Raw genomic sequence first — 72,089 nt, 5'->3', positions numbered from 1 at the left:
CCCCTACATAAACCTATATAAACCAGAGTTCATTTTTGGAATGAACTCGTCATAAAACCTATATAAAGCAAAGTTCATTTCTGGAATGAACTCCTGATAAAAACCTATATAAACCAGAGTTCATTTATGGAATGAACTCCTGATAAAAACCTATATAAACGATTATGTTCATCAACAAAAACCTATATAAACCAGAGTTCATTCCAAAAATGAAGTTCATTCTAGGAATGAAGTTCATCTTAAGCAGCAACAACAAAAAACCCATAAATCTTCATCTTCAACAGCAGCAACAGATTTCTAGGATTTGACGAGTTCATCTTCATCATCATCTCCAATAATAGAAACATCAAGAAACCCAAAAAACCTAATTAAATCTTCAAAAACAACGGATTTATCTTGAGTTCGTCTTCATCTTCATCATCATCACCAATCGCAGCAAACATCAAGAAAAACATAAACCTAATTAAATCGTCAATAACAGCAGATCTATCTTTGACAACAACAACAGTAGTAAAAGATGAGTTCGTTCCATAAATAAAAAACATCAAAATCATCATCACAAACCAGAGTTCATTCCTAAAATGAACTCCGTCATCTTCATCTTCTTCATCAACAGCAGCAACTCATCTTCATCCTCTCCATCATCAACAACAACAACAGACGAAAAAACATCAAAATCTTCATCACAAACCAGAGTCCATTCCAGAAATGAACTCCGTCATCTTCATCTTCTTTTGTAGATCCGAAACTTTCCCAAGCATGTGAAGATGATAAAGGTTCATCATCATCATAAATAGCAGCAAAATCTTCAACCTCACCCTCTTCATCATCAAAACAGAAGCAAACATAAAAAAAAGAAGGCAAAACTTCATCGTATTCATCATCATCATCGTTCATCTTCTTCATCACTAGCAGAGAGAAAATAGAGAGAAGAGAGAATCGTTCATCATCATCTTCATCTTCTTCATCACTAGCAGGAAGAAAATAAAAAAGAGAAAAAGAGAGAGAAATTCTAGATCTAAAAATATAGGAGAGAGAAAGTAAATCTGAGAATGATTTATTCTCTCTTACTTTTTGATTATATATATGGTTATAATCTAAAAGGGTATTTCTGCCACTACAAGATGACAATTACATCATCCATGACATCACCCTAGGACCAAACTATAATTTTTAGGACCAAACTATAATTAATATTACCAAATAGGACCAAACAGACAGTTGACTAGGTCAATTGACTAGGTCAATTGGACTAGACTTTCTCTAATATATTATATGTAGGACCAATTGGTATTTCCTACCAACATAAACACGAGGCACTCCATACATCTGAAACATGATCGAGAATAATAAACTTCAGTCGAAGATTTTGAGTTCTAATACCTCCACTCTAAATTTTAGCTCAGTAACCTATTAACATTTGTTCACGGGACGGTAGATACTCCACCTTTGTTGCGTTATTTGTTTTTGACTTAGTGCTATTATTTTTGTTTAGTTAGTAGATTAGCTTCCTTGTATTTTTATTTTAACATTGTAATTCATATCCTAGTACAAGGTTTAGTGGTACTTGTAGTATTTGTAATTCCTCCTTGAGCTCTCTTAAGTTAGTTTAAGAAGCACGGGGTGTTTGTTACAAGCTTTTTATTAGTTTATAAGTGTTGTAAGTGCTATCATATAAAGCACAAAGCACATTTTCTTGTCTTAGCTGTAAGTACTACCTTATAAAGCACACTATTTAGTCTTGTTGTATCTTAACCGTCTCTAGTTTGTGTTTAGTAACGTTAGTAGCAGTATTACTAGTAACCTCTGTCTTCTCTGGTAATCACCACATGATGGATCAAGATGAAAAAAAAGGAGATAGACAGTAACCGTCTGGGCAATACACCTCAGCATATGAACGCAATTGCAGGTCTAACCTTTTTCTTTTTTAAAACAAAAAAAGAGCGAATTATATTAAAAATAAGAGGTGACAAAGGAGTGACGACTTACAAAAAAAATTAGAAGTAATCAGCGATTGCCAATCACAGCATCCCAGTTACAAATTAGGGTACTCAAAGAGTATCCATCAAAAATCTTAGTAGGCAGTGCCGCCCAAATAAAAAGAGTACACTTTACAGAAATTATAAATTGACTAAGGCTAAGTCTATGGGCTACATATCTAGCTGCTAGATTGGCCATCCACGTCAGCCAGGGCAACCTCCTAAGTCCTATGGGCTAGATATCTAGCAGCTAGATTGGTCATCCACGTCATCTGGGATCACTATAGAACGCTATTTGGTTCAGCGCTGAGCGCTGTTTGGTTCAGCGTTTTAAATCTCAGCCGTTAGATCATAAAATTTATCTCCCAGCGCTGAACCGTTCAGCGTTAAAAACACTTTTTGAGCGCTGAACCATTCAGCGTTTCAATCTCGCTGCTAGTTGAACTGCGAGCACTTGCTAGGAGAGAGAACTAGCCAATGCTAGTGTTAACTTTTTTCCCACACTTTTTTCATGATTTGCAACACTTTTTGGCCAATCTAGCAGTTCAATCTAGCCCATAGGGATTAGCCTAACATCTTCAATCAAGCGCATCGAACATCCCTACCATCAACTAAGCTCTTACGGACTCTACCGTGTGCATCAAAAGTACAATTTTTCTTGTGAAAAGTATTGAACGAAGGCCTTCCAATCTTCGACTCCGACATCTCCCCCGATGCATCTCCGATCCGAAAACCGCTACTCATGCTTCGCTGCAGTGTTTTGCTATTTTAAATTCACGCTTCGCTCCAGTGTTTTGCTATTTTAAATTCACGCTTCGCTATAGTGTTTTGCTATTTTAGATAGTTTGATAAAATTTTATTGATGTTTCATTTTTACGATTTTACCCCTCATGGAGGCACGTTATGAGACCTCCTTTTCGGTGGAAAACGTAAAATCTCATAGACGATTTCCCTCTTTTCCTTATAAAATCTCCTGGTCTCTGTATCTCAAAATTTCGGAGTTGGGGTTTGGCTGTTTATCCTCCTGAGGCCGAACACACTCGTGCTTCTGCAGTACTCTTCCTACCGGTCCGTCGCGAACTTCCAGAAAAACATAAACATCATTCAGATTACGATTGGAGAGAGAGACACACAAAGTAAATTTTGAGAAAGAAAGAGCACGAGAGGGAGAGTTGCAGAAGGAAGAAAAAGAAAATGTCAAAGAAGAAAGCTTTTAGTGGTTCAACTATGACCCTCAAAGATTTTCATGGCGGTTCAATCCCTTCTGACCTTCCTCTTCCTTCAGCTCCTGGAGCAACGTTAGTGCCCTTTCTTGAACCCTTTCATTCCGTATAATTCTTATCACTTTTGATTAGTATTTGTTAAGAATCCAATCTTTTATTTTGTTATTGAAACCCTAGATCTATTGTCAGTGATTTTGAATGTTATTTCGGTGTATTTAATTAGATCTATGAAAGATTGATTTTTCTTTTTTTTGTTTTGTTTGTAGAGTTACAAGGCCTTCATCAGATCGTGGTGGTTATGATCAACAGGCACCATGGGGAAATCCAATGAATCGATCTGATCACCGCTTACGCCCAGGATCTTCTGGTACTAACCGAAATTTTGATGACAAAGCTTCATTTTTATCTCACCCTATACACATAGGGAGGAACTTTGATGAGGACGAACGTAAACCGTTGGATGGTATATCTCATCCAAGAAGAACCATTAGTGATGAAGTTATTCGAGCTCAACCAACTCGTCATGAGATAACCAAACTTGATTCAGTGACATCTGCAAATTATTCAGGACGACAGGTGTTTAATAATCCAATGCCTCAATCCACAAGTGGTGGAATTCATTCTTACAGGTATGGTGAATCCAATCCTGTAGGTGGGAATAATCAAATGCTTGGTGGCAATAATAGTAATCAAGGTGTTCCAAATGCTTGGGGTGTTAGAAAGGAAGTAGGTGGTGCCAATGAGCAAGTTCATTCTTCTAGCTGGTCTGAGCAAAGTGCCATCTCAAAATTCGCCCAGGCTAGTGCATTAGATAAGGTATCTAGATGGCAAAACAAGCCAGTTCCCCAGTTTCATCATCACCATAACCAACAACCAGATGTCGAAGTTATACATTATGCCGAACCTGAGAGATATAGTGGTTTGAATACAATGATTGAGAGAAGGGGTAATGAAGCTAGGTTTGATAATAGTGTAAAAGAGTTGCCAAATTCAGAGAGGGCAAGGTCTCCTATATACCCAGAAGCAAAGGAGAGCAGTTCTCCACTTTATCAGGATATGCTTCGACCTGTTTCAACTGATGGGAAATATTCTGGTGTCCCCAAATTGCAGCCACCAGTATCTGAAGAAGTATCAGAGAGGCGTAAATTGAAGCTTCTTCCAAGATCAAAGCCTTTGGAGGTTTTGGAACCTTCTATTGCGGAGCATAAGATGGTATGATTTTGATCTGTGTGTGGTTTTTGATGCTTGTTTGAAGTCTTATTTTGGTCAACCTTATTAATAGTTTGGTTCTTTCGAATTTAGGGATACCAACAGGTAAATGACCCTGGTCATGGAGCAGCTGTTGCTGAGTTGCATGGGAATACAAATGTTCCTAAACTTGGTTTAGCTGGAAATGAGGGAGGGGGTCCATCTGTGGAGCGACCAAAGTTGCATCTGAAGCACCGGTCTCAGATTGCTGAACAAGTGGAAGAAACTGCTGCAAAAGAAAGGTTCGTATAATTTGTATGGACCTCTATAAACAATGTAACTAGTTAGAAGCAGTTACTAGTTTTTTACTTTTTTTGTTCACGTGCTGTTATCTTCTTCTTACCTTGTTGTTTAGTAACTGAAATAATCGAAAAGTAGTCCCGCAGTATCAAGCTGGACGAGTACCATAAAGAATACATTCACATTAGTGTAAATCCTTAGACTAAATCCTAATAGGTGTAAGTTACTACCGTTTATGGCAACCCCATGTAAGAATGCTAACAGTGTAGAACTGAACAGAATATTCCATTTGCATGTTTAACTTGCTGAGGTTTGTGCGTAGCAATTAACTCAATAAGCCAAAGCCTCTTGGGGGTATCTTTGGTACCCTCTTTATACATAGTAAGATATGAGTAATATGAAAAGGTTGTCATCATTTGTTATGTTCATTGTTCATGAGTTGGGATTCATATTTTTACTTTCCAATTTCCATATTTTCTCTGGCTTACAAACCTAGGAAACCGACCCTTAGTACGTGACAATAAAACTTAGATGCTTTGGATTTGTTAGCATCTATCTTCTTCACTGATAGGAATCAATTGTTTTTCTCTTCTGTTGCAGGAAATCAGTGTTTGGTGGTGCTCGTCCTCGAGAACTGGTAAGCAATTTTGCCACCCCATTGTCATACAAACACCACAAGATGAGCTTCATAATCTTACAAAGTGATGATGAAGTCATTTAAAGATAACCAGAACCCCGTTAATATGTTTGTATCGAAAATGTGGTGGTTGGATTATGTGTGATTAACAAATATAAGTTTCTTCGATTTTATTTGCCTACGTCGAAGCACCTCAAGAGTATAGAATGATTTTATCCTGTTTCAAATTAACTAGTGGACCTATTCTGATGCTTACGTGCACTAGCCGATTGATGGAATGATTATCCTCTTTCAAATTAACTAGTGGACCTAGTATGATGCTTACTATGCATTAGCTGATTTAATAGTGATAGAGTTGCCCTTCTGATGGCTCTGCTTGTCACTAGTCTTTAGGGGTTCGAGGTTCCGTGTTATCTGCTCAGTCAACAGCTTTGCTACTTGGTAATTTTGTTAATCACTGGTGCTGCTTCTGTAACTTATATGATGTTTAATTTCTCATAGGTTCTTAGAGAGCGTGGAGTAGACGATGTAGTTATCAGCAACCTTGAATCAATTCAATCACCCAACAGGTAAATGCTCCCATTCCCCGGTTTTCATTTTATTACATTCTCTTTATCCTGTTACCAATTCTATTCTTTGTTTGTTTTCTAAAACATCATTATTACCTGGCATTTAAAGGGTCAAGCCGGAGGTTCACAAGATTGAAACCAAGGCAGAACCTGCACGTTTTGGTGAAAGGTCAGAGAATGTGCATGTTGATCACAGAGCAGCAAAGGATCCTGAGAGGAAAGATAACCGAGGCGATAACCATAAAACTGATACCCAGAAGAGTTCTTGGCGTAAAGAGAGTTGGAGAAATGGTAATAAAGCGACTGAAAAGCAGCAGCAGCAAGAACCAAGGCCTGAGCCTGAGACCTGGCGGAAGCCTGTAGAGCAATCTAATCCTGCTCCATCTGATGGTCTTCGATATGGAAAAGCAGCTTCTGCTTTGGAACTTGCCCAAGCATTCTCAAGGTCGGTGTCCACAAATCCAAAGATACCTGATCGTATTTCTAGCCAGAAGGGCATGGCTGGTCAGCCTCAAATTCCATTTTCGCGACTAACAGCAACTACAACAACAACAGCAACACGAGAGATTTATTCAGGGAGAACACCGAGGCGTCAGATTAACGGATACTGAAATGATCCGAGTGTTACTAGTAATAGGTTCGTGACTGTCTTCAGTTTAAATGTTTTCATTGGATTGATGCAGCTAAACAATTTTTTTTTTTTTTTTTTTATGGAAAGCAGAAATGTCAATGCAGAGTTAGAGTTTACATGTGGAGAGTCTAGACCCAGTGTGATGGATAAGCTTCCAACTGACTGAACCTTATTATTGCTGACTAGCCAACCTCCTGGTTACCACAAGGTCCACACCTTTTTTTCGTACACATAACATGCAAGTTTCAACTAACAAAAGCCCAAACGATTTTAGCCTAAATGTTCTTGTTGATATATATGTACATTCTGTCACCGCAAAAGAGTCCCTAGGCATTTAGAGTATAGACTTTACAAGAGAGAAACTTGTTGGGCTGATGTAGAGTTCCTTCTATTCGAATGATTTTTTGGGGACCATGTTGTTTTTGGGACCATTTTTTTAGTAAGACATCTAGGTCACCTCTTATCTAGATATTTATATTAATACCTAAACTACCCTCCTGGTTAATTTTTGGTAATGATTAGTGTAATCATTAGTGAAATGATTAAGCTAAAGAAGTTGAATTATTGAGAGAGTAAAATTAGAGAAGATGAAGCAGAAAAACATGGAAAATAAATTTTTTTTCCAATTCACTAAGCTTGAGTATTCAAGTGATGATAGCTCATCTGATTCTTCATCTCCATCATCTCCTAGAGTATTTGTTGATCTTCACAATGATCTAGATATGAGTTATTTCTTAGATGGTGAATGTATTTTTCCACAAACTCAATCTCAAGATGAAAATGATGGATTTTACCAACCACAACCGGAGGAAGAGTATTTGGGTACCCAAGTATGCTTCAAACTTAGATAATGGTGGTTGAATTGGTCCAAATATTCATAAAACTGTAAATTTTTATAAAAAATTCCTGCTAGGTTCAGGTAGTTTGGTTACCAAGTGTGATGAACAGGTAACCGAATACGGAGTTCGGTTAATAAATGTCAAGAACATACAACCGAACACAGAGTTCGGTTTCTTTCTTCAAACACACAGGTAGCCGAACTTTAGTAATAAGATTTACAGAGGCATGTTCGGTTAGTTCGCAAACTTCAACGCAACCAAGTTCCCAACCGAACTGCAGGTTAAAAGTAACCTAGTATTAGAAGTTCGGTTGGTTCGCAAACTTCAACATATTTTGCGAATCAACCGAACTGGGCTTATATATGCATATATGCAATTAGGCAAACGTTCGGTTACTACGAAATTTATTTCTTGGCGAATTAGGTAGAGTTCGGTTACGAAGTTTCAAAGGTAGAGTTCGGTTACAAAGAAAACTTAACATTTTGGCGAACGAACCAAACTTTTGGATTTCTCATTATTTTCGTAAACTAAAGTTCGGTGATATCCTTATTTTGTGAAGGAACCGAACTTATGGACTTGTGTTGTTCTAATATAAGGAGTTCGGTTAAAAGTATTTTTTGCGAATCAACCGAACTTTGAGTTCGGTTAAGAAAAAAATAATTCGTGATAACCGAACTTTTTGCGACGAAACTGAACGTTTTGCGACGTAACCGAACTTTTCTCTGGAAAAAGAAAACTCCATTAAACCTCTCCGCAACTTCCATTTTCAACTCATTTTGATAATTACTTCTCATTTATTCAACCAAAAACGATGATAAGTAATGGGTTTGTGAGAATATCTTTGTTAATGTTTTAAATTAAGCTATATATATAGAGGTGGTGGTGGTTGGTGGTGGTGGTAATCGGTGGTTGGTGGTGGTGATAATCGGAGATGGTGGTGGTGGTAATTGGCGGTGGTGGGCGGTGGTGGCGGGAGGAGGTGGTGGTGGTAAACGGTGGTTGGTGGTGGTGATAATCAGAGGTGGTGGTGGTGGTAATCAGAGGTGGTGGGAGAAGGAGGTGGTTATATATATATATATATATAATAGGTGGTTATTAGATTGGTCTTAAATTAAATTAGGTTAAGAGTAGGTTAGTCAGTTCAACGTTTTAGGACACCCCTTATAACTATAGGGAGGGTGGCCTAATAAAATCATGGCCCCCTCAAAAAAATGGTCCCTGAAAAATCATTCTTCTATTTGCATAACAGTTCATCTACAAATCACGCGTATAGACTCGCAGGCGATACCTTGTTGTAGCTCTGCACAGTGACGTTATGGTTAGGTACTCTGGCTTTTGAACTTGTCAAGGTTATAGCGACAACAGCTTTAGGATTCAGGTTGATGTTGCATCTGTTTGTCCAATTAGGAGTGTGCCGTGCTGGCGCATCATGGCACCGTGTAAGCTAAAATTTAGTAACCTAATATAGGCGTTTAGGAAATCAATCTAGGATTCTTCGTGACAAAATAGATGGTTATGGGTTGTTCTAATGCAATAGCATACGGCTAAGTTGACCTCCATTTCATAAGAAAAAAAAAAGAAAAGAAAAAGTTGACTTCCAACAAATAAAACTCGGGATGATTGGGGTGTACCCAAATTAATTGGGGTATACCTAATGAGACAAAAGCTAGGTCATTTTGAAGTAAAAGAAGCCACCCCTTAACCTTGTATTTTCTAAATGGTTAAATTTTCCCTGCAATCATTAACACTAATTTAATTGAAACGATTAGATTACTTAGATTAGTTAGTTGATTTATATGAGTGGATTTGGAAATAATTAAAAGTAAGAAAGAGTATGAAGTAGTAGAGGAAGTTTTGGGGGGGAAAAGTTAGGGGTTTTGAGAAATTTGTGATATGAGTGATTCAAATCCTGATTTTGAAGTGGGGAGTCTTCTAACTTTTCTCCTAAAGATGAGTACTTGTATGATGATATATCAAATCATGATCAAATGGATTATATGCATGATCCTCACTTTTATTTTCCTCAAACTCAAGATGGATATGGAAGTGATGAATGTCTTGAGCCAAACGTAGAATCCAATGACCAAGAAGAAGAGAATGGAGCTGCAAGTAATCAGGTAGACAACTTACGTGGTGAAGATTGTGATTTTTCCATGCAAATGATCGACTTTTTTTCCCACTTTTGCTGCCTAGTATCGGCAAGGTCGACGATTGTCGATCATGCCAACTGTTAGCGCCGGCGTGGTCTTAATTGCATAATGCTCCTACTTTTCATGAGCAGTGTTTAGTCTGCAAGGTAGAAAATTTGAACCCTGCCGACTATAAGATTTGTTTGCAACACAGGAGACGTGATTTGAAAATGTTTAAGCCGGCAGTGTTGGGACTACGTCGACCCTGCCGACTATAGTTTGGTCAACACTTTGTTAATCTTCGACCATGCCGGCTTTTCTTTAGTCGGTGTTGTTTTATATATCGACCCTGCCAGCTATTGTAGTACATATCAACTAACTTGTGATGTTTTGTATATTGCATTGGTATTGATGAAGGGTCAGCCTCAAGCTCACAATGTTAGGGGTCCTGATACTTCCTCACATTATGCTAATGATTTGGAATGGAAAGAAAAAGACGACGCGGTCAATTGGATTGTTGAGAAAGCAAATGAGAAGATGTGCGTTCTAGTGAAAAACACCCAACAAAGAGATACACGGTTTGAAATGGTATGCGAGTGTAATGGGTCGCCGGACGCAAGTCACAAGAGAAAGGGTTATGTGTATGATAAGGATACCACGAGGGTGTACAAGACGAAGTCAAAGAATTGTGGATGTCCATTCAAGATTATTTTTTGGAGGAACAAAGAAACCGATAACATGTGGAGAATGAATAGAGTTGATGTTGGTTGGCATAACCATATAGATCCGGAAAGTCTTGTTGGGCACTCCCAAGTTTCCAAGTTGAAACCGCACGAGTTCACTCTAGAAAAGTCGGATGCCTTGAAAAAAGTTCTTGGATCAAGCTACTCTTCTTCCTCCTCTGATGATGTGCATTCTTGATAGTTGAGGGGATTGTTAGGACTCTCCATAAACCTTATAAATTCTTCAGGATCTTTCTTACCCATCAGAAATAACTTTTTTACAGGGCAATTCTTTTCAGTTTCATCTTTAAGATTTTCTAAAGTAGGATAAATCTTGTCAATAAATTCCAATAGCTCTGCTGCATTGCTAACAAGACAATGGATATCTTCTAGGTTTTCCTCTGGGAACCTAAACAATACACAAGTAAAAGATTTAAAAATCTAAATTCTACACATTGAAACATGGTTCTAGTCACCAGTCGGTACGGTCGATAATCTAAATATTGCAGACTAATACTTAGTTGGCGGGGTCGTAATCATCTACCAAGCCGACTAAAACACAGCCGGTAGGGTCGTATTAAAGAAAGATGTCGACTCTTAACTCAGCAAAATCAGGTTTTTGCGACCTAAAGTCGGAACGATACAGTCTTAACAATATGCCGACCAAAGGAAAGTCGGAAGGGTTGGTTATTGATTACCATGTCGGTCCTGGTTAATGTTCCACAGTCGCCATGGATGTTATGAAAAGTCGGCATGATCTTCATGTTACGACCTTGCGGACTAACACTAAAATCCTAAGGCCGACATCCTATTTTTTAAAAACCATGCCGACTAAAAATCCTGAAAATCATAGTTTTCGATTTCTAACTTAATATAACAATCGAAAAACACAAAAAAATAATGGGTTTGAGTTTAGAAATCACTTACAGTCTCCTTTTCGCCGGTGGAGGGTTCTTTTCAACATTCTCAGGGATTGGATTTTCGGGTTTACTGATATCACTAGTTCCAACTTTTTCCTTACCTTTTCCCTCTGATTTGGATCTTTTGATGTTACCTGTTGAATCTCTATTGCTACTTGATCGTTTAGTATCAACCATTTTTTTTGTAGAAAATCAAAATTGAAATTTTTGGTTGATGGAATAAGATGAAGGAAGGAGAAGAGCATAGGGATTAGAGAAGATAAATTGGAAGAAGATTAAACGGTTTTTAGTTTTTAAGCTTAGGGTTTATTTTTTAGGTTAATTAGTACAGGGATAATAAAGTAACTTCACCCAGTTTTAACCTCCCCTTAGTATGGCACTATGTCCATATAAATATGGATATACCCCAATTAATATGGGTATATCCCAATCAAGCCAGGAATTAAAAATCTTATAAAAAAGAAAAACAAAACAAAACCTAACCTAATTCTATTTCAAAATCAAATCAATTTCTTCTCCTCTTAACAGTAAGAGAAAAAAACTCTACCCTCTTTAGGGATTCGAAAATTTTATAATTATCGATTAAAAACTATACTAAAGATGGGGAAGAAGAAGATGAAGAAGGGTGATGAAAAATCCAATGACTCCAACCAACAATATCCTCCCATCATTAACCAACCGCCAATCCTTGAAGACCAAGAACTTGAAAATCCTCAACCAATGGTTTATGTGAGGTAAGATTCTAAAACCCAGTTTTTATTTGTTGTTTTTGGATATTAAATAGGTAAGATTCATTGAAATAGACTTGAAATCATTATGAAATTGATTTGAAATTAGGGTGCAAAGATATTTACGGTTTGAAAATTAGGATGCAAAGAATTTTACGGTTGAAAATTTTGATATTCTGAACGTGTTACGGTTGGAAAATGAAGAACTTGCAACCGTAAATTTGATTTGCATGCCTTTCCAAGGTTTTTTTTTTATTTTATCGTAATCTTTGATGGTTGGGTTCGACTAAGACTAAACCAACCATGAATAATCCTCGAAACTGAAAAGTTTTAAAAATGGTTTTACGGTTTGATTGTCTTAGTTATGTGACCAACTGTAACTTTCAACGGTTGGGTTTTTTGTGACCGTAAAGCTTCCACGGTTGGGGTCGATTAAGACCAACCCAACTGTAGAAAATCCTGGTACTTCTTGCTAACATCATTCATATTGAATTAACTCTGGTTTTATTGCTTGTTTGTTGTAGGAATACTAATAGAGAAAAAACCCAAAACCAAGAGAGGTAATAATTTAACACCAATTACACAACCGTTGGATAACTTTTCTAATGAGCTACTAACATACGAGCACGTTCTTCATAATCTTCCATGGTGATAGAATATGTCAAGGGTTCCCATTCTGTTTGGAAATTAGCCCATTTTAGCTCGCCAACTTGTTATCCTTCTTAAATATCTCTTTGGCTTCCTCTTGTTGATCTTCCGGTAGTTTTCTTATTATCTCCACTTCAATTTTCTTTGTTTGACGGATAATAGTCTTGCACTTAGATTCATTACTATTCCACAAGTAGAACATGCAAAGAAGGTTATGAGCATATGGTAAAACCATCTCTATTGCATGCAACTACGCTTGTTCTTGTCGTTAATAATCACCTTTGGAGTTGTTTTCGGGAAAAAACGACCTGCTGGATTTCTAGTAAAAAGTGTTGGAGGAGGCAAGTGCTCGCTGAAGCAAGTGCTCAATGAAGCAAATCGTCTGAACCTTTATACAAATGTGTTGCACGTGAATACTTTGAGTTCGAGAGACTAATCTGTAGGACCCTGGCCTAAACCAAGACAATGGTCGTTCCAGGTTCAATTCTGTCACAAGAGGAGGAGAAGGGTTGGTCTGTAGGGAGGGAAGCTAAGAATGTGTGGAGATCAATGGAGATTGATTGACTGTGATGTGATGTGTTGAACTTCTTTGAAGAGGAATCATTTTTGTAGACAAGAGGAATTCTCTGTAGGTGTCTGATAATTGATAGTGATGAATCTTACTCGTATGTCACTATTAAGTTCTGTAAACTTAAGTTCTGTTATCAAATCATAGGTTCAGAAACCTATTTATTGTATCACATCAATCTCCTGTAAGTGGTGGCAGTTTAAGGAAGTGGAAGAATGGGAAGTGGGAGATCGTGCAAAAACCACTTTCACTTTGCGTGGAAGACTGGGTTAGTTGATCATTCACTATTCCATTTACTCCTTAACTGTCAGCGCGACTTACCACATTTATCATATTGGATGCATTACACATCGCACGTGTTGTAGGCCGCCATACCAAAACCCTACTGATGTCCCCTCATGTGACATGAATTGATTTCTCATGTGAAAGTCTTCTTTGTAGACGTATTTTATATGGTCAATCTTTGATCTAAGACTACGTGTCTTGATTAATGAACTGAACAGTCGAAGTTCAAAGTTATGATGGGTGAAGCATGGAATGTTGGACAAAAACATGCTTTGCAGATCATGAACGTTAAATTAGGTCACTGCTGACCATGACATATATCATTATGCCAGTTAAAGCAGTAATGTTAGTCCAATGACTTGGATATGGTTTAGTGAGATTGTTGGATCGATTATAAACCGTTATATTGGTGCACTGAGGACTTATGAAAATAATCATTACTGAATGATCATAGAAGGTCTTTATTAATCCATGTGTCATGAGTCAGTCGAATAACAAGGAGAGATTTAATATTAAAATAATGGTCTACTGACGAACCAAATGTTGGTCGATGGACCAATGAATTTTTGGTTGATCAACTAATGGGATAAAATACTGATAGCTAAATCAATATAAAATACTACATCCCGAATATTGATAGTTCAATCAATATGAGGAACACTTCTCTTTAGAGAAATCAGATATTGATAGTCGAATCAATATCACCAGGGCCGGTTCTGAACCTTGTTGGTCGTGACCACGTTGCTAACTAGATAAATTAGGGTTATTGACATATGAAGCAATTGATGATTATGGCAAGTACTACTAGTCAGAGAAAATACTGCTAGATCAATGAATAATTGGTAGTAAAACAAAACAAAACATTAATTAAAAATAATGGTAGCTGGACCAAATATTATTTAATTAATTGCTAGATCAGTATTAAAATATTGGTGTTTGAACCTGTTTAGAATTATGCTAGACAGAGCATTCAGTTCAAAACCCTAATTTTGATCAATGAATGATCATCTGAGATCAACTAATGGATGAGAGAGAGACCGTCTACATTAGGTGATGGACCGACCATGTAGTTCCCAGATGCTCAACTGAGCACTCACCAAACTCCTTTGCAGAGCAATTGGTGAAAGGATGATTAATTGTTTCTTAATCATTATTAAAATAGTGCTTGACTGAGCAATAGGTAGCAAAATCTAATTACGGAGAGAGGAGGGACCGACCAAAGGGGTATGGAACCGGCCCTTGGTGGTCGTGGGACCATCTGATGGTAAGTAGATCATCTTCCCAGTTGTTGGAGAGAGTTTGAACCAAATATGGACTTTGGATGATTAGTTAGGTCAAAAATCATCAAAGGAGGTGAGACTGGCTTTTGAAAGCCAAAGGGCCGACCATAACCGGTCATGGTGGCATGCCCGTGTCCCCATGCCATCTGCGGACCAATCCTGAGAATTTCAGTATTTTCTGATAGTCCATCGAGCATTATTTCATTCTTCTATGAAGAATTTGAGTTTGAATGGAACTCTTAACATTGGTGGAAGAACCAACTATTAAAAATATTAAAATAATATTGTTTTAGTATTTTTCTTGGTAGAAAGACATAATGGTTGCGGGACCACCTGCTTTGCTAACTATATAATCCATGGAGAAGATATGGAAGTTATAAGAGTTTTGATCGAAAGAGGAAGTCCTTGAAAAAGGAAACCCTATATACTAATAATAATAAAATAAAGGAAAGAGAGGGGGACCGGCCAAAGCCGACGGCCCGGACGGCTGGTTATCCATATGAGCCCGCCCCTTACGGTTTCCTAAGTTTATTATTATTTTATCTCTCTTCCTTTTCCTTCTTTGATCAAACTTCCATATCCTTGTTCCTCCATGTTTTTGGATGCTCCTTTGAGCATTATTACTAAATATACCCGTGTCTTTTACTCGGAGCTTACTCGAAGATGCCCTTAATGCCCAAAAGGTGAATATCCATTACTTATACAATGGAATTCAGCTGAGAAAAGCCATGGATCCTGATTAAGTGAACATTAGGGTTTGATTTGTGCATTTCTAGGAATTCAACCGATGCATACCGCGACTAGAATTAATTGCTCTACACTAGCATGTCGCATGTCTAGGAGAAATTGATTGATTCAGATATGATTTGATCAGCATCGTATTTATTCTGAATATTAGTCTGGTCCAGACACCAGAGATGAACTTCGAATTCAATAAAGATGCTGAGTCTTTCAGCTTTAATCATGAACTATTGGAATATTAAAAGTTTTGCCTCAGAAACCCTAATATCGCCGTCATATATTATTACTGTCATGATATTACAAAGATGCAATTTACTTCTCTTGCGGAAGGTGAATACATGAATTTCTTATGATTCCGATACTGACCGGAGATGCATAATTTACGATGTAATTTTATGAATATGACCTTCGTCAAAAATCCACCATCAACAGGAGTATATCCCTCCACGTAGGACAACTTCACTTGTTCTAATGCCCACACATAACTCTCTTCGAATTCGTCTTTCAAGAAGCAAAATGCAACACTAAAAGGGGAGTTGGTAGAAGTTTGTCTAACAAAGTTCAAGACCTTGAGCTGATACTTGTTTGTTTTGTACGTGTAATCCATTAGAATCAATTGATTGGAGCACCGTCCGAACTTTCTAAACTCTGGATGATCCAATAAAAAATGCTTTACTTATTTATCCTCATCGTCATCATGGAAAACCAAGAAATTATGCTTTCCCAATACACTAATTGTTGCCTTTGATTCATTTCTTCCCATTGCTCACTTTTCAATTTTTCTTTGGCATTGTGGATGTTCAGTACAATAGAAATGCTGTTTTGGTTTCCATGATTTAATCGACCGAGGATATCAACAGTCTCATATGTTTTTGGGCCATGAAATCTACGATCAACTTTTCTTTATCTGTAAACTGTGATACATAAGGGTGCGCTAGCAAAGTCTCCGGTATTAGGTGGTTATGATGATCGCATACAACTTTATTTAAAAACCAACCTTTTTTTCTCTCGATGTTGACCCTTAATTCAAGCTTGAAAGTGCATCCGGTCTTCTTAAAGAAAATAGCATTCTTCCTCTCCGTTTTTCCTTTATACCCCTTTTTTTGCATGAATTTTATGCTTTCCATTACACTCGCAAACCATTTGAAAGTGTTTGTTATTCGTTTGATTGTTACAAAATATCACAAACATAATTAACTTTCCACGTTCTCTTTCCCATTGCTTTGCATCGTCTTTGTTTTTCGATATCTACATGGTCCAAGAAGACAAAGTTAGAAAAAAACTTACCCACATGGTCCAAAGGAACGAGCAACATATCTTTTCATTAAAAAATAAACCTAAATCATTTAAATAGTGATGGGTAATATCTTCATTTAGAATTTCATTTGCTTCAGGTTGATCATCCATTAGGTGAAGTACAAGCAGATTTGTCAACCAAAATATAACAACATTAGTCTAAATAATGACAACAAAAATAAATTTACAACCAGGTTTTTAGAACATCAAACCCAACCGTAAACCTTGTTCTTAGCCATAAATATTCAATTCCCAGCCTTAGAAACAAAAACCATCCACAAGATTATTTACAGTTGGTAAAAATTCAAAGGAACCTAACCGTAACTATGTCTATGGTTTATTTTTGTTTTGAATGCCCAATCATAACTAGTACAATAAAATAAACCCATGCACATAATGATATATGGTTGGGTTTGGTTAACCAAAACATAGCCGTATTTGTTTTACGATTGGGCTCCAATTTTATTCTAGTTACTGTTTGAACGAACTCCAAACCTATCTGTGAAAACGACTTACGATTGTCTATGAAGGGCTAACCCAACGTAAGTTATTCTATAAGGCTAAAAAATTGAATCTTTTTTTATGTGCTTTAACTAATTTTGAACAATAAAAAAATATATTGTAGTTAATTTATAGGTGTGCCTGATTATTTCCATCCATTAGTTCGGTTTATTTCTTCAATTGGCCGAGATTCACCATCACTTTGGGTTAAAACCTCTCTACCATCTAACAATTTGGTTATTTCCGGATCTCCATCAAGAGGTATGTAAAATTTGATTTCTCTATCATATAAGGATTCACCACTCTGAACTTGTCATTGGGATCACTCATTCTGATAGAGTGAATCAAAATCTAGGTTTTTAAAGAAATCTCCAAAAAAAAAAAAAAATTCTCTTAACTTTTTCTTCACACCAAAACTAACACTTGATCTGATTTGGTTTCTACACTAAATATAAAAGAAATTCATTAATCTGAGCATTCACTAATTAAATTATTTCCACTAATTAAATATGAGTAGTTTAACTATTATGAAAATATTCTAGATAAGGGGCATTTGAAATTACTAACTAACGACCTAGTTTTATCTTATTATATAACCCCCTCTATCAGGGACGGACCCAAGATATGTTTTTTTTTTTTTTTGGGTGGGACTAATTTGACCAATGTCACCAAAACGGCCTAAGCCCGCGACAATTTTTTGAATTAAGCCACACATTTAGTGGAATGCATAATTCTTCTTCCGAGGACTAAACATCGGGTTTAACACTAAGATTCAGAAAACAATTACATATGAGGCTATTACATGAGTACCTCACTTAATTCTCTTTGCATTTCCATGAATCAATTAAGCCCCTACAATTAAAAGTTACTGAAAGAATGTTTGGAGAAAGTAAAGTTGTATTGCATTAGGTTAAAAAGATAAGATATAGGGCTGTCCTTATATAGAAAAGACCCTGATACAAGATAGACTAACACTCCTATTACACTTGACAAAACAGTTAAAAGATAAATGGTAATACGATTCTAACACTCCCCCTCAAACTGAATTGGGGAGTGCACATACATCAGTTTGCATAGGACTAAGAAAGAGATAGTAGAATATAAGCGTAAAGTTATTATAGAAGTAGTGAATAAAAAATTTGCAAATGAAAGATTCTTCAAACTTTTTTAATTGTGGTTATGAGAAAGTTGGCGTTTCTCTTCAATTTGTAGTATGAGATAGTCAAGATACCTCTTCAAATGGTTGTGTGACATAGTCGGAATACCTCTTCAAATGTGGGTGTGAGATAGTCGGAATACCTCTTCAAGTTTAGTATGAGATAGTCAAAATACCTCTTCAAAGTTGTAGTTTTGTGTTGGTTAACAGACAAAAGTTTTGGTGTTCTGTGTTGGTTAACAGACAAAAGTTGTGGTGCTCTGTGTTGGTTAACAGATAAAAGTTTTGGTGTTCTGTGTTGGTTAACCGACACAATTGGTAATGGTAATGGTAATGGTAATGGTAATGGTATTGATTTGTCTTGGAATTTGTTTAAATTTAGTTTGTTGATGATGGTTGGAGCTGTGGTAATCTCCATCAACAATCAAGTACATTGAGAACAAAATAATGTATCAATTATTTAAACAATGATGACACGGGTGTTGAAATGTTGTAAACTGGTTTCCAATGGTAATAAGGTTTTGAAGAAAATTGGTTTTATGAGATAGTGATCAAAACCATTTGACACAAATTATTTCATTGAAATTAGTTAAAAAGAGACTTGTACCTTGGTATGAAACTTGATTTAATGCAAGAGATAATTAGCAGAAGAACAATGAAAAGCAAAGAAACTTGATATTCAAAAAATTAGCATAAGAACAATGAAAAGCAACTCACAGAGATGATGAACTTCAACCAAAATACCCGCTTTCTTATTTTTATGCATTATTAAGAAATGAGTGATTTAGATAATTAGGTTTTGAAGTTTTGAGTAGAGTGCTGCAAAAGTTTTAGGATGAGAAACAATTGGGAGTTTGCTGGAAATTAGGTTTAAAAGAGATTGCAAAGTTTAGGTTTAGAAAGGTTGAAAAAAGTATGTAACATGGTATTTCTAATTGTTGTTGACATTGAAATCACGTGGAAGACGAAGTTGAGCAAATTTAATCGTCAGCAAAGTTTTAACAGTTAGTTGTGATTTGGTTTTTCAACTTCATGACTTGATTAAAAACCAAAAACAATGAGGTTTTTAGAGGATTGGATAATATTTCTGTTATATCGATTTCTGATTTGATTTTAGGGCTTGGGTAGGTCGTGGGATCGGAGAAATGACTAAGGTTTCTCCCTGGCTATTGATACCATGAAAGAATGTTTGGAAAAGGTAAAGTTGTATTGCATTAGGTTAAAAAGATAAGATGTAGGGCTGTCCTTATATAGACAAGACCCTGATACAAGATAGACTAACACTCTTATTACATTTGACAAAACAGTTAATAGATAAATGGTAATACTACTCTAACAACTATCTCACTCATTAATCGACAATAACTTCTTCCCCGCAGTCAGGTATCCTTTAAGAACCCCCGAAACTCCTAAAATTCTATCAAAGTTCGAGACCTTACCTTCTTATAAAGACCATCTGAATTGTCTCCAATCAGCTCGAGGGCGAAAAAGAATCGCTTGTGGTTGGATAGTGAGCTTCTTTTAAGATACAAATAAAATAACAGTTATTACATATACTAATAAAAATTGGACCTGTGATGGGGCGAGCTAGTCCAGTTTAGCCCATCATAGGTCCGCCAGTGCCTCTATTGACTTTCTAAGCCCCTGTATTAGGTTTCAAAATTTAAATACATCACCATTGATAGAATATTTGGATCAGTGGCGGATCTACACCAAGATTTGGGCTGGCTTAAGCCACCCCCAAATTGAGAATTTTTTTTAAAATAGGTAGTGGAGCTTAGCTGATGACAACGCAAATCCAGTTGAAATTGTTATCAAGCCACCTCTAACATGCATAAACTTTTTCCAAGCTAACCCTAGTTCCAAATCCTAGTTCCGTCCCTGATTTGGATAGTAAGCCATGCTCCTGAAGGATCCGGAAATAAATTCTAATTGGTTGAGTTGAGCTTCGAAAAACATTTATCATGGCTGGTGCATGGGGTTCCCGAATTTTATGAAAGTTACCAAATCCACGGAGAATAAGATAATCTTCACAACTAGACATGCCGGATTAGTAACTCCTATGACAGCTTTAAGATTTAGTAGATGACACAAAGGAAGCCATGCTCTTATCATTCATCTACAGTGATCGATAAGATGATAATATATACATTCATTTATCACAAACTTAAGACTTCTACATTTTCTATGTACCACACGCACAAAAGTCGTCAAAACGAGAAAATGAGAGAAGGAAGAAAAAAAAAATTAAATTGCAGATTTAGGAGTCCCCGACTGTTCTGAGCTCCACGAATCAAAACAAGAACGCGGTCGGAGAGAATGAGGGTAGTACAACCGGCACTGGATCTCGCCTGAGAAAAAAAATGTAAGTTATCGAGTTATCTCCCGACCTAAAATAGTATGACGGGTGTTCTGCATTAAATTTTGCAAGTGAAATATTGACGGAAACCACAGAAATGTAAGACCATTGTTAAAATCCTAGAATGTATGATTCTTTTTTTCTTAGGTCTCCGTGGGGACACTAAACAATTAATTTGTGCGATTCAAGTTGGAACGGTGACGGAGGATGGAAGTAACATCGTTTTCCTCCAATTTTTTAAGATAAGTCACGAAAACCACGAGGATTAGACTAAAATTCTGAGTGACGTGTAATCTAGTCGAGAATATTTTAGTAATCACAAAATAAATTTAGAGTTATCGCCAATAATTCACTTCACGGGAATTAAAATGAAAAGAAATAGACTTCTCACCGGTATTCATTGTCTGATCTTTGATTCCGACGTTGACGATCACTAGAACGAATCCTAGCCCTTGAATTATCATTGCCTGCCCCGATCTTTTTATCAAGTGATCTTGATCTAACCGTCGTTGTTATACGTTCAACATTTTTCACAACAATTTGGACAATTTTATCTTCAGATATTGCAGTCAGAGAAGGCTTCCATTGAGATGACATTGATTTGGATTTCGTCATCGTTTTCGTTGCCCGTTTTTTCACAGGTGACGCCGATGTAGAAGAATTATCGGTATGATTATCATTGCCGACGACGACGGGTGAAAACGTCGTCGTATCCTCCTTTTCTTCGACGAGTTTAGAAGAAGAAGGAGATGGGTTTATAGTTGGATTCTTTGTAGGTGGTCGATAACATGCAACAAAATCTAATAAGAATTTCATCTTTTTGTTACTATTATTCTTGGAAACCACAGACTCCGATGATGATGATCGCATTACTTCAGCCATTGTTGAAAAAATTCTCACTCTAGAATTTGACTCGCTTCCTCTCCAACTTGGATTGCTCGACGTGTTAATAAGAGTTTCCCAACAGTTGTATTTATAAGGCTAATTCAACAATATCTTGATCGGGTGTTTTAACACGGGCCATTATAATTTTAATTACTGATTATACCCTTGTTATTGATTTTGTTGACTATTACTGATTAGTTTTTTTTTTTTTTTTTTTTTTCCGATAAACAAACAACCTTTTCATTAATGGAAATTGGAGATTACAATGAGTTTAGAATTGAAAATAAGAGAATACAAAGTAACAAGAATGTAATGTAAAAGTACAATACCGAGAAATTCGATAAGAGAAAGAGAAGGATTACCGGAGTAAGACAAATACAAATATGAATAAGATCCGATAAGATCGGAGGAAGAATGGTTTTTTTCGGAAGTAAATTCCAACCATTTAGTTTGTTTTTCTTCTTTAGAAAGATATGGTCCCAAATTAGGAGTGATTTGCTCAAATCTCTTGTAACTAGTGATGAAGATTCCGTCGTCAAAGAAATCACCGATGAAGTTGAAGATTTCGTCGTTGGAGAGCATCACTATAGATCTTGGATCCAACTCAATAACAAAGAACCGCCATTAAAGCGAAGATAAACCTCTAAAAGTAGATAAAACCATCATAATTGTGTAGATAAGCAGAAAACATAATAAAAATTAAGTTAAAACTACTAGCTAACCTAGAAAACAAGATGAAAAAGCGGGGGTCTAACAACCACACCCAATATTTCGTTTAGCCAATCTGTATGAACTAACTCCAATATAATTCCAAGAGAATCAACTAGACAGTCAGACTCAATCAAGGAAAATATATCCAAGAGTTATATCTCAATTTCTCAAATCAATCTGCAATAGAACATATAGAACTCTGTGAGCCGGATTAATATGAGAAATAACTTGGATGGTACCAAAGACCAATATTCAAGCGTCAATCAATTTCAATCAATAACCAAAGGTTGGATTTTCCAATTGATTGAACTACGCAAAAACCCGTGATAAATAACACAGACACCAGAAATTTTGTTAACGAGGAAACCGCAAATGCAGGAAAACCCCAGGACCTAGTCCAGATTTGAACACCACACTGTATTAAGCCGCTACAGATTCTAGCCTACAATAAATTAACTTCGGACTGGAATGTAGTTGAGCCCTAACCAATCTCACACTGATTAAGGTACAGTCGCGTTCCTTACGTCTCTGAATCTCAGCGGGACTCTACGCACTTGATTCCCTTAGCTGATCTCACCCACAACCAAGAGTTGCTACGACCCAAAATCGAAGACTTGATAAACAAATCTGTCTCACACAAAAAAGTCTATTGAATAGATAAATCTGTCTCCCACATAAATACCTAAGAAGTTTTTGTTCCGTCTTTTGATAAATCAAGGTGAACAGGAACCAATTGATACACCGGTCTTATATTCCCGAAGAACAACCTAATAATATCAATCACCTCACAATAACTTAACTATATGGTAGTAGAACAAGTTATTTTGGAATCACAAAGAATGAGACGAAGATCTTTGTGATTACTTTTTATATCTTACATATCAGAGATAAATCTCGAAAAAATCTTAGAGAAGATAGTACTCAATAGCATAGAACAAAGTAAGATTAGAACATGCAATTGCAGAGAAAATAGTTGGGTCTGGCTTCAGAATCCCAAAGAAGTCTTTAAGTCGTTAACCTATAATGGTTTTAGGAAAAACCTAGGTTAAAGGAGAATCGACTCTAGTCGCAACTAGTATCATATAGGAGGTGTGGGGATTAGGTTTCCCAGTTGCTAGAGTTCTCCCTTATATAGTCTTCAAATCAGGGTTTGCAATCAATGTTACCTTGGTAACAAAGCATTCAATATTCACCGTTATATGAAACCTGATTTAAGATCCAAGATAATATCTTTCCACCGTTAGATGGTCTTTAGCTTGTTACACAAAAATGAAATATACCTTCATTTAGATATGGGTAACCGTACCGAAACATGTATATTGAGTTGGCTCAATAACAGTTAACCGAAGTTAGCCATATGAACACTTTTCTCTTAACCTTGTTCATCTTAACACTTCTAGATCAATTGATAATCAAATGAATCTAATTGTGTTACTCATAGAGTTGTTCAATTGTTTATATTCTCATAGAAGTATACAAGACACAATTGAAGCAAAATCGGATTGATTCAAAAGAATCAGTTCATGAACATTTTAGCAACGATTTGCAAAGATTGCATTCCTTAATTTATAAATGTATTTGTTCATGAGTATGAAATCATACTTAACTGATTTAAGAACTTGAACCACTTAAGTTTGAAAATGGGTACGCGAACTTAAGTTCCGGACATTGGTCACAAGCCGACAATTTTCAAACGGGTACGCAATCTTTAGTTCCGTACCGAATTCAGTTGAAACCGTTTGCGAACGGGTACATAAACTTGGTTCCCGAACTTCAACAGTTAAATCAGTTTGCGAACGGGTATGCAAACCTAAGTACCCTGACTTAAACAGTTCAATAAGTTTGCGAACGGGTATGCAAACTTCCGGTCCTGAATTCCGTCAAAATAGTTCGTACACTAAGTACACAAATCATAATGTATCCAGACATGGGTTTTAGCTCTTAACTCCCATTTCGTCAAGAATAATGATGAACGTGGTTAAAGCAAAAACCTTTCCAACACATATTTCGAGAAAGATATAAGCGATTTAAACTCATCTCGAAATATCAATTGTATATAATGTAAAGTCTATATAGCTATACGACTTCTGTCTCAATAGGAGATATAATTGAATAGACTTCTGAGTGATAGATGAGTTCAAGTCTCCACATACCTTTTGTTGATGAAGTTCCACAAGATCCCCTTAGTAGTTATTCGTCTTCAATCGATAAAAGTCGTGAATTCTAAAGCTCAACTATACATTCTATCCTAATCCGAGACATAGTTATAAGTAGATTAAAGCAGTTCCTATGGAATGAACAAACTCAAAGTTTGTTCATTTTGCTCCCACTATGGACTCAACAAACATGAAAAATGGATGTTCAAACCAACAAATTTGTACATTTTTCATTGAGTTAAAACATGTAACGCGCGCTAGATTATAGGCCGGGCGAGATTTCCTCCAACGCTGGCGCTTGTCTTTCCATCGTCCGCTTGTAGTTCAAACGCCGGTGTTTTTGATTAAGACGCCAAGTTTTTCTCAAAAGCGCCAACGGCTCCTTCCATCCAACGGTTGTTACTCATTTTTGTTTCCCTATAAATTCAGTTCATCTCCAGACTTAAAAGTTACACCTTCTTCATCACTACCTCAAAAAATTACATAATTTCATACCATCTCAATTTTTCTTTGTTCATCTCCAAACAAAACTATTCATATCAACTCAATCTACCAGAAAAAATCTCATCTCTACAAATTTCATTTTTAACAAATATGGCATCCTCACAAAATCGATCACAAAAGCCATCACAACAATGATCACAACAACAAACACCACAACAATCACAACAAAGAAGCGCACGAATTTCTGGTGTCAATTATACGATGGATGAAGAAGAGTCACTTTACAGAAGTTATGTTTTATATACATAGGATGAAATCAATGGTATTTATCAAGAAAAAAGAACTTTTTGTGAAAAGATTTTACAAAAATTTAGTGAAGAAACATGTAACCCTAATAGATGTGATGGCGATGGGTTGTCTCATCGTTTTCACACAATTTCAGCAGCCGTTAGTGAATATGTAGCTTTAGTGACTCAAATGTGGCACAACAGAATAAGTGGTGAAGGCGAACCAGATGTGGAACGAAAATGTCGGGAAGAGTGGCAAAGATCCCACAAATTGGGCTTCCAACATGAAACTTGTTTCACCATTTTGAGGGTGCTTAACAATTTTAATCCATACTTGTTGGAAGGTCATCAAGTGCCTGCAAGATCACCACATGGTCCAATCTCGCAGGATTTTCATAATGGAGGGCCATCTTCCTCACCTGATGGAACTCCAAGTAGTCAGAAACAACACAACACTAATCTAGACGTTAACACCAACGTTAAGAGAAGAAGAGGAGCTGGTCAGAAAGCTGCTAAAGCAGCGAGAGACGCATCCCAACGAGCATAAAAAGGAGGTTCAAGCGAGTTCAACTATGATGATTACAAGGAATTCGAAATGCAGACATCAGCAGATTGAGTCAGAGACCGTGGCATTGCTTTAAATAATCAACAAAAATGTCGTCTTTCGCGAGAACAATACTACAGGGATAGTAAGCTTTCCAAGTTACTCTCTTTGAACATTGTACTAATGAATGAACGACAATATGCTGCAAGGACTAAGCAAATGGATGTGGTCGAACAACAACAAGCCCAGGCCGAACAACAGCAAGTCAATGAACAAGTCCTCCCTCAACAAACTGTCCAGTATGTGAATGTGGAAGAAAAAGATGATGCCTCGGAAGAAAATGAAGATGAATACAATCTTGCTAACTGATTTTAATTCTTGTTTAGTTAAGTTTAATTTAATTCAGTGTAGCCGTTTAATTTTATTCAGTTTAGTTTAGTTTAATTTAATTGTAATTATTTATTTAAAATTATTTTTAATATAATTGCCTCAATTTTAAAATAAACAAACAACTTTAAATTAAAAAACCAACAACTTTAGTTAAAAAAAACATATTAATTAAAATAAACAACAACACTAAATTGAAAATAACATCTATCTGCCTCTCCATCTCCCCTGCGCATCGTCTCTTGCTCCTTTTAAAGCCCAAAGGTGCTTAGTTAAATATTGTTTTAGTTGTGCATAGATTCCACGGTTGTGGAGTCTTTCAGTGGAAAGTCTATATTCTCTTTCCGGGCGCCCATGCTCTACCACAAGATTCGGCCTCAAATCTTCATTTGGAAAACTAGTACAGGTTGGGTCACGCCCGGTTTCTTCAATGACCATGTTATGCAGAATGATACAAGTCAGCATAATTTTGTTCATTTCTTGAATATAAAAAAAAGCGTGTCGGCCCAGCTATGATGGAAAACTTCCTTTTCAGTATGCCAAAAGTGCGTTCAACATCCTTTCTGCGTTTCATTTGTTGGATGTTAAAATACTTCATATCCTTCGAAGATGTCGGACCAAAGCCTACATGTTTATAAGCTTGAACCATAGTTGACCATTCTGGATTGATTTCGTCTGCTAGATATGAGTGTAGTGATGATCGTTGATGGTGAAATTGCAGTGAGGCGCGACCCCATTCTTAAGATCTTCAAACAATGGTGACTTATATATGAGATCGTCATTTGAACCCGGGAGTCCAAAACAGGCATGCCAAAACCAAAAATCATAAGTAGTTGAAGCTTCCAAAATTACAGTTGGTTTTGGATAATGACCCTTATATTGGCCTGCCCATTCAACCGGACACGCATGCCACGTCCATTGCATGCAATCAAGAGTACCTAGCATTCCTGGAAAACCCCTCTCAGTGTTTTCTGTAGTTATTCTTTGAACATCTTCCTGAGTATGCCTTCTTAAAAAGGTTGGACCAAAATGCTCGACTATTGTTTCGCAAAAAAACTTGAGATACCTAAAGGCGGTTGTTTTCCCAATACAGATGTAATCATCCCTGGAATCCGCTGGTGCCCCGTAACATAGTATACGGAGGGTCGCCTTTTGTTCGGGACTAAAGCCTCGTACATATCGTGAATCATACTGATAATTAAATAAAGGTTGTACCTGACAAAGCTCGGCAATAATCCTTTGCGTCAAGTTGCGTCCCATGCGAAATCGTCACTGAAAATCCTCATCGGAATAGACACAATCATGATTAAAATAATCATGCATCATCTTTTCGGGGTAAAAATGTCGATTTCGCCACGTCTATCTTCTAGTCGCAAACTTCATATGGCTCTAAAGGCTTTAGTATGATCCCGGTTTGTAATTGCAACATTAAATTTCTCCTTCTTATATCTTGATCTGCATCTTCATCCAATTGACACAAAAACTCCATACACATTTCTTCATCTTATTTATACAACATTTCATTCATCTCCATATCTTCCTCAGAAGAATCAAAATCAAAATTCATGGATGAAAATTAAAAGCAATTGAAATTTAGAAAATATTGACCTGATGAAAGATTGTTATGAATTCGTGAGATCAAACTCAGACCGTATTTATGGAGGCAGAAACTAGCCGTTCCGGTGACCGTTAAAAAGTTGTCGTTGGCGGTCTTGACTCAAACGTTGGCGTCGCCGCTGCAAACGCTCGCGTTTTTTACAACATCGCCATCGCTGGTAGTTCGATTGCCAGCGCCAGCCATTCGTCCTCGCGCTTAACTATCAATCGCCCACTTATTTTCCATAGTGTAAAATGCTATTTGGCCATCCATGTGGTTCAACAAACATTTTCATTTGAACATTGCCATAGGAATTGCCTTAGAAATCAAGACTTATAGTTTTGAAAACTAAACTTGACAAACAAGCTTGAGATATAAAAGCTTGCGAGTTCGACCGAGCACTGTTCAAGAAATCTGTTAAAATCCGGTCTAAAATAATTAGTCATTTTAGTCGATATCCAAAATATCCACTAGGCTGGTTCAGCATCGGAGCCACAAACTAGTTTAAGGGGAAACAAAATTTTGTTAGGTGTAGTGGAAAATAATATCAGACTTGGAGGAAAAATTAGGCTTGAAAAGTTTGACATGGAAGTTTAATTGGAAAGGGAAGTAAGTGCACACCCTTGTTCTACATTAGATATTTCCTTGGGCTGGTTGATTAACTCCCCGTCTCATGAAAATTGAGTCTTTTGATGTTTGCACAATTTTTAAGGAAAATATTAGACAATTATTTTTAATATTTTTTCTTATCCATCTTTTGTAATATCTCACAAGTTCAAAGATAAATATTCTTAATATTTTTAATATACAGTTAGAAGTGTGTTTTAAGAGATTTATGCAACGAGTATAAACAAGATTATCAAATTCTTTATACTTCTTAGATTTTCTTTTTTTAACAACGCTAGTTATACGTAAAAAAACATATGAAAATGAAAAAGGTTATTTATTTTGGTAAAAATAAAAAGAAAAGCTTATCTTTTGTGAGACAGGGAAGTAAATAATTTTTTTACTCAAAAAGAAAAAAAACTGTATGGGAAAATCAGTTTCTTACCAAGACGGTAATCAACAGATAAAGAAACCAGCACAAGGTGGTCTCAATTATTGTAGAGCTACCATTACAAACCAAAAAAAAAAAAAAAAAAGTAGCCAAGCAGATTGCATAATAGCTTCCCAGTTGTACAAGTCAGAGTTTAAAGGAATTCATTCGAAAATTATAGTACCCACACACCAATTTAAAATGATAATCTTAACACTTTTAACAATGTCATCTAAATACGCGTATTTCCCAATTAAACAATCTTTCATTTCTCTCAATCCATACTCCCCATTATATTGTAAAAGATATTATGTCCCAAATTTTCTTCTATTACTAGCAGTATATCCTCGTTTCATATCCATTCTCATATTGCACTCGTAACACTGTTCTGGAACACACAATTTATACTATAGCTCTTCAAGAAAAAACACCAAATTAATTTCACTAGTTTTTTCACAATGGAAAAAAAGGTGCCGATTATGTTTAACCGTATTTTTACCCAATAAACATCCATCGACCATAAACGAGTTTTTGTAAGAATCCATAGTATGTGTTGCAAATAGCAAAGGCTTAAAAAAAAAAGAAAAAAAAAAGAACAACGAGTTTTTGTAAGAATCCATAAACGAGTTTTTGTAAGGTTTTGCTGATTTTTGGATTCCATGCGCTATTATCTGGAAACATAATCAGTCCATCAGTCTCTAAGCTTTATAATATTCAGCTACCGAAATTGGTTTTCTACCTTGTGGCCAGCACCTTTAATCTTGATTCCCTTGTCCATAGCTGAAGTTTGAGATCAGATTAAGAAGATATGCAACATATGAAATTTTCTCTTTTTTCAAATTCCTGCAAAAAGATAGGTACCAGTTGTTAAAGATCCAACAAATCCCCAATAAGTTATTCTGTATAAAATCCTGGGAAAAGAGAATTTAAACACTGTTTTTGGTGGTGTATTTTTGACGAAAGCCAAAATCGTGACATCTTGCATGTGGATTTATTATGTTAAGACCCAATAAATCCCCAATAGTGACATCTTGCATGCCGAACGGCTGGTCACATGTTGCAGGCCCGATTGGCCAGTCCCCACCTCTTTTATATTTTTTATTATTATTTATTTCCTTTATCCAGAACTTCCCCTTTCTAGCAAAGTCTCTCTTTTGATTTTTATATCACATCTTATCGAAACCTGCTTTAAATAACATATAATACGCAACTGGATTGTCCCGCTATAATTTAGTCTTTATATCACATATTAAAATATTAATATTTTAATCTTAGTCTTCACACCAAAAAAAAATACCGCATAGAAAAATTAGGTCTTTCAGTCAAGATCAAACTCTTATAAAATACACCAAAATATGGTATGAAGACAAGCAAAACACAAAAATAGCCCCGCAGCACAGACACCAATGCCGGTCCTACTACCACCTTGGTCGGTCATCTTGATCCACTTTTGCTGGTCCCTTCTCACCACCTTTATCCTCCTCTTAGCACTTTTGCTCCTTATACCATACTTTACCTAATGTTCTAAGAAGCACAATTTTAACTAGGTCAGAACACTAATCATTTTATATTGGTTCAGATACCAATATTTTAAAATTAATTATTTTGGTTTAATATCTTTCACCGATACATCAATTGATAGCAAAATTGCTCTAGCTAGCAATATTCATCCAAATGGTAATATTGTTCAAACTAGCAATATTCGTTTAATTAGAAGTATTTCTCTATCTAGCAATATTCATCTAAATGGCAACATTGCTCAGACTAGCAATATTCATTTAATCGGTAACATTGTTCTGACTACCAATATTCATCTACTTAGCAATAGTGTTCTGACTAGAAATATTCCTCCAGCTAGCAATATTTAATTATTCTGGCTATTAATATTGCTTTGACTAGCAATAATTCTCCGGCTAGCAATATTTCTCAAACACTTCATAACGGTCTATGCTCGATCCAACAATCTTGAAAACGCAGGGGTACCAAAATACACCACCAATTTTTCCTTAGGCAATCTGTTTAGACAAACTCAATACAACTCCAAGAGTTAAACTCAATCAAGGAATAATATCTAGAGTTATATCTCTCTATTGTGATTAGAACGTTTACAGAAACAAGTCTGTGAACCTAATTACAAAGAGATAACTTGGACGGTACCAAAGACCAATTGTCCAAGAGTCAATCTAGTTGTATCCAAAAAAATAGGTCGGATGTATTTACTAAGATTGATCAATGCATAAACTGTGAAATTTCAATTATAAAAATAAACAATATAATGCGGAAAAAGAAATAACATAGACACCAGAAGTTTTGTTAACGATGAAACCGCAAATGCAGAAAAACCCCGGGACCTAGTCCAGATTGAACACCAAACTGTATTAAGTCGTTACAGACACTATCCTACTACCAATTAACTTCAAACTAGAATGTAGTTGAGCCCAAAAAGGTATCCCACCGATTAAGGTACAGTCGCGCTCCTTACACCCCTTGAATCCCAGCAGGACTACGCACAATTGATTCCCTTAGATGACGTCACACAAACTAAGAGCTGCTTCAACTTAATTGAAGACTTTGAACCAATCTGCCTCTCACAGATTAATCCTATAAATGATTTCCTTTTACAATCAAATAACTTGATCAAAGGTATGGAAATCGATAACAATAGACAAAGTCTAGCTAACCTCAAAATCCGGACTTATGCAACCCGAAGTGCAACCTAGATTATTATTCACCTCGCAAGTATAAAACTTGTGGAATCAAGTTTGATGATTTCTATCTATCTTGATCGATGGACTAAGCTCAACAAACAATCAATATCAGGATACTCGAGTTATCAAGGAAAGATAACTGGACCTGGCTTCACGAATCCCTATGAAGAATTTATAGTCGCTAAACCCTAAAATGGTTAGGAAGTGGACAACTCTAGATACAACTAGGGCACACCAAAAATTAGTGTCGGGATTCAAAGATCCCAGTTGCTGAAGTTCCCATTTTATAGACATTCAAAGCATATGTTACTTTAGGTTTAAGCTAAGATAGCTTTGGAACCAAGCAAACAATATCCACGGTTAGATGAATCCTTGAATATGATTTAGATAAGCAAGATATACACTCTGGTTAGGTGAAACCGTAACCGAACCGTGTACAAAGACTATGTTCGACATGATTAATTAAAACTAGCCGGTTTGAACTTAAAAGCTTAATCTACATTTTCATGAACACATAAGACATTAACTCTGAGTCACAAACATGTGATCAAATAAGTCTAGTAGAGAACTAATAAAATGCTAATTATCTCGTATAAATAATCTAAACGCACTTGAAAATATAATCTTCATGGTTAGTAGATGTACAAGATACAAATACCATTGTCGTTCGTGAGTCGGTTTAGTCACAATACGTGTACTGGTTTGTGTAAACATTTAACCAAACCAAATTCCGGAGTTAACAGAACTCTTTAGGTTTGCGTACTGGTTTGGAAACCTTAAGACTGTCACCGGTTTCGGAGTTCATAGAACTAAATTGGCTTGCATACCAATTTGGAAACGCTGTCGAGTTCAGGAACACAAAACTGTTTTAGTTTGCGTACCAGTTTGGAAACTAATCCTGGTTCCGTAACCACAGTTCAAAACTGGTTTGCATACGAGTATGCATACCGATTCGGTTCACGAGTTAAACCGTTTTTCACATGATGTCCATAAAAATATGCGTACCACAAATCTGTAAGTCGATATATATAGCTACTCCGCTACGTGTACGAGCACATGTAATACGGGTTCAGAAATATAGCAGTTTTCCCAGTTTGTAAGACTGATAGCACTGTCTTGTATCCGAATCTACAGTAGTTTTGTATTTCTCTAAATCGATTCGAAACATTCCCTAATAACATCAATGACACATATCATTGTTTCAGGCTATTTTTGAACGATAAACCTTAAATCATGATTTTGATTCCGAACAATAAATTGTGCTTAACCGAAATTCATCAAGTATGAACAAATGTTCATTAAGATTAGTCATTATATTCCGAGAACTAATTATCAAGATAAACCTGACTCAATATTCTTGTCTATGGATAATAGACTACTTAGTTATGCAACATCGTCCCAGGATAAAAAAGTGAATATAACTTGAGAAATAGGTGGTTCAGTCTTCACTTACCTTTTGTTGATGAAGTTCTTCAAAAGCTTCGGTTGATCTTCGCCTTCAAACGGTAGAACGCAATGATGACTGTCGTGATCCTCTGTTTCTCAACTACATTTCTATCCTAGTCCGAAACTTAACTAACTGTAGACTAGAAATCAAGATATAGTTTTGACAACTAAATTTGACAACAAGCTCGAGATAGCAACACTTGTGAGTTCGACCGAACAATGCTCTAACAAATCTCATCAAACATATGCATATCGATCCAATTAATTGAAGTGTAATTCCTGCTTCAGCTGGCATTTTGGTACGCAGAGTATTAGTGCTATGCAAAGCATCAACAAACCCCTTATGCTTTCATTCACCAAATTGACGAGTTTTTGTAAAGCATGTCAGACTCATCATCGGGAAACATGCTAGACTCATCAATATGTTAAGATTAGCATCCAGGTGAACGTTGACTAAATGAATACGTCTGCAAAGAAGACTTAACCATCGAGACACCAACAACGCGTTCACTAGGGTTTTGGTCTTGCGACCTACAATATGTGCGATCCAACAAGGCAACACGATGAGAAATTGAGTTAGTCGTGCTAGAATTTGAAGGAAAAAATAGGTAGTGGTCTGAAAATCACCAAGTATCCTAACATAGCGGAACTGGTTTCACCATGATTTCTACTTCTCTACTCTTCCACGTCTTTGCAACTGCCTCAATTTACAAGAGATCAATGTGTTAACTACTTTCGCTACAAATAAGTTCCTAAACCTATGATATGAAAAATTAATCAATCATCAGTAATATAGCATCCATATCCCAAAAAATACAGAGAAGCTTTCTCTCTCGGTCTAACTTAGAGAAATCCTCTTCATAGCAGTTCAACACATCCACAATCAGTTTCCACTGATATGAACACCTTATCAGCTTCCCTTCACACACCCATTTCCTTCCATTCTGACCAAATTGAATACCGGAAGGCCATTTCTTGATTTAGGCTAGAGTCTTACAGATTGATCTCTCGAACTCAAAGCGCTTCCGTGCAGTGCATCTGCTTAAAGGTTTTAGACTATTTGCTTCATCTAGCACCTGCCTTCTCCACCAATATACACTTTAACCAGTAAATCGATTATACCCATCAACAAATGTCCATTCAACCAAGTGTCTTTCCAAAACAGTAGGCTAGCCATAAATTCATGCTCGTTTATTTATCAGATTGTTTGTTTATACTCCTACAAGAGTGTCACGAGACATAATGGATTCTTGCTTGTTTATTTATTAGAGTGTAACAAAAATAGATCACATTTGTAAAAAAAATTTTGTCATTGCGATCGGTGAAGGCAGATTTATAAAGCACCGAAACATACACGAGATGTGGATGAGAAAATTTCTCAACAAATTAGGCTGCATATATATATACTCCCTCCACCCCAATATAAAGACGAAGTTATGAAATCTCTTAGATTAATAAATTATTTTGATTTCACATGGCTCCGCTTATTCTCATGCTTTAACCTTTATCTTATTCACAATACAATTATCTATGTATAATAAATAATGACAATATATTTGTATTGGAATTGGAGTTCCTCCTATCTAACGGGACTACAAAAATTTAATACCCTATTTTTATAAATTATAAAGAGGAAAGAGGAAGTACGTTTTAAAATCAACTATATTTCCTACTGAAATTTATGGTTAGTTGGCTACGTATTGTTTGAGGTTTATATAATTTTTTAGGTGGTAAATTTAAGTTTTTCTGTTTTCGGTCTTGTTTAAGCCAAAACCAACGACCAAAAAATTTGAGTTTATATAGGTTTTTCAGGTGGTGAATTTTAGTTTTCGTCGGTCTGTTTTAAACCAAAACCAACCACCAACAATAATTGTTTTTTTTTTATTGGTTTGGAGTTTTGGTTCTTTTCAGTGTTATGATTTTTGAGTTTTTGTTGTCATCCTGGACCCAGGGTTGGGTGGTCCAGTTTGGAAAAAAAATCGATCTCTTCCCTAATCTCTTTTTTTAGCGTCAACACATGCTTTGTCATTTGTTACAAATATACTACTGTAGAGGCCGCCATTTGACAAACTAGTAAGGTGCAAAAATGTGGAAACAACGTTAATATATATATGGATCGATAAAGATGGCAATTAGTGCTAATAATTTGTTATTTTTTTGAAACAAAGTAGTGCTAATAGTTTATGTGGATTTAAATGATACTGCGTCACTAAAGGTAGTATATTACATGTGAACCAGATCAATTATCCACCTTACCGATGATTTTAATTTGGAAAATAAAAGGAAAAAGAGATGTAGAAGTTTAAGGATTTTCTTATGCTCCGGGAGTTGGGACTTGAGACTGACGCACTGAAAAATCATAAACATCTTCGCAAGTGAATAAATTAATGATAAATACAAAAATAGATTTTTTTTTTTTTTTTTTTTTTTTTTGATAAAATTCATAAAATAGATAAGAACTTCGGAAGTGGTCTTGGGTGTTAGCCACAACTAACATACTAATATTAGGAAGTTTCAGCAGGAACTTCCTAGCCTTTGGTTGGGCGGAGGAAAAGCAACACATGAATATCGAGATACATGCTGAAACAAATGAAATTCTGGAACACTTCAATGCTCTTTACATCAAAGCCATCAAAGAAAGATTCAACAGGAACTTCCACAGGGAAAGGCAGATTTTAAATGAAGAAATCACCTTATACATTAAACCTGTAACTTTTGTCTTAACGGGTCTTAAACTTCTTCATAAAATCCAAAACTTGCAAGCTTTAAATATAGCTATTGTCTATAAGAATCTTAACAGTGGGTCTGATGTTTGTCCAAATAATGACACCACTTACACAACTATGTATCACCTTCCTTAAGCACTGCCGAAGTTTCTTTTAAAAAAGAAAAAAAAATATTAGGAAGTTTATTGTATGCTAAACTTCTATGAATTACTAGGCCCATTAAAATTGATCAAAGAGTATGCGGCAAAGAGATTCGGGGATGGAGGCGTCCAGCCTTAGCTATGTGGTGCATATGACGAGTGTAAATTACTGGGAGTTGGAGGTAGTGTCGGCATGGTCCATGTCTTTATCCACAATGATACATCTTAGCCGCATCGGTATCTGCGTAACGTGCTATGTCGATGTGATATCGATGTATAGCTTGGCTTGTGTGACTCATGACTGAATCCTAGGGTAGCGACATATGGCCAAAGGCAAACCGATTGTGGTACTAGCCGATTGCCTCTATTTGCCGGAAGCTAAAATAATGCTAACAACTGTGATAGGAACCGAACATTGAGATATTGTTGAGTCATGGCTAACTCATTTATCACTCATTTTAGGACAAAAAAGAAATTCGTTTTATGGTTACAAAATTAGTTGATGAGGAGATGATACTGAAAATGACGTACATGGTAAGATCGATTTTTGGCAAAATGTAGATGTTATGGTCACTGATAACATGTGCTGGCTCAAGGTTGATAGATTTCTTAATTAGTTTGTTTGTTCAATGACGAGCTCTCTTACTTTCGTTCGTTCTAGATTTCGGTGGGGCTGTGGCCTATGGCCACGAAGACCGAGAGCTCTCTAGAGATACATGTCTCGTTACATCGTTTCATAAATGAGCAGTTCTTTCCATTCATTTATGTCCATGACTCGTCTGGATGATTTGTAGTTTCTAAACTTCAAATTCTTCTCTATTTATTGTCTTATTAAGGCTTTTCTTAAATATAACTCATACATCTATTAATCATAGTCCATTTAAAATAAATATTTAAACTAACCAACCGGATCTTTATAATCATTCCATATAGTCCACAAAATTATATATAATTATTATACATAGCCCAAGTCTTGTCGTTAAATCCCTAAATCAAAATCAACAACAAAAAAAAAAAAGAAGCTAATTATCTAGTTAAATTTATGTAAGATATTTTATATAATCAATGTTTTTGAAGAATAATTAAATCCTTAATCAATCTTAGTGTAATCATGATTGAGAAGAAAAAAAACATCATCTTAGACATTTTTTTTGTTTTATTTATGGATTATGTTTATGGAGTTCTAGGTGAATAGTCATAAGAAAAAAATGAAATCTTAGTTTATTCCATTTCGATTGGTGGTGTTGTGGAGTTTTTTTCTTTAAAGAACAATTAGAATATACACCCCAATCAATTTCAATGTAATCTTGATTAATAAAAAAATTATCTTAGAGAAAGCTAAGAATTAGAATTTATTTTGTTTGGAATAATTAAGAATTAGGGTTTATATATAATTGATCAATTTGTGAGAATACTAAAAGAACAATGATAATTAATTTTATGTATGATTAAGAAAAAAAATTAGGGTTTATTTTGATTTTGAGTAAAAAGGAGATTTAAGTTCAATTGTTAGTAGAAAATTAAAACTTGTTTGGTTTTTCATTTTAACTTAAATTTTTTGGGCTATGGTTAATAAATGTGTGAGCTATATTTAAGAAAAACCCTTATTAACTCAGTTAGTTGTTTCTTTTTTTATTTTGAGTTTCCATTTGACAACAGCTTAAAAGTGGGGTTTATATTTTCGGCTGAGATTACTGATATGATTTCAAAGTTGTTATAGTAATAGGTTCGTTGAGACTTGTGAAAGCAATAGATTTTAGACTTAATGAAACTTAAAATGTAGCAAACTCAAAATAAAAAGTAATATGAAGATTTTAAAAATAGACCAAGGATCCGGATTCCACTATTCCTTCTAGTTGATTGGTTTATAATGATATATCTGAAATTATCATTAAGCTTTTTTTTCTCATTAATTCACTATTAATCCATAAGGTGTCCAAATATTAAATTGTAATCCCTAAGCATGAATTATCAAAGAATTGATTCTAAGCATAACACATCGAATTGATTCACCACTAATTAAGAAAACCAATTTTATCTTTATGTTGATCCTAGTGAATTAAATAAAATAAATAATTAAAGAAATTGTAAAAGAGATTACCAATCAAGGATGAGTAAATAGTTTCCCCTTTTGCCTTGATCACTGGGTACTTAGCCTCTCATCATGTTGGAAACACGTTCAAAAGTGGATTTCATTGCTCAAAGTGTTTACAAATGATGAAAATGGGAGAAAATGATTAAAACCACAAACCGAACTGTCACAGAGAACGATAAATATAAACTGTCGTTGACACTGTAGCAATTACGACTGTTCCTTGTGCGTCTCATGTTCTTCGTGTTCTTTACAAAAACAGCAATGGCAGTTCTCTGCAACTCTGATTTTTTGGCTCTGTAATGTTTTGAACTCTCCCCAATCACTTCGTCCCCTCTACTCGCAACCCCAGCAACCTATTTGTATCGAATAATATCCAGAAATCTTGATCATTAACTCCCCATGATCCTCCATTTCTCGGTACTAAAGAAAATACCTTCTTTCCTTTTTCCATGCATATGCAGCTGTAAATTGCGTGAAAAATATCCTGGTTTAACTGCTACACGCTTCTTCAGCAACCCACTCTATCCAAACACGTGAGTACACGTCTAAATTTGCTGTAATCCCGTGATTATATGCCTCCGAGAATAAACTCCCTGTTTTGACCCAAGTCATGCCACACTCCTATATTTGCGAATCTCAATCACTTACCATCTCCGTTTAGATTAAACAGGCTGGTATCAACTAATTGAAGCGATAAAAATCTCCCAAATATTCTCGAGTTTAATGGAGAATATCCTCCCATACACGTACGCCCCTGTTTTCTTCAACACGAGTTAACTAGCCAAATTCAATCAACCCAAAGACCCAAACCAAGCCTTTTATGCTCAATCAAGTCTGCCCATGCAACTCCAGCTATTGAGTCTCATAAAATCACGTCCAAAAGGTGAACCATATTTTCTGCGGGTGAAGAACAAAAATTCCCGCCAATACCAGAATTTGAAATGGAGAGGATGAAGTGCCCCGATCCAAAATAGAGGCGCCTTTAATAGCTGGGGTGCGCTGGGGTGCCCTTATCCAAAGTTGGGGTTCCTTTAGTAATTTTCGCCGGGGGTCCAAAAAGCACTTTTCGAGCAACTTTTTCCACACAAGTGTAATTCTCCAAAAACGCCTACAAACACACAAAACACAATAATAACTACAAAATCGAGTACCAACAACACAGAAAATTGAGAACAACTTAGACTCAAAAATGTGTCTATCAAATACCCCCAAACTTATTATTTTCTAGTCCTCGAGCAAATCTAATCTATAAATAAAATCCTAACTCACTGTCGCAGGCATCGCGATTGCACTTAGCGTGTGCAACAAGCCTTTGAACCCCTAGGTGGCCCTAATGGTCGAGTTATAGTCTCGGGAGGGTTTATTAGAGGTATACCCACAAAACCTGACTTCTAATTGGTCACAAGTATCTAAAGAGCTATGAGGACATACATATTCTCCACCTATCTCCAAGTAACTAGATTGCCAGAGAAATTAAAGGTATCAACTCTAAAACTGAATAAGAAAAGGGGAGACACATACGCAATACTGCTAGATAAAGAGATATCCGCTACACAGCTAGATAAACATTGTAAGATGCATCCGCTTTACAGCTGGATAAGTTTAGGAGAGAGATAAAGATGAGAGGGACATCTTCTACACAGCTGGACAAATTACGTGTGATGAGTTGAACCAGTGCTAGAAAGATCTTGTGCCGGATGGAAAGCGGACTAACAAAGCAACCAATATGCATCTCTCTTCGACTCTCTCATAGTGCTCAGTAGAAACAACGTCTTCTTAGGCTTCAACTGTTGATGATAAACTCTCGAACCTAGTAAAACCTTGACAATTAACTCTTCTCCTTAATTTCTTCTTCTTGCTTGAAACTTCTTTATAGGTTTCTCTTCCCCATGGCTTTATTGAACAAAAACTACAACAAAATTCAAATGTACATTTTTTTTTTTTTCATTTTTTCATCATTTTTTTTTTCGTTTTTTCATCATTTTTTTTTAAAATGGAAACACAACAATAAAAAGACTAATATTTACATGGCCATGAAAAAAGGCACTTGGATCTTCGCAACTTGTACTGTCTTGGTATCATGAACTTCAACAACTTACATCGTTTGATTTTCTCTAATCTTATAACTTCTTATAACTAAGTCTTCAACTTTGATTTTTAAATTATGCTTTTCTATCGTTGCTTCTAAACCTTTACGTCTTCAACTTTCTTCATAGATTTTGGTGCCGCTCCGCTTGTTGATGATGATAAGTTTTTACTGAGGGGGAGTCGTAATCCAGTAACTAAGACTACATTGTGAGGTTGCTTTGTCTTTCTGGCATTTCCTTCTGGCCTAATTGCCTTTCCTTCATGGATGGTTAGGTCCATCACGATTACCCTCCAAAAGGTACAAGTTCTCTCCTAAATGTCAAAGATCTCAATGTCTTTTTCTCTAATATCTCAGTAGAATGTTATCCCTAGCAATTCCAATTTCCATCTTTTCAGTGAGAAACAATATGTAAAATTAGCTAACCGGATATTATGTGACACTAGAAATTTCAAAAATGCAACTAACTAAAAGTTCTTCCCCACCGCCAAACTTAAATCTAACATTGTCCTCAATGTTTCTAATGAAAGAGCAGTACCAAAAGTAAAATAACACGGGGAGAAGTTAGAAAGATAGTACTTGGCTGAAGAGAAATAAAATCATTGTTTGAGTACGTTACACCATTTATAACAACGGTTATGTCATATCCATTCTCCTCATTTTGAATAGGCGAGTGATTGTTATAATGATCCGTAGTTGAAATAACATTATCATTGTTGCAAGTATTTTCCAAAGGTTGCTCATCTTCATCAGAGTCTTCATCAACCTCATAATCTTCAGTATCCCAACGACGTTGAAGTTCCACTTGTATTACCTTGTTAATTTCTTCAAGAGTCTTTTACGATGCTCTAGCTTCTTCTAACTGATCATATTGCTCATAATGTTTCTGATATTAATACGTTTTCCTTCATTATTCACGATGGAATTTTCAGACCGTATCTCTTCTCTTGACATAAATGGAGAAAGAACATGATAAAGAGGAATAGGTCTTTCCAAACTCTCCGTCATCTGCACATTACTAGAAAACAACTGATCAGAAGTATAACTATTCTCCCGTCCCTGTGATTGCTCACTTACATACCCGTCATAAGGTTGTTGATATGTATGATAATATCCATAAGTCTCCATAGGGTATGGTTGGTAGTTGTTATATGAATGAGATTGAAATCCAAATTGAGTACCACTATAATATGATGATTGGTCTTGTGCTCCGTACATGTTATGTCTGTAAGGAAACATGACGACTCACAAGAACAAGAAGAAAAAATCTAAAAACAAAAATAAGCTAAACAAATAACAAATCAAATAAGGTATTAAATCTAGAGGATATTGGGCTGTTAAGCAGTTAAATTTTTCACTCGATAAGGCAGGAGCCCATAGGAAACTCCAGCTCAATGAGTTGGAAGAGATTCGTAGAGATGCATACGATAGTGCTAAGGAGTATAAGAACAAAATGAAACTTGTGCATGATAGAAATATTTTAAGAAAGTCATTTTCTCCAGGTCAAAAAGTTCTTCTATATGATACCCGCTTGCATTTTTTCCCTGGGAAGTTACGCTCTCGGTGGACTAGTCCTTTTGTGGTCCGTACTGTTTTTCCCTCATGGAGCTGTTGAGATCGAGACACCGGATGGTAGTAGTTCTTCGAAGGTTAACGGTCAGAGAATGAAACCCTTTTTAGAGCCTTTTCCCACATGTGATGTTGAGGAGGTCCCTCTGGAGGACCCTGTTTACCCTTGATTGATTGTTGTCGTATTGTCTCGATCTCATATCCATAGACAATCACACGAAGTGTAAACCGATTAGTTGTATTGTCTCGACTCACTCTATAGACAATCACTTTCGAATAAAGGACTTATAGGTGGAAAAGTTTTAGATTGAGGTATATTTGGGTACCCTCGTCTTTTCAAGATCCAACTGTTTTCTCTGTAGTTGCGTATTTTGGTCTTACTTATTCTATCGTATTGAGTTTTATCTTCTCTAATATTTACTCGAGATTTATCTCCGATAGGTAATATATAAAACGTAATCACAACAGTTTTTCATCTCAGACTCTTGTGGTTCCGCAATAACTTTTTCTGTTAATCAGTTGGGTTATTGAGGTGATTGATATTTCTAGGCTGCTTTTCGGGATTATAAGACCGGATTATCAATTGGTTCATGTTCACCTTGATTTATTAAAAGACAGAACAAAAACCGAATAAAGAATAGACATATCTGTGGGAGACAGATTTGTTTACCAATTCTTCGACTTTGGCTCGTAAAAACTCTTAGTTGTAGGTGAGATCAGCTAAGGGAATCAAGTGCGCAGAATCCGGAGTTGTTCTAGAGGCGTATGGAACGCGACTGTACCTTAATCAGTGTGAGACTTGGTTAGGGCTCAACTACATTCCAGTCTGAAGTTAACTTGTAGTAGGCTAGTGTCTGTAGCGGCTTCATACAGTGTGGTGTTCAAAGCTGAACTAGGTCCCGGGGTTTTTCTGCATTTGCGGTTTCCTCGTTAACAAAATTTCTGGTGTCTGTGTTATTTCTTTTCCGCATTATATTTGTTTATATAATTGAAATATCACATGTTGTGCGTAGTTCAATCAGTTGATAAATCCGACTTTGATTGTTGGATATAACTTGATTGACACTTGGGGATTGGTCTTTGGTACCGTCCAAGTTATTTCTCATATCAATCAGGCTCACGGATTTCTATCTGTTCGGTTTGCTGATTGCAATGAGAAATAGAGATAAAACTCTTTGATATATCTCTTGAATGAGCTCTCTTTTAAGTTGGTGTTCTCTAAATTATATTGGAGTTTAACCCATACAAATTTCCGAAAGAACTATTGGATGTGGTTGTTATATCCCACTTTTTCACTTTCTATCGCGTATGTCTAAGTAGTGTATTTGACACTTTGACACATACATTTGCCATTTTGCCATATCTATAATTGGCGCAAAAAATGACAAAATATATGATTTGTTATGTGCATAAAAATACGCCTAAAAATAATACTCTGATTAAACTTTCTGGTGGCTTCAGGTGGTAACTTAGATGTCCGCCCTGGTGGTGTACTGGTGTGTGCCTACGTGCCACGTGGTGTGGATTCGAAATAGGGGTGTAAATTCGGGCAGGCCGGGCCGCCCGACCCAAAAACTAAGACAGGCCGGGCAGGCCAGGCTTAATATTTGTGAGCCCGTAAAAAAATTCAGGCCGGACAGGCCTAGGGCTGCACATGGGTCGGGTTTGGCCTCACCCACCACCCGACCCACTGCTGGTGGGTAATTGAACTTTTCACCCGCAACCGACCCACCATAACAATGGGTCGCTTTTCACCCGACCCACAATAAGGCGGGTTGGGTCGGGTCGGGTGGTGGGTTACCCGTCATATTTTATATCTTGCGGGAAATTGAAATCAATTTCAAATGAATCCCTAGATTTATTTAGAAAGTCAAGAACAATCAACAATACATAGAGTTCAACTAGTTGGGAACAAGTTTTAAGTTGATTCATACCTTCAGTTCACTAATCAAGATTCAAGAACAACGAATTGACGAAGGAAGAAGAGTCTCCGTGACTCGGTCTCTGAGAAGGAGAGAAGAAGAGGCCGAAGTGATAGGTGTGGGCTGCGAGTGCGATGCTTAGTTAGGGTTAGGTATTTTATTTTTTCAATCCAATGGCTGAGATTCATTCTAGGATAGAAAATTTAAGGGGTAGCATGCTAGGGAATATTGGGCGGGTTGGTGGGTCGGGTCGGGTGAAGGAAGTTCCTACCCGCAACCGACCCAACATACGGTGGGTTTTCACGTGCCTCACCCATAGTCGACCCATACCTAGGTGGGTCGGTTCGGGTACGGGTATTTTTCGACGGGTGTGGGTCGGGTCGGCGGGTCGAGTCGGTTATGTGCAGCCCTAGACAGGCCGGTCACAAGTAGATAATTTGCTACCCAAAGACCGCCCAAAGCCCGCTTTTTATACGGGCAGGCCAGATCGGGCCGGACAAGCCACTATTTTCTTTTTTAAGTTTAAATTTTCAAATGAACGGTATTAAATACAATATCCTCCAACATTGCATATCGTAAGTGATAGTATTATTTTATATTTAAATTACACTGACAAATTTTTAATTTTAGCCTATAATAAATAATTAATTAGAGTACAATAAACTTTCTAATAAGAAAAATATATTACCATTAATGTTTTGAAAAGGTTAATTATAAGTAAAAACAATTATATATTTTATTTTTCTTGACACAAAATTGACAATTATAAAATTGTAACTTTTAAGTCTTTTTAAGAGGACATTAAATGATTAATGGCACATAGAAGGCTTTCAGGCCAGGCACCAGGCCGGGTATCAGGTCGGGCATCATAATTAATCGCAAAGCCCGAGACCGCCCAATAATTTAATCCAGGCCGGGCCGGGTGATCCATGACGAGCCATAACAGGCTTTGGGCTATTTCGGGTACAGACGGGCTCGGGCGGATACAGGCAGGCCGAGTATTTTCGGGTATTATTTACACCCCTAATTCGAAACTAGAGTCTCCAGGCGAATTTGTTAAGACTCCTCGTATAACTGGACCAGCACATATTCAACTAGTGTACCCTGCGGTCCACCATCCATAACCCAAAGTCAAGTCAAATATGAGGTGCTCCAAAGAAGAAGAAGAAGAAAAAGAAGAAGAGGAGGAAAAAGAAAAACCTTTTTCATTTCTGGATTTCTATTTGAAGATTGATGATAATAGTATGATCTATTTTTAGGATGGCAATTACACGGGAGTAGGAGAGCTCTGCCGTCACTTGGTGATGATTCAGGTAAAGTATAATAGATTAGAACAAAATTTCAGTGTATCAAGGATGCACAGCACAGCAACTTGGTCAGTAATTCTCTCTTTATCTCCATGAACAAACCTGTATCCAAATCATCTTTTACTGAATCATTCTGGTTAGAGATCAACCACTAGTCACACCAAGAAATAAAGTCATCCAGAGTCAAGTTTGATTAGTGATTGGATACTCACATCATAACTAATAGAAGAAAATAAATGGGTCACTTGGAATTCACAATCTTAGTTCTTTCTGCCATACAATACACTGTCCTGATAACTACTGCACAACCCACCTATGTTTCTCATGTATGTTCAGGAGAAAATTACAATTCCAACAGTATATTTCAGTCTAACCTCAACCGCCTTCTTTTGTCTCTTTCCTCATCCAACAACACAGTTGTTAAAACTGGATACTATAACACCACTGCCGGCCGAAACCCGGATTCTGTTTTCGGGTCTTTCCAGTGTAGTGGTTTTGTTACATTAGAAAATTGCCAAGACTGTGTTGATAAAGCAACTCAGGAGATTATGGAAAGTGATGGATGTCCAAATTCGAAACAAGCAATTATTTGGTATGATGAATGTTTGTTAAGGTATTCGGATGAATCGTATTTCTCCACCATGCGAGATGTTCCAGCAAGTTATGCCAGAATTGGTGAAGATGTCGACAATGGAGATATGTTTGACAGGCAATCATCTAGTCTGTTACATAGTCTAATAGACGAAGTCTCAAAAGATAGTTCTTCTATCAACAGTGGTACTCTATATGCGAATGGAGAAACAAATTATAGTAGCTCACTGAACTTATATGGGGTTGTACAATGTACCTCAGATATATCACGAAGTGACTGCAATACTTGTCTAAATGCGGCAATTTCAAACTTCGGGAAATGTTGCTTTGGGAAGTCTGGTGGAACAGTCGTTCTACCGAGCTGTTACTTCAGATATGAGACGTATCGTTTCAATGATTCTAAGGTGAATTCACCACCTTCATCTTTAGTATTGCCTAGCCCTCCGCCATCTTCAACCAACACAACAAACAGTAAGTAGGATGTGATGTTCAACAGATACAACCTTGCAATCCCTATATGTTTATATGAAAAGATTATGATATTTTTCAAGTTTCTTGTTTGAAATTACTTAGTTGCAGACTTTCTTGTTTGGTTTAAATCGCTTACGATTAAATGGTTCATATTTTAGCAGAAGAAGAGATAAAAATAAGATCACCAAAAGTAGCTATTATTGTTGTTGTTTCTTTAGTGACTGCAACACTCTGCACCATAACAATTCTTTGGTGTTTCTGTATACAAAAGAGGAAGGTGAAGAAAGGAAATGCAGGTAAGCAAAAGTAAAATTTGCATGTTTCTTGAGTTACGGTGTTATGTCATTTCTAAGCTTTAATAGTTGTTTTGCTTCACACCTTTGATGTTGGTTGCAGAAGCCATAATCTTAAATTCTGCAGCTTTGCAAATTGATTTCAATACTATAAAACTTGTCACTGACAACTTCTCTGACAACAATAAACTCGGGGAAGGTGGTTTTGGTTCAGTTTACAAGGTAATTACAGATCGCATTACAACTCTTTCAGGTGGTTTCTGAGCACTCCAATTAAATAATAAATTTGATGTCCGCAGGGTACACTAGAGAATGGGCAGGAAATAGCTGTGAAGAGGCTCTCTAGATATTCAGGCCATGGTGGAGAAGAATTTAAGAATGAAGTTATGTTAGTAGCCGAACTTCAACATGAGAATCTTGTAAGGCTTTTGGGTTTCAGCTTAGATAAAGAAGAAAAACTACTCATCTATGAATTCATGCCAAACGCAAGTCTCGACCTATTCCTATTCGGTAAGTCTCCTGAGATATATAATCTCTTTACAGATGGGACGTAGTATCTTGTAGTAACCTAGTTTGATTTTCTTCTATGTAGATCCTGTTAAATGTACAATGTTGGACTGGAAAAGACGATATAACATTATAGTAGGCATTGCACAGGGTCTTCAGTACCTACATGAGGATTCTCAAGGTAGGATTATTCATCGAGATCTCAAAGCCAGCAATATATTACTAGATGTTGATATGAACCCCAAAATATCTGATTTTGGCACGGCAAGGATGTGTATGGAAACCCAAGCTAATACAAGTAAAATAATCGGTACATAGTAAGTATTTGCATGAGGACCCAGCTCGATTGTTTCAAATTAGTGATAAAACTACAAGTCTTTAACAGTTGCTTGGTTTGATGCTGTCATGCAGTGGATATATGGCTCCAGAGTATGTAAAGCATGGGTATTTTTCTGAAAAATCAGACGTCTTTAGTTTCGGTGTCGTAGTTCTTGAGATCCTTAGTAGTAAGAAAAATCACGCTTTCAACGAATCAGAAATTGGAGGTTCCCAGGACCTTCTAAGCTATGTGAGTATGGAATCTTGTGTTTATTCCCTTCTTTCTTACTCTCTCTAATGAGTTGTGTAGGATGAATTCATTAGCGCCAACTGTAGAAGTAAAACAAAAAATTGTTGCAGGCTTGGAGACTTTGGAAGAACGAGACACCTCTAGAGTTCATAGATCCAACATTAAGGCAGTGTTGTGTGATAAGTGAAGTGATGATAAGCATCCGGGTTGGCTTGTTATGTGTTCAACCAGATACAACTGACAGGCCTGCAATGGCGTCAATTATGGCTATGCTCAAGAGGAAATCTGATATGCTGCCACTACCTTCAGCCCCTGCATATTTTACAACAGACCAAATGTCCCTGAAGCTGGCACCATGGAGTGTAAATGGTGCATCAATCAGTGAATTGTAACGGCACTATACGAAATGGTATTCAATAATAATCCATTCTTTCCTTCTTCGTTATTCGAAGAACTTGTATTTGAAATAAATAAAAAATTTAAAAACATTGCGGTATTGCTCGAAGAAGAAGAAGAAAACTGCGATGAGCGTGGATCAAACACGCGACCTTCAGATCTTCAGTCTGACGCTCTCCCAACTGAGCTATCCCCGCTTGATGACCGTATTTCAGAAAGTAACTTGGACTCGAAAAAACATTATCATCGCTTAACTCTATTTCATTAAGTAACTTGAACTCGCCTAAAACAAAACTATTCTCATAAAGTAACTTGAACTTACCTAAAACAAAATTATACAACGCTGTTGTTTCTTTTTTCTTTTTTTTTTTTTGCTAAGAAACACATCGTTGCATTAACAAAGAAGAGAGTTACAAATTACATTCAGATTTACCTTCCTAAACAGAAAGTTCAGAAGGGAAAACCACAGACCCTTAAGACTGTTTTTCCTAGCCCGACGTGCAAGCCGATCTGCTAGAGAGTTATTCAACCGCTTTATATACATAACTTTATAAGAAACAGAACTAGAAAGTAAATTCCGACAAAGTTCCAAAAGATCCAAACTTCTCCAATCCACACAAGAATTTTGACCATTCACGAAATTCACCAGTTGGAGACAATCACTAACAAACACAACTTTGGGAAGTTTCATCTCTTCTGCCCAAGAGATTGTCAAAATTAGAACAGCAGCTTCAGCTCCTACTGCATCTTGAATCAACCCAAAGTCCGATCGAGCCCTTCTTACTTTTCCTACAACATCACACCAAATAACACCCATACCCAATTTAAAATCTTTAAAAGAGCCATCTACAAACATAAAGTGATCCACTTCAGACCCTGGAATTCTAACATCACGAACACAATCCGCAAAACAAAACTGCGGAGCAATATAAGAACTTATCATTCTCTTGATATCCAAAACGATCCTGTTCATATCCACAGAAGCATTCTTGAAAATCACATCACGTCTCAATTTCCAGACACACCACATAACAATAGAACCAACACTATGCCAGGCGACTTTATAGGGGGGCATTCCCAGAATATAGTCATGCCAATAAAGGAAAATATCGTCAATCCATTCAAACTCAGTAGTTACTAAGTGTTGCAGGGAAAGACCAAACCAAATACGCGAGACCACATGACAATTTATAAATAGATGCATAATAGGTTCTTCATGAACATGACAGAGAGGACAAGATACATCCATATTCGAGTTATAAAGCTGCATTAAAGAATTGACGGGAAGCATATGTGCAAAAAATTTCCGCATGAAAAACTTAATTTTCGGTAAACAATCAATACCCCAAACTTTTCTCCTGAAAGCAGAGTCTTCAGAACAAGGAATATCATTCATATAGATTCTATAAGCTGATTTAATAGTGAACTTACCATTTCTGGTATGAGCCCACATAAGAGAGTCAGTCTGCAACATATTTATCCTAATAGACATAATCCTAGTAACTTCATCAGGCGAGAATAATTGATTCAAAAGAGCCACATTCCAACAGTTAAGAGTATAATCGAAAATTTCAGACACACAAGCATAGTTATTGCAAATAGAATACAAAGGAATTGGAGGGTTATCATTCCCTGGACTCCAAATTGCATTCCAAATAGGAGTGAGAGACCCATTATTTATTTTAACCACTGAAGTAGCCTTAATGAATTTCAGACCCTTAACAATGCCTTTCCACATCCGAGAGGAGGAATCAACAGCTTTGTCAATTTTTATAACAGATTCTGATTAAGAAAGTACTTATCCTTGAGAAATGCAAAAAGCAAAATATTATGATTCTTCAAAAGTCTCAAACCAAGCTTACAAATGAACATCCTATTAGTAGCATAAGTATTTCTAATACCTAAGCCACCATTTAACTTTGATTTTCCTATATCACCCCATGAACGAAAATAAGCCGCATGCTTAGGATTCTTTTTAGACCACCAGAAAGTTCTCTGTATAGAATCTACTTTACTAGTAACAGTTTTAGAAAGAGGAAAATAGGCCATATGATATATAGACAAGCCTGACAACACATGCTTAGTTACCACAGTTCTGCCTGCAATATTCAAGTTGGATTTCTTCGAAGAATTCAGTCTAACATAGAAATTATCAATGAGGAAATTAAAAGATGTAGTCTTGTCCTTGCCAATAAACAAAGGAGTACCTAAATATTTTTCAGAACTGCTAAGAAACTTCATATTAAGGGTTTTCGATAAGATCTTAATGTGTCTATGATGCATTTTCCCACTAGTTATGAAATCAGATTTATCTAAGTTAATCGCCTGACCTGAAACCTTTGCAAAAACATTAATAACCTTAAGAATATTCTTTGTATAAGTGACAGAAGCTTTGCAAAACAACATGCAATCGTCTGCAAAAAAAAAAAGAGAAATAGAGGGACTATGATTTCTGAACCTGAAGCCCTGAATCAGTTTTTCATCCTCAGCTTTAGAGAGCAACTGAGATAATACCTCCATACAAAAATGAAGATATAAAGCGAAAGACAGTCCCCCTGTCTTATACCCCGAGAAGGAAGAAAAGTGTCACTTGGGGAGCCATTGACCAAAACTGAGTAAGACACCGTGCTAATACACTGATAAATCAATTGACACCAATCTTGAGAGAAACCCAACTTTTTAAAAACAGCAATGATAAATGACCATTCTAATCTATCAAAGGCTTTAGAAAGATCAAGTTTTATTGCTATATGGATATTTTTGGAATTTTTCTTTTTTGTCTTAAAAGAATGAAGAATTTCATGCGTTATCACAATATTGTCATGAATTTGACGATTAGCAACAAATGCAGATTGAAAAGGAGATATCAGAGAATATAAAATATGCTTCAACCTATTAGTTAAAATTTTAGATATTATTTTGTACACACAATTAGCTAGACTAAGGTCTGAAATCATGAGGAGTGGCAGCATTCTTGATTTTAGGAATTAAAGTTATATAAGAGAAGTTTGCCTGTTTAAGAAGGTGCTTATTCCTGAAAAAACTTTGCACATGAGTAACAACCTCCGAATGGACGATCTCCCAGTTATCCTTGAAGAATCCAGGGGGGAAACTATCCAGCCCTGGAGAACTCCAAGGAGCCATCATATTAACCGTATCCAAAATTTCTTGATACGAGGGGATGGAAATTAAGGAGTTGTTAATGTCTTCAGTTATGATTGGAGTAATAAATCTTAATGATTCTTCAATGTCTAGATCTCTAGGGTTGGAGGAAGTATAAATTTTCTTAAAATGCCTAAAAAGCAAATCAGCTACTTGTTATCTATTCTCTAACCAATTACCTTGATCATCTCTAATAGTATGGATGGTATTGTACATATTCCTCAGCCTAATTGTGTTACGAAAGAAATTCGTGTTCTTATCGTAATGCATGAAATAATTTATTATGGATTTTTGTTTGTAGAAACAATGTTCTATTTCATACCAATAATCAAGTTGTTTGGAGTAGTTCAAAATATAACCACCAATCTGAGGAGAGTAAGGCAAAGCTTGAAGTTTTTCTAACTCAGTATTTAACCTTGATATTGTTGCTTTAACGTGACCAAAAGAATTTACATTCCACTTAACTAAAACATTCTTCACATGAGTGAGTTTATTAACAAAAACATAAGAAGGAGAACCACTTACTCTTTGAGACCATGAATTATTCAGAACATCTTTAAATTCAGGATTAAGTTGCCAACACATAAAGAACTTATAAGGAATGTTTACATTCCTCTCATAATGAAAACACTTCACCATTATAGGACTATGGTCAGAATAATTTCTACCTAGATTTGTGACTCTGGTTTGGGGAAGAACCGAGACCCATTTATCATTCATAAAACTTCGATCCAACTCCTCAAAAATTAACTCAGTAGGATTTTTGAATCTTATATTACACCAAGTATAAGGATTGCCATACGAAAACACTCCATTCACATTCATCTTAAGTAAATATTCTCTAACAAAATTTGGAGGAAACGAACCCTCAGCACTACCTCCTTGTTTTTCAGAGCTATGTAAAATGAAGTTAAAATCTCCAACTAATAACCAGGGGTTGTTGTTATTAACTAACATGTCATTTAAAAAATTCCACTGATTTCTCTTTCCACTCAGAGTTAAAGACCCCTAGATAAAAGAAATAACACAGTTTTTAATTGCAGGCGTAATGTCACACAAAATATGTATCATGTTAAGAGAACAACCAAACACTTCAATACTCGATTTTTCAAAATACCCAAAAGCTAGACCACCCGATTTACCAATAGCAGAGAGAAAAGTCCAAGCATCAAAAGGCAAATGATGAGTGTATTTTCTAACTATATCAGTATCAACCATTGTTTCAAGCAGACACACACCATGCAATTTATATTTTCTAACCAGATTATATAAATGTCTCCACTTCTTATCAGAACATCAACCATTAATGTTCCAACATAAAAACTTCATCTCAAGTCGAAATAAAATCTAACAGTTGAGGATGATAATCAACAATACAACAAGCAACGACAACAAAAGACTAGGAAAAAAGACAGGTTCGAAAATAAAGAAACTGTAAAGACAAATAAAGATTTACTAGGGATTTATTTTTACTTACTAGATCATGGGCAGGAGAGGTGTCAGCTGCCATGAGGTCCGAGTCCAGCATCATGAGATCAATTTCCTTCTCAAATTCTTCGTTGGAGATAACAGGTTCAGGAGGTAATGCCGCAAGTGGCATCGGTTCAAGTATAACATTGTCTAAAAACTCATCATTATGATCACAATCATTCATAATATCATTACCAGAACTGAGGGAAAAAAACGAGTCAGAGGAGAAATTCATCTCTGAAGCAGCACCAAATATAAAAGCTGAGGAGGAGACCACAGTCTGAGAAAAAGTCGAACATGATACAGACCAAAAAACATTCCCTCCTGAAAGCTGACCAAACAACAGGGTAGGCCGATCAGCATAAACAATATCTCTATCAGTGCTTTTCTTAAACATAACAACAAAATTTTTTTGGATACCCAATCCCTGAATATAGGGTTTTGCAAGCTTGAAATATGGAGAGATAAAGGTCCAGATTCTGTTAAGGTGATGCTTCACTGACGTTTTATAGTAGTTACGGGAGTTATCACACAGTAAAGCAGCAAACCTATGAGGAAACTCTTCAACATCCTCATCTAAAACTAATACCCTAACTTGATCAGCATCAATTACCATAGCAGAAACAAACAGGTTGAATAAGAATGAAAAGGAAAACTTGAAACTCAAGAGATGGAATGAGAAAAACCAACTTATTCAACCAGGCAGATACAGCATAAACTAAACCAAAGCATTAAATCAGTCTTTGGAATTGAAAGATGAAAGGACTGCAGTAAGACATATACATCACGCTCATAAGGATTAACCCATTAAAATCATGCATCTGAAAAGACAATAATGCTTATTCTCAATGTACAGAGAATCAAAGAGCAACTGAAATTGGTTAAAGAAATCTTCCAAGTGTATAAAAATCTATGATACAGCCTCCCAATAACAGACAAAATTTGTGAGCTGATTAAAATTAGTATCTCTCTGCTTTTTTTCCAACAAGAAAGCCCCATTAGTTTAAAGCTAAGCTTAATGCCTAAGATCCTATCTAACAGTCTCATAATAACCAGCATTAAGAAGGAACTATACAGCAACATGAAAAGATTCATATCCTCAACAAAGCAGTCCTCAGATCTTATCGAAAATAATCAAATCCCTACCAAAGTAGGATCTCAAAAACCCCCAAATCCTTTGCATGACAAAACTTCATACCTTATATAAAGAATATTTGAATCTGATGAGATATATCAAATAGAAAGAGAGAATTCCTTGAACCATACCAAAAAATCAGATAAACCCATCTTATCGCAAGCCTCAGTTGATTAATTGAATCTCATGATGAAGTTTCAGAAACCCCATGACGACCTCTCCTTTAGCCCATGACCTAAAATGAGAAACCAAGAAGAAACTTGAAACAGTTTAAAACAAACAAAGAATTAGATGTACAACAAATAACAAACAACTAGTATCTATGAATTCATGATCGAAAGAGGAAAATTAATTTACGAAGAAATCGATAGGTCAAAATAAAATTATGGCATAACTTAAAATAAAAAACCAGGAATTATAGTAAGAAGTATCAGCTAAAAAACATAATAAAGGGAAACAATAACTAGTAGAACATGATTTTGCTAATGAATTAACAGGAGAACATCTTAATTGAATCAAAAGATCGAAGAAGATTCAAAAATTGACCAAGTCAACGTCACAAGAAAAATCGCCTTTGACTCACGCTCTCCCCCTCAAAAGTTAAACCTGATTTTTATGTTCCATGAACGCTGTTGTTTCACCAGTGTAGTTTCATGGTAACAGATGAATGAGCTACAATTTGAATTACGCAGTCGGGCAAAGGCAATATTAATATATTATACATCTCCACAATAGTAAACAAACCCAATATATAATGTGAATACACGATATAAATCTGAAAATAAGGCTTTAAGCTATTTGCAGTTCAGGATTACTCTTGAATGCAAGGCCTTAAGAAAAATGGATTCAAATTCCTCTTTGAAAACTCACAAAGCAATAGAACTCTGTTTCTCACAGTACTATAAGAAGAATGTCTATAACTAAGAATCTAATTTTCAAATCCATTCTGCTTTTCCGGAGTTTGAAGACACAGCAGAGGGCACTTCTAGCTGTCTTCAGGACATTCAGGTATACACGAGAGAAGATAAACTTGAACGATACAGAGAAACTAGTAATTCTTATACAGTGGCGGCAACCCCGTGTTTTTCACAGGAGGTGATTGTTGAGTTCTTGGTCTAGCATACTCGGCGAAAATAACCCAACCATCCAGGAAGTACAAAACATAGAGATGAGAGATTGTAAGTGAAGCAGTAAATACAAGCAAAATGAAAACAAGAAACTGCTACACAGTTATTAGAAGGAGCACTATTGCAGCCATTTGTGGTTGTGGCTCTTTTGGACTAGGAAAATTAATAAACCTCGCAGTGGTTAGTTCTTATTCCGTAAGAAACCGAAAGTTCTAAGATATTATAGAAAAATCATCTTAGTTCTAGACTTCAAGTAGCATCAACACTCTTGCTTAATAGGATATTACTGCAGGAAGAAATTAGATATGCACCATAACACACGTGAAGGAGCAAATGGCTATACCATACAAAGACCTCAAGTGTACCTTGACCACTAAAAGTTTCCCACAATTTGAGAATGATGGTCTAGTTTATTGGTTTTCGGGGCGAGACCGGCGTAAAAATTCTGCTATACTTTTATGAGATAGATTCATTTCAATCTCTAGCCTTACCCTGACTCGCTCGGGAAAAAAAGGCTTTGTTTTCAGTTTTCAGTCTAGTTTATTGGTTATTTGGGCTTATTTCATAACAATAATCAAAGTTCTAATCACCCTCGAAGGAACTGGAGAACTCCAAGCGTAATGTTTTCTCACCTTGCCATCCATGCCCTTGATACCTTCAGCGGCATCATCTAAAGTGGCATATCTCACGAAACCATAGCCCCTGGAGTATTCTGAAACATGCATGGTCAGTAACAACCCGAGCTGCAAAGAAAAACAAAAGGGTCGGCATTAAATTTTAGCAGTAGAATCTTCACATCACAGTTCTAATATAACATACCTTGAACAACTTCACCAAATTTCGCAAAGGCATCTGTCAGTGCTTCTGAAGTAGTACGTTTATTAAGCCCTACAAGCAAAGCACATAGTCAAATAAGATGAATGCACCTCATCAGCAACCTACACGTCACACTTCATAGTCAATTAGGTTGTCAATATTGAAGTATAATTAACAAATTTAATCAAGAAAAACATTAGATGATTGGTCATCAAATTAATAAAATCACATGAAATTAGTGGATCACCCTTTCAAGTAAAACTGTGTATGTAAATGCTAGCACCAAACTCTTCATCTATATCATTAAGCTTCGTTGTCAATTGTATTAGTCAAACCAATTCAATCAGATTGGAATAAACACCATGATCACAGATTATATTAATGATCAAATGAATTGCTTTAAAATGAGACATCCAATGGGAAGCTCAACTGAAACTTAAACCCTAAACCCTGACAAAATCCTAAGTTGGATAAAACTATAACCGACGACAAAAACCTAATTTTTGAAATTAGAAACAAAAACCCATCTTTACAAGAGGCATAGTTATTTGATTTTTGTAAGAGGGGATAAAAATTTAGGGTTTTGAAAATGAACCGTATGGTGTTTACCTGAAACAAAGAGTTTTGTTGAGGGTTCTGCTGCCGGAGGAGCACTGGCAGCTGCAGCAATAGGTGGTGGAGAAAAAGCAAAGTTCGAAAACATCCTTTTGCTAGCAAAACGAGGGATCGCCATTTTCATCGCCATTGTTAGGGAATGGACTCTGCGTATTGGAGAAAGAGAAAACCAGTGAGTCCGAATAGGACATGTGTTCCTTCTTAACTTCCCTTATTTCATACGGTTATAGGATCTGATTATTTTGAGTAATTATAGGTGAAAGATAATTCCTTTCCTTTAATGGAATTAAGTAAGGTCGGAACCTATATTTCTTCTGATATGCATTTTTTTCTGGAGCTATATTTCTTCTCCTACACAGTACCTTTTCTTTCTGCTTAAAATGGACTTGATGAAATGTTAATCAACTTTGGTGAAGTAAATTACAAACTTATTTTTCTGATTTTTTTCTTCAACAATTGGTATGGCCTTATGATGGTTGCTTATTGATTTAATAGTTTGTTGGCGTGAATTAGCACTTTCTTGACATTATACTTTTAACCAAGCATTTCCTGCAAGCTTATCTATCTACCCACTGTAGCTCTAATGCTTTCTCATGGAACTGTCCAACCAAAACCACTTCAAGACGATCATAAAATCCAAATTATAGATATCCATGGTCACAGACATTGCGCTACAGTATAACTAGTGCACGAGTCATTTCACGGTGAAATGGTTAGAATCTTCTGTTGTACTTTTTTTGAAGAACTTGTTTGTTTTTTTCTTTGAAAGAGAGTTTATATCAAAAAAAAAAAAAAAAAAAAAAAAAAAGAAAAAAAAAAAGACAATCCTGTATAAGGTTACATACATTACAACAACAAATTCCCAAAGACAACGAATGTGTCTGCGGACCAAAATACCAATGCTGCAGCAGTTTACACTACTTTGCAAACCAAATCAAACAGACTGTAGCATACCGCAGAGACATAAACTATGTTACAGTACCATATTCTCATAAACAATTGAGATTGCAGGCAAGAACAAAGTGACTACAGCAAGTTGTAGCACAAATGCGAAGACTGCAACCCAATTCAGAGAAGCTGCTATCCGTTGTTACCACTACAAAACAGAAGGCCTCTTGGGACGGCCAAAAAACGTTCCAAGAGGACAAAAAACCGTCCCAAGAGGTATTAGGGACGGTTTATGTACCGTCCCCTGTTCCACCGTCACTAATACTATTTGGCCATCACCGTCCCAAATATCCTTCTTTAGGGACGGTTTTTTCAAAACTGGCCGTTCCTAGAAGCCTTCTTTTTTGTAGTGTACAGTACTACTAATTTAATTTTTATATTAATCGTTTATGAACTTTGTTGATGTTCCCTTTAATGGAAAAACGTTATTGATTAGAGATATTAGGTTCGGCCCCTGCTTAATGCCATTAAAGGAAAGGAATTATTTTTCGCCTTTTATTACTCAAAATAATCAAATCCTGTAACATTATGGAATAAGGAAGTTAAAAAGAGACATGTGTCGACATACTATTGGAGGGACATAAGGGGATAGGGGATCTGGAGTTGATATAGTCCAGGGAGATGATACACTTTAAATCCGGCAATGAATCCCGATTGGCAATCCAACGGGCTCCTCATAATATTGTGATAGGTCGTATAAGTTTTGTCTCGATGTTAAATTTAATATTTATTGATTATGGAGTTTACTGTCCTTGTCATTACAAAAGTGAAGGAAAAATCAATATATATTTTTATTCTTCGGTCCACTAATCTTTTATCATGTACTCATATATGATTAATTTCCAGTCTGTTTGATACTAGAAATAACCCGTGCCGCAACGACACGGCATGAAGTTAACAGAGAGTTCTAATAAATATCTAGAAATAACTCGTGTCACAACGACATTGCTTTAGTATGATACCTGACTGTTGTAATTTTTCTTTTTTTTCCGGACTTTATATTAAATCGTGTTCCTTTGCAAGATAGTTTTCTATTTTGTTTTAAACAAAAATAATGCCTATAAGTACATTGTAAAATTATTCATATACACTATCCGAAAACGACCACAAAATCATTTAAGTAATAGTGTGTATGCATAACTCACTTATGAGTTATGAATAAAAATAAACAGATAAATCTCATTTCCCATTAGATTCATTATGCCACCACTAAATCCAATTAATGCATGTATGATATACTATGATTTTATTTAATGTTTCTTTGAATATCTTGAGTTAAGAGGTGATGCAATAACTAAAGATTAATAAATTTTGATTCATAATGGGAGGGGTTACAGAAACGACGATCGTCAGATGTCTTTCGCTGGGATGAGACCGGGATGGTCGGATGCAATGTTTGTCTCTCAAAATGTTATCCGAACGTCCAAGCTCAAAAACCCATTCTGTTTTGTATTATAGATTCTTACATTTTCCCAAATAATGCCTCTTCCCGAGCTGTACCCTATCAGAATTATTTTTCACATACTCTTTCACAAAAAAGCAATGACATTTGAAGTATGTTTTATATAGTTTGCAAAGACAAAAACATATTATCGATCATTTGAAACAATATTTCCCTTCTACATCTCCCTTATTTTAGTGACCGCGCAAACCAAAACATTGAACTATGTAGGTTAAAACAAAATTACGTCACTCGAACTCATTCGTCTCATAAATAACTGTGTACATATTACGAGTGTCCAGATCCTTGTTGATTTTGTCCCCTTTAAAATGGTCCAAAAAGATTAGAACTCAGAATGGACTCTACAGTACATATTGCATCGTATCTTACTATCTATTCAATTATATAAAGCCAACTACCCTTAATGTAGCAAGGTGAAGCTGTAAATTCTTATTTCCAAACATACCATGTGTAAAGACCCTCAAGCTCGTCAACGCTATTAGACTAGTCAAGAGACTTCTTAGCCGATAATAACTCGATTAGTTTAACACGAACATTAATTTATAGGAATTAATCTAACAACGATTTAGTTAAGAAACTAGTACCGTTGTATAGATCTCAGGAAGTTATGCGGAATGGATTGGTCGAACGTGTCACTCGGATACCGTACGGAAAAGATATCATCGAAATTATGAGAAGGGTAAAATAGTCATTTGGTAGTTTAGCCGACATGGGATCCCCATATCATTTTGTAGAGTACCTCTATCACTTGGTCTTGGCCTTATCAGAACTGATCGAGCAGATAAGCTCATTCAACATTTTTATTTCTCTGTCTTCATTCTCTTCTGCTTTTCTTTTCTTTCTCTCGTTCCTCTGTTCGATCTCTGTGGAAGTTAAGGTGTTGATTTCGGGAGTGATTTAGAGAGAGTTGATTCATGAAACTAATCTTATATTGAAGGAGGTGATGTGGTTGTGATTCAGGAAGGATAAAGGTTAGATATTGTTAGGGTTTTCTGAAGGATGAAGTTGATGGAGATTTCGTGAAATTGATTAGCGTATTGGGTTCCTGATTGATGAAGATTGAATGGGTTGACGTTTAATTGTAGTTTTGAAGATGAGTCAGTGACGAATCAAGAGTTATGGTTTTATAAGAAGTTCAAAGAAGAGCCAGAAGATGAAGTTGTTGGTTAGGGGATTGAATTAGAAGATGGGTTTGCTTAGTTTGAAGATTGAATTGATGTTGCGTGGTTGTTTCGATGAAGAATCAGCGAATTAAAGAATTGGGTGGATTCTGAATTGAGATGAGGTGTTGAATCAGATCAAGCCAAATAAGAGGTTAATTCAATTGCTTCATAACTTGGTCTTGAGGTAATTGTTCAGTAAACCTAGCAAAGTTATTTGGTTCATATATTGAAGTTGTGTGGTATTTAATGTATTTATAGTTAAGTTAGATAAATGGAGTATTTGCTGGAGATGAAACTGTTTAGATGTTGATGTTGTTTTGAATTGAAATTGAATGTAACTTAATTGGTAGATGTCTCAGTTGGGTTACAGAAATACTTGAGTTGGATTATTAGAGGAACTGAGCAAGAATGATTCCATAGGAATTATATGCTAAGTCAGTGGTGTTGATGATTTGAGATGCTGGATGTATAATTGATGAGATTTCAGTAGTGAATGATTGTTGTAGAATGTTGGTGAACATTGTAGGTGCTGGTGATGTCGAACTGTGTATACCAATTGCAGGTGTTGGTGTTAGTTTGTGAGATGATGAAGTTGGAATTATAACTGGTGTTGCTTGATATGAATTGTTACATGTGTTGTAGAGTTTTGGTGTTGCATAAGGACCTATAATTGGAGATGGTATAGAACAGTGTTTGTAATATGAAGTTGTGGTTAGTGTAGAGCTGAGACTGAGTTGGATTGTGCTGGTACTGAAATACATGGAGTGAAGTTGAGAAGTGTTAACTGAACTTGAAGGTGGTAATGTAATGGTTGTGGTCTGCTGGTTTGCTTGTTTTGAGAATGGTCTGCGATTGGGAATGAGGGTTAGATGCAGTTGTTGAGTGGATCCTAGGTGAAAGCTTGTTGCTGCAATGGCAGGTAGGCTATAGTTTTATTTGTAATTGAATTGTTGAATTCTATTTGAATGAATGTAATATTTAATAATTGTATAATTTCTGTTCTTGAGTATTAGACCTGTTAGTCATCCTAGTCAGACTATCTGACTGATTATGTTCTTAGCTGACTTAGATCATATGACTGAGTTGAATCAGTCTAACCCTGAGTTGGCTCACCGATTCCCTATTTGACTCAGTGGACCTTGACCGTGGACTGGACGTTGACTGTTAGCTGACATGTGATCGTTAGTTTGACTGTTAGAGACCGTTAATTGACCCTAATGGACCAGGCCTTGTGTAATGGGCTTGTTTAGTTGGACTTGGGTTTAGGTTTAATTTTCCCATTTTGGTGTATTGGACCTTATGGTCTGATTTAGCCTTTGGTTTCTTCTACAAAGTTGTAGATATTCATAAGACTTAGCTATGAACTCTAGAATCAATCTAATTGGAATAGTAAACTCTTAGTTATGTTAAAGATAGAGAATAAGATACCTTAATGGTCTTAGAACCATTAAATAGAATTGTATGATTTTTGTGTGAGCCTTTTTGGCTAAACTCTTAGAGTTATTGTATGATTAACAGTTAGTTTATTAACAATGATCGATTCAAAGGATGAACCAGTGGATCGCAGATCTCGAAGTAGGCGTGGCTTGTCATCAAAAGAGGTGGGAATACATTTGACTCTTTTGTAACCATTGTTGTTTCTTTTACAAAAGTTTATATTTAACAAATCATGCATTATATGTCTATGCATTCCATGCTTTATTTAAATTGCACTATGATAATTCTGTTGATTCTGTTAATCTTTCCATGGTTTGGAAAGGACTTGAATTGTTTGTTTGTTATATGAATTGTTATGGGAAATGAGAATTTCCACGTGTGGTATATATGATATGCTCCTACATATTTATATCTACATGAATTCAATTTTTATGCATAGAGTGGGTCATCATGGTCTTGGTGATATCAATAGCTAATGAGTGTGGTTAACACGAATATTATACATTGTTTGAAGAAGGAGTTTGTCCATATACATGTTTGTTTACTTATGTGAGGATATGCTCTTTCATATTTATACCTACATGAATTCAGCATTTATGCTTATTATGGGTCATCATGGTCTTGGTGATATCAATAGATAATGAGCGTGGTTAGCACGAATAGTATACATTGTTTGAAGAAAGAGCTTGTCCATATTCGTGTTTGTGTATCTTAGTGACTTGGTCACTATTTAATGTCTGGGAAAACATTATTGTTTTTCTTAATCTTGCTTATGATTACTTAGAAGTTAAATGTTAATTATTCCCACTTTTAGTTTTCAGAGACAGATCAGAGTTGCGCAGCGGAAGCCACAAGTGTTGACTCCGTTAATTAGTTACCTTCTGCTATGTTTATTATGTTGTCTATTGTATCTGCAAACCAATTGACTATTCTATATGTATCATTTGAGAGAAATTCATGTATATATATTCTGAGCGAGGTTGGTTTTGGGATAAGTTTTGTAGCAGATTTCTTAATTGAATGTTTAAATATTTGAATTAGATTCGTAGTGCCTCTTTATTTAGTTAATCTCTTGGATTAGTCATCTGCTAGTTAATCTTAGATTTCTTAATTGAATAATTCTATACAAATCACTGAGGGTATAATTGTAATCGACATCACAAAAAAAAAGAAAAAAAAGATCTTGAAATTAACCAGATTTGTTCTTTTGATATCAACAATATTGAATATGATGGAAATGAATTCTACCTTTCCATGATAAAGATTCAGGTTCAAACAAATGTTTAATAGAAATCAAGATCAATTCCTAGAACAATTTCATATCTACAATCATTTTCTTTCCATGTTTCTATTGCTCCAACTCCTCTAAATTACTCCATTTTTTCTTTAATTTAAAGCTTCAATCAGTTTAATCATATCAATCCAAGAAATCAGTGCTTCTTTAATTTAAAGCTTCAATCAATTTAACCATATATCAATCCAAGAAAACAAGGCAACAAGAAGTAGAAAAGAAGAAGGCAACATGATAACCCTAGATTTTTCTTTTCACGGTAAAATTCAATCAAAATTACTTTCGAATCAAAATCATTAATTTTCTTTAAGAGAAAACAAAGAAACTCTAGATTATCAAGGAAGAAAAATATGGTGAGAGAGAGAGAGAGCAGTAAAGATTTTAGGGAAGAAAAAAAAAACGCAAAGAGAAGATTAACTCGCTCCCACTTACTGGATCACATTTTAGCCATTGATCTAGCACGTGTGTATGTACGTGTAGACGCTCTTGTACGAATAACACAAATAAATACTAATTCATTTATCTAAGCCGCTATATTATAAAACGTTGAGCCATTTCAGATGGAAATGCATTCGACTTAGAAAAGATATATCTCCAATTCTTCAAAACTCTCAGACAATTTACGACTTAATCTTCTAAATATGAGGTTATTCGCTGCAAAAAAAATATAGCTAATAGTCAAATGGTTAACCACTTGACCTAATAAAAATAGACTCTGTTATCCATCATTATTGAACAAAAAATAATGTTCAACCATTTAATAAGAAGTACGTGAGACGATGTGAAATTACTCACTGGCCACAATTTGGCCACCAATACTTATGACTACAAAAACACCGTCCACCATTGTTGATGCTGCTGAAACAACTTCCATCACCATTTCCAACCACACCACAACATTTTTTCCTTTACACCACCACGACCACCATTGTGATCCGCTTAATAAATGTTGGCCAATTTAAATATTAGTTAATAAAATCATATTTAATATCATTATTTAATAAAAATATTTATCATTATTTAATAAAATAATTTAATTTTTGATGCAACGTCAACTATGGAAAATTAATAGAATGGTTATTATGAAAAACAAATAAAAAATCAGTAATATGTTAATTAAATTTTAGTCGTTACATAAATTTTTAATCATCAATTATGAAAAACAATTACAACCTTAGATTTATCTATTGCAAGAATAAAAACGACAATGGTCCATAATAAGTTAAAAAGATTATGTCAATTTTAACCATTTTCATTTTTGTGTTGGCTCTATATAAACTGATAATTGTGTTTCATATTTTTTAATTATTATGTTTCTTATGGAAAATTGATAGGTTGACCGAAATATATGTGTCGAAGAAACCATCGAGTGAAACATATAGTGGGACTTACTGAAAACCTTTACTATCCCAATGCCAAATCCATTACCTTACCGTCGTTCGATTTTATTAGGGTTGTTTTACGGCACAAACTGCGGTCAACTTGTACAACTTTTGTTTTGTTTTATAACCAGTTTACTTTCACATTAAAAAAATCAACCACAACTTCCGTAATAATGTTGTTTTTTTCCTAACGACATACAATAAACATTTTCCCACTATGACACCTTTTCCACCACCACCATCACTATTTTCACCGGCTCCATGCATCACCACTCTCAAACACCACCCCGGTTATCCCTAATTTCTATTGATATGATTATCAATAAATTTATTGTTTATTTAATAAAAGTATATTTAGAAAACTGTAATGGGTTGAAAAGAATTTTAAAAGTTATTATATTTCTTTATTAAAAAATTTATTATTTATTTGTTGAAAGTTTTATTAAGATAATTGTAAGACATTTATAATAAGAGATTAATAAAGTATTTATTATAAAAAATTAATGATACAATAATGATGTGAAAAACCACAGCCATGGATTTATCTTTGCCAAGAATGAATCTTGGTCGCTCTTTATCTTGCCAATGTTATCCAAACTATGCTTTATAAGCTTGAGACAAAATGAATGTTTCCTGGATTAGATTGAATTTGTGTTCTCTAATACATTCTTGAGTCCCGCAAAATTGCATTTGAAAATATTTATATATGCGGTATCCGTCCTTCTGAGATGCCGAATCGGATTCTTCGATAGGTACCGGAATCGGATATCCGTACCAGTATTTGTGTAACCTCGTCTGATGCCTATCAATTTCTCTCTCAATTTTTGCAAATGGTTATGGGGTGTTAAATTTGATAAAAATACCAAAGCCTCAAATTAATCCTAATACTGACCCGTATAAATACAAATCCATTACCATTTTCAGTAAAATACCAAAATTTTAAAAACCTAAAACAAAATGAACTTTTTATTCTCATCCAATCTTTTCAAATTCCATAAACCTTAATCATTTTTTTTATCTTCATGTCCAACAATCTTCGATCTAACCAAGAAAAGGTAAATCTCCATCAACCATTTCTATTATTAGCATTTATTCATTTATATACATGTTTAAAACCTCAATTTTGAAAATCAAAATCTCTGATTTACCCAGAATCAATTTATGTATATCTATCATACCAACCAATTCTGGTTTTTGTTCTTCGTTCCATGAAGAGCATGCAGAGGAATCGGTTTATTGGATGATTAACATCGACCTATTCTGGGTAGAAATCAGTATATGTAAAGACATCACCAAAATCGGTTTATAAGTGCATTAACATAAACCGATTATGGGTACTATTTTTTTTTGAACTTTGTGATCCTACAATCGGTTTGTATGTACGTGGTTAATGTACCAATTATGAAAATTGTTTGTTCAGGTTTCATTCCACAATCAGTTTTTATATGTGTGTCATATAAACGGATTCCTGGTGTTTCATTTTCATGTGTGTTTTTATAGTTAGAATCGGATTACACATGTTGTCCTATGGACCGATTATTGAAGTAGATTTTTTTTTTTTTAGATATGGACTTCGGTCACTTAGCCTTTTACTGTCGAGAGCTCCAACGGGAGGATACTGACAGGACACTAGAAGCTATGGTACCTAGAAGCCTGTACCCATATGCATATCCATAGGTATGCGTACCCGTATGCATACCTACCCAGTTCTAAACTAAGCAGGTGCTAATAAACTATTTTCATAAATATGTTTGGCATTGGTACAACTCTCGTGAACACTTATAAGACAACCTTTTTCACTAAATCATTTTGTGTTTGTGAATCATGGTTTGAGTGTTGAGTGTTAATGAACACCACTTATGTTTGTAAGTTCAAAAGGCATACTTTCCAATACGTACTATTATTGTGCGCGGTTCCAGAACCCTGGACCATAGTGTATATTATTATGTGTAATTTTAAGGCAGACTTCTCGCATGCTTACATGAATTAATAATAAGAAGTTAATTTAAATGGAGAAGGTGTTTGCATGGATCACTATTATCTTATCTTGAATTCAAAGCTACCTAGAACCTTGAAAATCAATAAGTATAGAGATTCTTGCAACATGATTTTTTGATCCCTGGTACTTCAGAGTTGTTAATCTAGAACCATCCTCTATAACTTAGGTTCATCCTGAATAGTATTCTTGGTTACCACTTGAAGACTTCACTTAGGGATTCGTGAAGCTCGGTGATACTATCCTTTACCTGATAGTTTTTGTATCTTAACTTATTCTTATTTGATATTCGAGGTTCTCATAATCTCATAACATCATCAAGATCGATAGAATTCACAAAGTTCTATACGTCTCAAACTTTTTTTCCTCAAGATAAATATCTAAACTCTTCTTCGATTTGTTTGGATTGTTCTTGAGAAGTGGTTAAGAATTCAGGCTTCTCAGCTGACTGAATGTAAGTTACCGGATTTGTGAGGTTTGCTGGACTTTTTCTACTGCAAATACATTTCGATTTCAAAATCAAATAGGCTTATCAGTTAGAGGCAGATTGGTATCAAAATTCTTCACTTAAGCTGAAGCAACTCTTAGGATGTAAATAATGTCATCTAAGGGAATCAATTGCGTAGAGCCTTGTGAGGTTCAAGAGACGTAAGGAGCATGACTGTAGCTAAATTACTTGGAGTGTTAATTCCGCCTCAATTACATTTCAGTTTAAAGCCTGATAGTAGGCTAGTGTCTTTGAAGTCCTTATAAAGTTCGGTGTTCAAGGTTGGACGAGTTCCCGGGTTTGTTTTACAAGTGCAGTTATTCTCATTAACAAAATATCTGGTGTCATATGTTTTTCATTTTCCGTACTAGATTGTTTTATCTTTATAATATGAATAAAACAAGTAGTACATAATCAATCTAGATAGTTTAAGTCCTTATTAATTGAGCTCTAAAACAAGACTCGTTCTTCTTGAATTTGTATCTTGAAAGATAGATCGCAATTTCATACTTGTTAGAATTTGGATCCTTTTGATTTGGATACGACTAGATTGATCTTGAATATTGATTCGTGAGATCGTCCAAGAACTCTTCTACACAATCGGGTTCAAGGAATGTAAATCTAGACACGTGTACTTTTGAACTACCGAAGATATGACCACAAATACAATTTGCTCACTTATAGTAATGTATCTACATCTTGGCTTTTTTCTGAAGAAACTACATCAATTATTTCCGAAATCATTAGTTTGATTCATAGTTGCTTTATAATATATACAACATCAAACGAATATCTGTCTCTTTCTTATTTTCTCTAAATCTATTTTGTTTTTAATATCTTCTCTAGATTTACATATCTCTACATTTATTTAATTTCAGAGCGTTTATCACCATTGACTATTATTTTAATTCTTTTTTATTTTGAAATTACTTTCTCTATTATTTTATTATCTTTATCTTCATTTCTTTATTTTCCTTTTAAGAGTTGAAGGTAGTAATGGTAAAGAACGTTGTAACAATTGTGGAAAATGTGGTAAAATTTTGTTCTACATTAAAAAAATTATACTCAAACTTCAAACTCCTTATCGTCTCTTTAATAAGAAATCTCTTTATATCCGAAAAATTTGTCATAAATTTCCTAATTTTAATGTGGTACGAAAAACACACCAAAACTATTTTTAAATAAATAAGACTAAAATAGAGCTTATTCCTAAAAAATATACTGTTACAAAATAATTCATTCCCAAAAATAAACTGCAGGAAAAATAGTTCAATGTAAAAAATAAACTAGAAAAACTAAAGAGGGATTACCCTAGAAAATGTGATGTCATGAAAGAGATTTAATCTAGCCAAATGAACCGATAAAGTACTAGTGCATCTAGAAAAATTACTTGCTAAGCACAAGTTCATCAAGAAAAACATAAACCCACAATTCCCTCTCCAAAATGAAATGCTAAATTAACTGTTCATTTGATAAAGTAAATGGTCATCCGGCGGTTCACTTACTCTAACAATACATTTTGGAATACCAAACCGATAATTTTATACAAATATAGCTAAACCGATGATATGAAGATTAAGGCTTAGGAAAAATTAATTTTTACAATGTTATTTGTACTTTTTCTAATTATTTTGAACAAAAAAAAAATAGATGTACTGAAAAAATGGGGAGTACATAATGATTATACCCACCCAAAAAAGGAATAGAAAAAAAACGAAGAAAAAAGTCTAAGAGAAGAAAGGAAATCTCAAACCGAAAAACTTTATAAAAAATCAAGGAGGATCAAAATACACCCGAAGCCAATTCTCGACAACAACATTTAAAAACACTTATTCAAAATCCTTAAAACTGGGAGCTCATTCAAAAGCTTTCCAAATATATAAATTTTGTTAAACTCCAAGTTATAATTGAGAGATTTTGTCAAAATAAAAAGGTTTTCCTCCACTTTTGCACAAGCAGTTACAACATAATTTAAAATGTTGATGATATCATGTTGTATCTGAAAATGTTGATGAATCTATGTGATATTTTCAGTTTATTATATTTTAGTACCTTCTTTTTATTATTAATTTTTCTTTTAAATTTGGGATTTTTCGATTAAGGTTTTTGTTGTTTTCCATCAATCTTTTGAAGCGTGTTGAAGTTTATTGACCATGATTATCTATGGAAAATAGTAAATACAACGACAACGGAAATAACTTAAAATTTTATTACGGAATCAAGAACACCTCAAGCAACAATAATTTTAAAATCATCAACAACAAGTTTATCACCTGCAACAACAATTGTTACCAAGACTCTAATGCCGGTTTAGACCGATGTAGACATATTACAGCCGATTCAAAAGACCTAGGCTACTCTAGTTTTACGTTATGTTAGATTACTTTTCCTTATCTGCCTTGTTTATGAAGGTGTTAAAAAACCTTGGATGGATGTTGAAAAAGCGAGGGTACAACAACCACACCCAATATGTCGACTAGCAATCTGTATGGACTAACTACAATATACTTTCAAGAGAATCAACTAGACTCAATCTTAATAAAGTATATCAAAGAGTTATATATCTCTTTCTCGATTCAACTCTTACTGAAGCAAATAGTAATCTGCGAGTCTAATTGAATACAAGAGAAATCACTTGAACGGTACCAAAGACCAATGTTCAAGTATCAACCAAAGGTCGGATTTCCAATTGATTTATTCTTACGCACAACCTGTGATATTTCAATTATATAACAAAATATAATGCGGAAAAGAAATAACACAGACACCAGAATTTTGTTAACGAGGAAACCGCAAATGCAGAAAAACCCCGGGACTAGTCCAGATTGAACACACACTGTATTAAGCCGCTAAAGACACTAGCTTACTACAAACTAACTTCGGTCTGGACTATAGTTAAACCCCAATCAATATCACACTGATTCAAGGTACAGTTGCGCTCCTTACGTCTCTGATCCCAGCAGGATACTACGCACTTGATTCCCTTAGCTGATCTCACCGACAACTAAGAGTTGCTACGACCCAAAGTCGAAGACTTTAATAAACAAATCTGTATCACACAGAAAAGTCTACGGTAATAGATAAATCTGTCTCCCAAAGAAATACCTACAAGTTTTTGTTCCGTCTTTTGATAAATCAAGGTGAATAGGAACCAATGGATCACGAACTTATATTCCCGAAGAACAGCATAGTATTATCAATCACTTCACAATAATCTTAATCGACACGGCGAAATAAGATATTGTGGAATCACAAACTATGAGACGAAGATGTTTGTGACTACTTTTATATCTTGCCTATCGGAGATACTAATTTCAAGCCAATCGTTACGATTGTACACAACACGATAGAATATGCAAGATTAGATCACACAACTACGAGAAAGTAGTATTGGTCTGGCTTCACAATCCCAATGAAGTCTTTAAGTCGTTAACCTGGTTTACAAGAAAAAACATAAGTTTAAAGGAGAATCGACTCTAGCTAATACAACTAGTATCACACATGAGGTGTGGGGATTAGGTTTCCCAGTTGCTAGAGTTCTCCCTTATATAGTCTTTCAAATCAGGGTTTGCAATCAATGTTAGCTTCGTAACAAAGCATTCAATATTCACCGTTAGATGAAAACCTGATTAGATTCAAGCTAATATCTTTCAACCGTTAGATCGAGAACTTAGCTTGTTACACACAAATGAAATGCACGATTTTAGGTTTGTGTAACCGTACCCAAACATGTACCTTTGTTGGTTCAACAGTAGTTAACCAAATGATTAGCCATATGAGCACTTTCATATCAACCATATTCTTCTTCACCAACTAGTTCAAATGAATCAAATGAACTAGTTAGAGAGTTGTTCAATTGTATAAATCTTATATAACTATACAAGACACAATTAAAGCAAAAAACGATTTGATTCACTCGATTCGATTCATGAACTTTACAGCCACGGTTTGCAATTTGCATTCCTTAGTTTATATAAATATAAGTTCACAAATATTCGTCTTTAGATATAACCAACTCAAGTTCCCGGAAGGAGTTCACAAACTCCAGCAGATATTCTCGGTATGAGAACCTCCGCCAGTTCGCGGACTGAGCTCACAACTCTATTCTGATTTTCCTGATCAACAAAGTACGCATTCTTTGGTTCAAAGAATAAGGACTTATACATATATGTGTTGCCACACAATGCTTATATCCAACATTGATTATATAATCTAAACTCTCATTTCAATCATTGAAACATTCTTAGAGGACGTTATATAGTTGTTAAATTAACAAACCATTTTTCGTCAACGCTATTTTCAGAGTGATTGAAACATAACATGACTTTCGTCACTAGGTAAAGATGAACTTGGCCAAAGCGAAAGCTTACCAACACATATTTCGAGAAATAGATAGGCAAGATAAACTCTGCTCGAAATAGCAAATGTGTATAATCAAAGTCTATACAGCAAAACGACTTTTGTCTCAAGATAGGAGATAGAGTAGATAGACTTTTGAGTGATAGATAAGTTCAAGTCTCCACATACCTTTTAGTCGATGAAGTTCCACCAGTTCCTTGAATAGTCCCTCGACTTGTATGATGATCTCCATGGAGTTCTTAAGCTCAACTAAACTTTCTATCCTAGTCCGAGACTTAGCTATAGTAAACTAGAAATCAAGACTTATAGTTTTGATCACTAACATTGACAAACATTCTTGAGATAACAACGCATGCGAGTTCGACCGAGCAGTGCTCTAATAATCTCCCCCTTTGTCAATTTTAGTGACAAAACTATCAATACATATGGAATACAAAAATAAATAAATAAACTTTTGTAGCTCCTATTCCACATGCCTAATCTTCAACATTACTCGAAATCTTCGTCACTTCCAAGTACTCCAATGATCCCAAAGGTTGTAAGTTCAGCATCTTCGTTGTTGAAAATACGTAGCTATAACAATTAGAAAACATAATTCTCAATCATTGTTATACAGTGTCATAGTATCATTATGCAGCATCAAAGTTCAATTGTATCACAAATTCGACAACAATACTATGGTGATATGTATCGCTCCTCCTTAGTCAATACTCCATCTCACATGGAAACCACTCCCCCTTACATAATGATCCGAAAACCATATGTATTTGTAGTGTGAACTACATATTAATTCTCCCCCTTTTTATCAATAAAATTGTCAAAGGTACGACAACGGGATCCTAATGAAATTTCCAAAAGAGACATTTCATGACCAAAAGAAAGCATATATCAACTTGTTTAGATGCAATCATAAAGCCGAAGCTAAATGCATTCATCAAGGAGTTTATAAAGATACAAGATAACCCCTATAATATTCCATAGCCGCACTCCCCACAAAGATTTGGCAGTTAAGCATAAGTTCAATTAAGAACTCTCCCCCATATAATGTCATTCCCGAAATAACAACAAGAGCGACCTTAATTTTCAAAAGAAAAGAAGGATTTCTTTGGACAAAACAAATCACATACGAATATGAATTTGAATCCAAAAATACTCAATTAGATTAATCACAAGAGAACCCATAATTAATCTAATCGGAAATATACAACCAAATTAACCACAAAAAGTGATGAATTTAATTGATCATGCCCGACAAAAGAGAACTTACGGAGCCTCACAGTAATACATAAAAATATGGATCATGGAAGATCAATACTGCGGAATATACAAGGATTCATTCTATTTTCCATCACTATTCGCACAATGACATACAATAGACCTAATCCTTGTCAACAAAAGTTCATCCTATCTTCCATCAATAATAACATAATAGGCTTCAAACTTTTGTGATGTCAAAAGTCCATTCATTCTTTTATCAATACATGCATATCGACATATGAAAGACTTAACTTTTGACAAGGTATGTGACAATCACAGTTCACGGACGCAAACACACATATCCCATAAAAAATTGCAACATATAAAACCATAAAGATTAATACTGCAAAAATCATCTTCCAAACAATTTTTTAGAATTTAAACAAATAAACCTAAAAACATGAAGATGAA

At 35.5% G+C, this 72,089-nt stretch overlaps 3 protein-coding genes, 1 long non-coding RNA gene, 1 other non-coding gene and 1 pseudogene across 7 annotated transcripts; 3 read left to right on the top strand and 3 right to left on the bottom strand.

Moving 5' to 3' along the window:
• Positions 1–2,969: 2,969 nt before the first annotated feature.
• LOC113287814 lies at positions 2,970–6,776 on the top strand. Of its 2 annotated transcripts, XM_026536652.1 has the most exons (7): positions 2,970–3,277; positions 3,469–4,414; positions 4,505–4,692; positions 5,291–5,327; positions 5,829–5,896; positions 6,006–6,533; positions 6,618–6,776. In XM_026536652.1, the coding sequence occupies exons 1-6, from the start codon at positions 3,174–3,176 to the stop codon at positions 6,505–6,507; spliced, it is 1,845 nt and encodes a 614-aa protein (XP_026392437.1). In that variant the 5' UTR covers positions 2,970–3,173; the 3' UTR covers positions 6,508–6,533; positions 6,618–6,776. The 2 variants fall into 2 exon arrangements, with proteins under 2 accessions (XP_026392437.1, XP_026392436.1); XM_026536651.1 differs by having other exon boundaries at positions 6,006–6,776.
• A 13,675-nt stretch (positions 6,777–20,451) lies between these two features.
• Positions 20,452–21,655, bottom strand: LOC113287813. Its single transcript, XM_026536650.1, has 2 exons — positions 21,091–21,655; positions 20,452–20,691 (listed from the first exon to the last, which is right to left on the bottom strand). The coding sequence occupies exons 1-2, from the start codon at positions 21,579–21,581 to the stop codon at positions 20,634–20,636; spliced, it is 549 nt and encodes a 182-aa protein (XP_026392435.1). The 5' UTR covers positions 21,582–21,655; the 3' UTR covers positions 20,452–20,633.
• A 22,901-nt stretch (positions 21,656–44,556) lies between these two features.
• LOC113287811 (cysteine-rich receptor-like protein kinase 10) lies at positions 44,557–47,661 on the top strand. Of its 2 annotated transcripts, none has more exons than XM_026536648.1 (7): positions 44,557–45,807; positions 45,969–46,103; positions 46,204–46,322; positions 46,400–46,610; positions 46,693–46,924; positions 47,019–47,175; positions 47,286–47,661. In XM_026536648.1, exons 1-7 carry the CDS (start codon positions 44,982–44,984, stop codon positions 47,565–47,567), a joined length of 1,962 nt encoding a protein of 653 aa, XP_026392433.1. In that variant the 5' UTR covers positions 44,557–44,981; the 3' UTR covers positions 47,568–47,661. The 2 variants fall into 2 exon arrangements, with proteins under 2 accessions (XP_026392433.1, XP_026392432.1); XM_026536647.1 differs by having other exon boundaries at positions 45,966–46,103.
• Positions 47,662–47,695: 34 nt separating this feature from the next.
• TRNAF-GAA lies at positions 47,696–47,768 on the bottom strand. The gene has a single exon. It is a non-coding gene; the product is annotated as a tRNA-Phe (tRNA).
• LOC113287812 lies at positions 47,714–56,452 on the bottom strand (annotated as a pseudogene).
• Positions 56,453–59,097: 2,645 nt separating this feature from the next.
• LOC113287810 lies at positions 59,098–61,943 on the top strand. The gene is made up of 3 exons (XR_003330345.1): positions 59,098–60,388; positions 60,988–61,070; positions 61,728–61,943. It is a non-coding gene; the product is annotated as an uncharacterized LOC113287810 (long non-coding RNA).
• Positions 61,944–72,089: the final 10,146 nt, after the last annotated feature.

The sequence above is a fragment of the Papaver somniferum genome, chromosome 6, assembly GCF_003573695.1.
Source record: "Papaver somniferum cultivar HN1 chromosome 6, ASM357369v1, whole genome shotgun sequence".
Classification (NCBI taxonomy): Eukaryota; Viridiplantae; Streptophyta; class Magnoliopsida; order Ranunculales; family Papaveraceae; genus Papaver; species Papaver somniferum.
This window is presented reverse-complemented; position numbering and strand designations above follow the sequence as displayed.

Excerpts from the sequence above, each read along its gene's own strand:
- LOC113287813 (XM_026536650.1), bottom strand. The coding sequence starts at position 21,581 with ATGGCTGAAGTAATGCGATCATCATCATCGGAGTCTGTGGTTTCCAAG. Across the intron at positions 20,692-21,090 it reads AGATCAGACAATGAATACCG|GCGAGATCCAGTGCCGGTTG; the intron begins GTGAGAAGTCTA and ends TTTTTTTCTCAG.
- LOC113287814 (XM_026536652.1), top strand. The coding sequence starts at position 3,174 with ATGTCAAAGAAGAAAGCTTTTAGTGGTTCAACTATGACCCTCAAAGAT. Across the intron at positions 4,415-4,504 it reads CTATTGCGGAGCATAAGATG|GGATACCAACAGGTAAATGA; the intron begins GTATGATTTTGA and ends TTTCGAATTTAG. Across the intron at positions 5,897-6,005 it reads TCAATTCAATCACCCAACAG|GGTCAAGCCGGAGGTTCACA; the intron begins GTAAATGCTCCC and ends TGGCATTTAAAG.
- LOC113287811 (XM_026536647.1), top strand. The coding sequence starts at position 44,982 with ATGGGTCACTTGGAATTCACAATCTTAGTTCTTTCTGCCATACAATAC. Across the intron at positions 45,808-45,965 it reads TTCAACCAACACAACAAACA|CAGAAGAAGAGATAAAAATA; the intron begins GTAAGTAGGATG and ends TTCATATTTTAG. Across the intron at positions 46,323-46,399 it reads GTTTTGGTTCAGTTTACAAG|GGTACACTAGAGAATGGGCA; the intron begins GTAATTACAGAT and ends TGATGTCCGCAG.